Source organism: Calliphora vicina, chromosome 4 (assembly GCF_958450345.1).
Source record: "Calliphora vicina chromosome 4, idCalVici1.1, whole genome shotgun sequence".
NCBI lineage: Eukaryota > Metazoa > Arthropoda > Insecta > Diptera > Calliphoridae > Calliphora > Calliphora vicina.
Genome location: NC_088783.1, coordinates 122,206,433 through 122,278,521, shown reverse-complemented (window position 1 = coordinate 122,278,521; position 72,089 = coordinate 122,206,433). Strand labels below are relative to the sequence as shown.

At 27.4% G+C, this 72,089-nt stretch overlaps 1 protein-coding gene across 1 annotated transcript; it reads left to right on the top strand.

Annotated features, from left to right (window-relative positions):
• Window positions 1-13,197: 13,197 nt before the first annotated feature.
• Window positions 13,198-70,267, top strand: Atf3 (Activating transcription factor 3). The gene is made up of 5 exons (XM_065506735.1): window positions 13,198-15,252; window positions 44,380-44,401; window positions 60,654-61,225; window positions 61,341-61,430; window positions 67,401-70,267. Exons 3-5 carry the CDS (start codon window positions 61,001-61,003, stop codon window positions 68,889-68,891), a joined length of 1,806 nt encoding a protein of 601 aa, XP_065362807.1. The 5' UTR covers window positions 13,198-15,252; window positions 44,380-44,401; window positions 60,654-61,000; the 3' UTR covers window positions 68,892-70,267.
• The last annotated feature ends 1,822 nt before the right edge of the window (window positions 70,268-72,089 follow it).

Genomic DNA, 72,089 nt, shown 5'->3' with positions numbered 1-72,089 from the left:
TTTTGATCTATTAATTAAATATTTGGAAAATAGAACAAGAAAACTAAAATCCTAATCGTAAGCACAAATTATACCACATATTGATAGATATATACTGAATTGTTCGATAGCAAGTTTGAAATTATGACTGATCTTCAGAATATCTGTTATATTTATATAAGAACTTCGTAAACTAATCACGCTTCAAATCCTAATAAAGCCAGATTTTTAAATTTCTAGCTTAGTGCTAATTTCTACTTAATATTTATTCATTTATTATTAAAGTGTTTTAATTATTTTTAGCTTGTAGCTGACTATTTTCTGCTCTCTTTCCTGTCTCTAACTATTGCAAATATGTATGTATGTATGTCTGTAATCATATTAATAAGTATCAGGGTGTTGGTCTTAATTGCAGATTATTAAAAATCCATATGATTGCCAGAGTTGTTTGTTTTTTTTTTAACTTGCAGTAAACATTTCACAACAGCTGAATTTTTTGGGTTATTAAAACGATTAGTACCTTTGGGTTGTGTTTCCTCAGTTACATGCTTTTGTTATATGTTTGTAACCTCCTTGTATTCCGTCAAAAACACCATAAACTCGCTACTCACGCTGTATGAATGAACAACAAAAGAGCAAGGTTCAATATTGATCCAGTTTTCTAGGAAATACAAGCTAAAGTAGAAAAAATAAAAATGAAAACTACAGCCAACAGTTAAAGGTCCTTTTACTAATTGAGAGCAGGGTATGGAGTCAGTGCTGAATGTGGAGGGTTGGGTTTTTGGGAGGTTTTATTATTAAATACAACATTTTAGTATGTTCGTAAATTTTACGAGCAATTCGGAGTCGTGCACGCACGCAAAATACACTTTTTGTGTAGTTTATTTTATTTTGTTGCCAGTTGTTTTTACGATTGTACGCCAACATCATTTAAATACACACACTCGTACAAACATGCAACAAAATTTTTACACATAGACATATCGTTAGCTTAGTGTGAAAATGTGCCAAGTCCCTTTTCACATACATATTTTACAGGAGAGACAAAATACGTTCTGAAATCCTTGGTTTTAATTGTTTTTGAAATCTGCTAATGCAATTTTATTATATGATTTTTATAGATAAATAATCACCATTTAGTACAAGTGCGATGGCGACTTATAGAACCTTTTTGGGACTTAGCTCATTTTCTTATAACATTTTGTTTATTTATTTTTATCTCTTTCACTCTGTAATTTGATTTAAAGTCTCTATTATCACTAAAGTTGTTCTCTACCATTGGCTTGGTAGAGAACAACCGAGATGATAATAAATTTCAAAATGATTAAATATTTCATTAAAACAATAATCATTTATTGGACTTGGCCATTTATAGTTGGAACGAGAAAAGAAAAAATAATTTTAAACTTTGTTAAGTTTACAATGACTTATTCTTGCGTTAAGTATTAACATCCAAAATGTTCATAAAAAGTGGACTTGGCATTTTTGCACACTAAGCTAGCGATATGTATGTTGTGTGTGTGAGTGTATGTACACAAACCATTTACGATAATTTTGCTAGCTCTTCCAACATGTAGCATGAAACATGACAAGAAATGAAAATGAAATTGAGCCAGCCGCCATTGTGCCACGTCAAACTGGCGCCACATTTTTATTGCGATGGCAGTATGGCTGTTTTAAAAATTGTTGCTTTTTATTCTTGTTTTTGTTGCGAAATACAAACACAACTACTATTACTAAACACACACAAACACATCTACATCCACAGGCCCACAAACATAACCACCAAAGTTTAACACGAACTTAAATGTCCTTTTTTCTGTGACTGACTGCCTGACTGCCTGCCTGCCCGAGTGTGTGTTTGTAGTTGGTTTCCAAAGAAGTTAGTAAAAGGAAACCCCCAGTAGATAAGGGCCAACACACACTGACACACTTTGAATGCTACAACAAAAGAAACTATTAAAAGAGTCCCACTGTGGCTTCCATTTGTAATGGTGTTAGTTTGGTTTAAGTTGGTTGGTGTTGTGGAACAGTTTGCACTATAAAGCATTTACCATATTGATGGCCTTGTCGCTTTTTTTTCTTCCTTCTTTTATTATTTTTGCTCGATTTTCTCTTTTTTCAAATTGATGTGGTTCTCGAAGGCGTTGGTGTTTTACATTTCGTTTTATTTGCCGTATTAAATATGTATGTTTGTACTAAATGTGCGACGGAAGATACCAACAACTATTTCATTTGCTATTGTTATTGTTGCTTTTTATAATATAAATTACTTTAACAGCCAAAAGCAAATTTGAAATTGTCATCATTGTGTTAGTAGTTTAGTTTTAAGTTTTATATAAAGAAAGTTTCTGTGTTTTCTTTTTTTTTCATAAAAATATAAATTAAATATAATAAATGTGGAATTTACCTTAAAAGTAGAAAAGAAAAATAAATTTATCTTAATCATACGTACGGGTGTACAATTTGTACATCAAGGCGTATGAATGTTATTAATCATTTAAAATGTTTGTTTGTTTGTATAATTATGAGTAGGTATTTTATTGTTTAATTTTTATTAATTTATTTTTTTTTCGCGTTTGATTGTTTTAATGAATTCGTCTACATTTTCTGTTATGACCTTCAAAGGATATAAATACATAAAAGAAATAATGTCAAGTTTATTCATTATTTTTTAGTCATTAGTTTTGTGTTAAATTTAGATTTGCTAATGATGTTGTTTTTGGTGGAAAACAACTATAGGTCATATATAAAAATGTCAAATTATAAGAAATCACTGATCACTGTTGTGAATACATATACTGTAAATTTAAGCCAGGTGAGATGTTTTTAGTAGTTACTTAAAACACAGGTTGTACGTAACATAATAATAACACCTAGAGGTCCCTGTTTCTTAGTCGGAGACCAAATTTAAAACTTCAAAAAACCTGAATTTAATATAATTGTTATTTATCACTTAATGCTGCTTTAAGTAAGATTAAATATTTCAAATTCTAATTTTTCTATTTGCTTCGCAAGCAATTTGAAATATTTTACCTCAGGTGGTAGTGAAAGGTGATTATTGATAAGCTATATCGAAAGTTGAGCATACAAAATTCTCCTAGAAAAACAAGTAAGGAAGAATAGCCGGGCAAGCAATACCATACACCGAGTATATGATTATAAACAGTTTTCTTTTGATGAGGAACTACATTTTTAAGATATTTATGCTCGCTAAAGTGATTTTCGGAAGTGGGCATTATAGTGGTTCAAATCTTATGTCTAATAATTATTATTTAATTAGTCCAGGTTGTTTTTATTTATCCATGGTTGTTTTGGTTAAATTGGCATTCTTCCTTCTAGATTAGGTCTGCTGTGTCCCTCCTTCTTAATCGAGTGTGGCCACGGTTATCTAATATGTTGCGGGCCAGCGGGTTTGGGTGAACTTCAAGTTTTTTTTAAATATTTTTTGAAATTTTTTCGAGATTTCAGTTTTTACAATGGGTTTAGATCTTTGTGTATATTTGATATACCAGGGGGCAACTGTAATCATTCTTAGAAACTTGTTTTGGCGTCTTTGGATCTTTTCTACATTTGACGCTGAGGCCGTGCCCCATAACTGTATGCCATAACACCATAACTGGGCATGGGAATTATATGGGAGCTATGACTAATTATGGACCGATTTGGTGGGATGATTTGCGTATATATGAAACATATTTGTGATTTATGCAGATTAATGCAATTTTTGAGAATGGTGATTATATGGGAGCTATAGAACATTGTGGACCGATCGGTATGAAATTTGGTTGGGATATGTTTATAATTAATATATTTATGAGAGCTTAACTATTTTCAGCTAGGTCATATGTATGGGGGCTAGGAGAAATAATGGACCGATTCCAATACAAAAGTCTGTGTCGAATTTGATTTGACCCGTTTGATTCTAATTAATATATCAATAAATATCAAGAAATTGACCAGGACATCAGATATTACATATATATATGTATATATGTATATCATTATGTTATAATACTAAGCTTCCAACAGGGAAAACGATATTTTGCGCACTTAGGAACATTAGTCATGTTATCAACTTTAATTAGATCGATCCAGTTTAGTACAATATAGACCAGCTGATCAGATACGCCAGAGGGAAACCGATATAGTTACGCTCTAAGTTCCTTAGTAAGTTATCAAAGGACAAGACAAAGAATGTATAGCTATATTCAATAAATTGTAAAGACTTTTTAAAATAACGAATCTTTGTAAAAGTAAACAAATTGATATTGCTAGTGATTCGTTATTGATATCATCGTGAAGGTATCGCTGTCACAAACTGCGCGACAAGTGAACATTTTTTCAATCGTTTTCGAATAGTTCGATGGTGATACGATTTTCGTATGTTCTGGCCATGCTTAACACATGTAGAGATCAGTTCGTTTTAAAAACAAGATTAATTCTGATCATATGTATTCGTTGTAATAGAAAGCACAGTACTTACCGTTTGCAAATTTGAATGTTATTATTTTGTGAACAAGTCTGAAATTAAATGAAAAAGACAAAGTATTTATTAATAAAGGTGTGAATGGATGATACTTAAATATCAAAACAAACATATTAATGAAAAAAGAGAAAATTTATTATTATTATTATTTTTATAAATTTAAAATAAAAATATCACGAAAACACTACAAAAATTTATTAATTTTTAACTCAATTTCTTTCCTTCCATAATACCCATAGACAACGGGGAGTGGATTAAAATTAAATTAAAGACATAGAATTCTCTAAAAACACAACAAGACCGCAACGCATTAAGTCCATCAAATGAAAAAAATACTACTGCTACGTTGTTGTGTTGTTGTTGTCTTGAATGAAGTTCTTTCTTCTATGTGTCAGTCAGTCAATACAACAATTTCGTTCGTACAAACGTAATGTATTCACTCACTACCAGGCGCTCAAAATTATGCAGAAATCTTCTTTAGAACACAAATAAATAAAAAACAAAATGATTTGAGAACAACACACACACGCTTTCGAATTAAACAAAAACAGCGACTGAAAATCCACACATAGATACATAAATGCATACATATGTATATGTATGAATGTACGAATACATTCATCTATACATGAAAATAAACATTAAAAAGGCACCTTTATTTTGTATGCATAAAAATGTTTTGTTCCCTTCAATTGGGGAGGGGTTGGGGGGCCGAAGAGAACGTCAAAGAAAGAGCGAAAAAGATAAACAACAGACTTAAATTTTATTTGTTTCAATGTTTGTGTAGTGTAAAGAGATGACCAAGTTCTCTTTGGTGGGTTTAAGGGGGGATTTGGTAAGGTAGAGGAGTGATTAACGAGGTGTTTGTATTAGTTGTTGTTGGCATTTGTATTAAAGGCAGTGTTGCCATATGTCATGTTTTCGCTTTTGCAAAAACGTTTTTTTTTAATTTTTTTTAGTTTTTGCAAGTTTTTTATAATTAGTTTAAAATAATTGTACAAAAAGCTGCACAAATTTAATAATTTAATAAAATGATATTAAACGCATTAAACTCACATCATGATATTTTATGATGATTTAAGGATTTTCTTAAATGATCAAGGATTTAGTGTCTGTTAATAGAAAAATAATATTTCCCATTTTACTGCTTTCGTTCCAAATGTAGTTGGTTTGAATGTCCAAACATGTAATGATCTTTATGAAAAAGGAAAAACTGTATTAAACTGTACTAGTTCTAGAATACAGGCAGTACTCGTTCTAGTTTAGCGTTGAGACCAATGATTTTTGTTTGAAATTTTCACCTTCGAAACGATTTCAACGGCTTCGTTACGAGACGAGCAGCTGTTCCTTGGAATGGTTTTGGAACTAGTTCTTTAATTATTGATTTTAGCTTAATGTTTTCGACCTCGGAACTATTTCTATAGAAGCGCCCCTTCTTAAGAACGGCTCTATAACTACACATCTTCAAGTTGAAATTGAGAAAATCCAATTTTGTATAGAGAAAAACCAATTTAGAAATTCCAATTTTTTTTACAAAATTTTTAGCTCATTCAATTCGTTACAGTAACGAAAGGAATTTTGTTTTCGTCTTTATTAAAAGAATTTTAACGAATTTCTTTAAATATTTGACATATAAACATGCAACCTGAAATGTTGTAGTCTACAATAAAAAGGGTTTTTCAAAAACAAAAAGTTTTATTGAAAAAATATATGGCAACACTGATTAAAGCTGTTAAAGGCTCTATAAATCTACTTTTGTTATTGTCATGCTCCTGGCCCGGTTCCCTTCCCTCAGCGACAGACTTTTTAATGATTTTGTACAATAACAATTTATGGTGTAGTGCAAATTATTTGTTAGAGTTATTGTTGCTGTTGTTGTCGTCGTACAATCATAAAATAAAATATTGTATGCCTTCGGTTCTGAAAGTTTCAACACACACACACACCTATGCAGAAAATATTTGCGATTTTTTGTTGTTACTTTTTGCTGCTGTTGTTGCTGGTGTTTCTCTAGCTATGTACGATTATTTGACTAACCCGACCATTGAAACTTCGTTTACTCGTCGTTTGTCGTTAATTTAGCAGAGTCGACGTCAGGACTGGTCTCAGCCAATCAGCGTTTAGTGTGGCGTGATCGTTGGCAAATCGTTGCAAGGCGATGATGAGAGAATGGGCTAAAAATAGAATTTTCACATTCACAAGCATTTGACGAGTCTTAATGAATGTTAGACCCACTTTCGGTCTAACATTTAGACGTTTTGACTTGGCGTGCGCTTTGACTTTGTTATTGTTTTTCTTTCATGTTTCTGTGTTTTCAAAATGGATATTTGTTGGCTGTTGGGGTCTTGGGGGGAGTGTTACGGGGCATTAGCTACCGACTTTTGTGCATGTTGACATGTTGTCGGTTGGTTCGTTGGTTGTCTGGTCGGTCGGCCAATTTGGCGTCTGTACCCACTAGTAGATAGGTAGGTAGTCGCTTAGAATATGTGTTAGTTGTGTAGATTTTTATAGTTTTTTGGTTTTGTTTTTATTTATTTTTTGCTATACGCTTGCATTTGTATTTAAATGTTTTTATTTATTTGCTTTTTATGTTTTTTTTTTTGTGTGTGTTTTCTTTTTGTATAGAAATAGCCAGTGTTTGTATGTTTGTGGGTACATATTTTATTAATTTACAATTTTCAACATTAGACCGGTTGCGGTTGTTTGCAATTTTATTATTATTACTATTACTTTTTTTTTCTTTTTCAGCTTGTCAAAGAGTAGGTGGAGGGGCTGTATAAATTGATAAATATTTTTTATAAATGATTTTAATTTAGCTTGGGTACGTGTGTGCTTAACGTATGCGGCCCAAATTGTTTGTGAATCTTTTAGATCCAACAAGTATCTTTTTAAGTAAATTTTGTTTTGCGTAGCCGCAGTAGTCTGTCAGAAACAACTCGGCTGCTTTAAATATTTATTCTGCTCTGGATGTTTATTGTTTTGATTATTTGTTGTTTTTTTTTTAATTTTTCTTCTTTTCTGTTTCATTTTCCTGTGCTTAACTTTTCTAAAAAAGGGGTTTTGCTGGTTATGAATTGTGTTTTTATTTTTATTTTATTATGTGAAGGCGTAAAGTAGTGACTTGACACAATCCCTCATCTACACATTACATACAGTTTTTTTTAGTAAATTGTGTTTTTGATTGATGAGTGGAGATGTTTGACTTACTGACTGAGTGAACAATTGTTATACAACTCACAGGCGTAGGGACAGACGGACAGACAGACATGCTCAATAATACATATTGTATGCTTGGCTGATCGAAAGAGGGAACTTGTGTTCATTCCCTGCTTATTATGTGTAAAAACCATTGTTATTCATTAAAACAGCATAAAATAAATCCCTCCTTTAGCAGTTTTTTTTTTGTTGTTTGTTTTATTCAAGTTTGTTGTTTTTTATTAAAACAAGCATGTACATGGAATGCAAAAATTATATGAAAATAAAAATATTCATAAAAACACTTAAAGTCGGAAATTAGGTTAATGCAGTGAATTGTCATCGCAAATTAAAATCATGCTCTTCAGTCATTTAAACATTTTTGTGCAAGTTATTTTTGGAATTTCATAAAGTGTGATCAATTAAAAACATCATAAATAAATATAAATATTTAAAATGATTTTTTTTTTAAATTTCAAGGCAAACATTTTTAATTGTACATATTTAGTTTTCTGTCAATTCCCTAAAAATATTGGAATTTACAACCCAAATTTAATAGTTTTAATATTGTAAATTGTTTATAATAGAACATGAAAACAATTTTTAACAACAAAATCCTTTAGTGACAGTCAGGGTGATCAGAAATATGCTCCAACTATTTTTCAAATTGCCATTTTATATCCTCAAACTTGTATTTATTATTAGTTTATTGATTTTATTTTAAAAACCTGCTGGCCCATTTCAACAGATCTACTCTCCTACCCTCCTATAAAAATCCAGAAAATATATGGTTTTTAATATCAGCATTAAATATGCCAACTATGTCCAAAATCTTAAAATTTTCTTTTTTTATGCAAAAGAAAATTAAATATTTAATATTTTTGGTTGCTCTGCTCATAACATATCATTTGCTTATCATATCACTTAAACTTTCCAAGAGATATCAATGTTTAGAAATATTTTAGATAGTTTTATCTCCCTCTAAGGTATTCCTTGTGATAGCGACAACTAAATAAACATAACTACGATTATCTTAGGAATCAAAGAACACAAATTCTATAGCGAAGGCGATAACATAACCCATTAAGTTAGTAGAGGTCTCAAAAGGCCTTTGACATGATAAAAAATAAATAAAGTTGAAAGTTTAAATACACTTTTTAATAACTTATATTTTAAATAAAATTTAGTATAAAAAATAGAATTAAATTTCTTAAATTAAAAATAATTGCAAATATTTACATTTTCATATAGTAAATGTTTTCATAACACAACAATTAAAAACAATTTTGTCGTTTTGTGAAATAGTGCTAACCTCAACAGCTTAAATTGATGGCAGAGGTGTACGTGAATACACGAGTGACCAATATGTCTTGAGGCCTTATCAATCGAGAAGGTTGTTTTCAGTAAAAGAAAAAAAAGATAAGAGCAAATTCAACAAAATATGTTGTACCTCTACTAGTTGTTTTAGCATTTGTAAACACTTGTGTGTTGTATGTATTTTGCAATTTATTAACAAATACGTCACTTTTTTTATAGTGTTTGATAAAGATAAGAATTATAAACGAAAAAATAAATAAATAAATAAATAATAAAAAAATATGTGCATTCGTCAAAATTATGAAGCACAATTCTATTTAGCAATATGAGTATGAGTGAATTATGATTCGTAGTGGAAGTTTTTTGTTTTAATAAATATAAAAAGACAAAATAAAATGTTAGAGGTTCAAAGTGCCAAAAAAAAATGCGATTAGAGATACTATTCACAAACATAGTTTATATTTGACATAAAAATATAAAATATGTATGTATGAACATCATACATATTGGGAATTAAGTTCTATAACCTAAACATTAAGTTTTACAAAGTGTAAATTTTGAAGTTAAGTTTCATAAAGTCCAGATAATGATCGTTAAACAAAAGGTATGTATTTCTTACATTTATAAAAAGAGATTTAGATTTTTGTCTTTCTTTTTTGGTAATTTTGAAATTGTCTAACTCACAATTGATGATGATTTGGAGGACTGACTGGCTAAGATTGTATTTTGGTAATTTTGTGTTATGTATTTTGAAAATATCTAACCAAAAATTGATGATGATTCTGAAAACTGACTAAGATAGTAGTTATGTTATGTTGTGTACTTTAAAGGCGTATTATTTTGTTTCTTTTTGTTTATGATTTATGAAAGTCATAAGACCAACCATCATAAAAACATCAAAAAGATTCTTGAAAACAACCTCTTAACGTTGAGCTATAACAAACAAAACAAAACAACATTACTAATCCCTTTTTCACACCGATAATCAGTTGCATAAATTATTTTAGGACTTTTGTTTGATTTTCTATACATATGTATGTATATTTTTTTTATTTTTTGTTTCACTTTCTTGTGCTGTTTTTGGGGCTGCCAAAAAACAATCAAAAACCACTAAAACAAACAAAATTCAAGGTCACCTCCTGCGCATAAAGAAAACTTTAACAAAAGAAAACTAATACAAAAACACTTACACTCATACACACAAACACACAAACCCAACAATTATATACATATATGCATTTGTTTAAAATCATTTGAATGTTGATGACTAAACCTCTGTAATGCATTAAAGCGCAAGCGCAACTTAAACAACATGTGGGACAGAGAGAGAGAGAGAAAGAGTAGAGTTCTTTACGAAAACTAACAGGAGCTTAAATGAATTTTGACCTTCAACTTCATTTTGGAGTAAAGTCAAAAATAACAAAAACAACACCTTCTGCCAAAAATATACAAACTGCAGTTAAAAATAAATTCTGTTTGTTAAATGTGTGTTTGTGGTGAGTGCCTCCTCAGATACTTTTTTGAATGTTTAACATGCATTAATGTTAATGTTATTTTTTTTTTTTGTTTTTATTTTTTTTTCCAGATACCGGCATTAGTTGTTTGTATTTGTATTGGTTAACTCTTCATTTCGTTAGGTGTGTTTTTTGCTGTGTGTGAGAGAATTGCTATGAAATGCAGAGAGAGAGTAAAGCTACAAAGCTTTAGTTTAAATTAAAAGCTACAAATTTACAATTATTCGTGCCTGTTTGTTTTGTTTGAATTTCTAACCCACTCTTCGTTTTATACTCTGTGCGTTTGCATGTGAATTATTGTTTTTGTACAAAAAAAAAACGTGCTTTGCTAATGTTGTTTTTTATTTTTTTATTTTGTTCAAGTTACTCATTTATATTTATGTGTACTATATAATGTTGTTTTGTATCTTTTGAAAGCATTGTCAATAAAAAACAGCACAAACACTCACAAACACTAGGCATTACAAATGTTTGTGAAAACCACAAAAAAAAGTTTACCTAGACACAGTGGGCAGGTGTGAGTTCAAAAGTTATGAATTAAAAATAACAAATTTTTCAAAAAACTTCAGGGCAACCAAAAGTATTTTATATTTTAAGCTTTTGCATAACGATAATTAGAAATAAAATATCGAAAGCCGAACAAAGCTCTATTAACTGTAAATTTTACATTTGATTTTTGTCGTGTTCTGGTTCAGTATTTCGCGATCGTTCTAATCAAGTGCCCGAACATTTTAATTCAAATCATAATTTAGTGGCCTTATGTAAAAAAAAGTTATCTATTACACTAAACTTTTTATTTTGATTTTCAGAGTGTGTCTCGTTCGCTATCGTAAAAGTATATTTTTCCAAAAACAAATATTTGTATTATTTTATCATGCATAGAAGTTTGAGCCTTACATGTTTGAGCATGCATAGAAGTTTGAGCCTTACACCTGCAAGCAAACATTGGTAAAAGCTGTAAAGAAGACAGGAAATGCATAATAATTGCTGGTCTATCAATCTGAGGGTTGCGGGTTAGATTACCGCCAGAGACTCTGGGTGTATCTGAGGACAAGCAACAAGCTTCGCGAATGCAAATATTGCAAAATGAGAGCCATATTTCGAAGTTGACTTTTTTTTAAAATTTTTGTGATATCGAAGTTGCGTTGTTTTTGTAGCGCTTCGATTTGCGTCTTCAATATGAAAATACATAGTTGTACAAAGCTAAAACAAACAAGTAAGAGAGCTATATTCGGCTGTGACGAATCTTATACACCCTTCACCAAATTATACTTCAAAAAAATTTTTTTAATATTTTTAGGTAAACCAAAAAATTTTTTTTTTGGTTTTTTTTTACTTTTTGGAAAAAAAATTTTCGAAATGTTTATTTTAACTTTTTTTAAATTTTAAATTTTAAAATTATTTTTTGTTTTTTCAATATTTTTCCGATTTTGACCCATTGTAGGTCCAACTTACTATGATTTTATATACGTCATTGCTGAGGTCTTTGAAATATTTATCATTAGATATCCATATTCTCTATATTATTATAGGTCAAAAATCGAGGTTGTCCTGGTTCTTTCCTCATATCTCAGCCATTTGTGGACCGATTTTGCTGATTTTAAATAGCAAACTTCTCGAAAGCATGTCTGACAGAATTGTTGAAGATTTGGATCCCGAAGATATCTGGGGTCTTCAGAAAATTGATTTCAACAGACAGACGGACATGGCTTAATCGACTCCGGTATCTATAAGGATCCAGAATATATATACTTTATATGGTCGGAAATAAAAAATGTAGAAATTACAAACGGAATGACAGACTTATATATACCCTTCTAACGAAGGTGAAGGGTATAAAAAGGGGATTTCCAGTTCTAATTCGTCGTTTCAAACCAGAGTATTGGTGTATATGCTATATTTGGGTGAAGAAAATAATGTTAGTTAATTATGAATAAGAGAGTTGGACCTTTAGTTTGATATTCGATATTATTAATTTAAATTCTCCAAAAATGTATTATTAATACCCACTGTGCCCACACACTTACTAAATACAGTAAAGTTCATATAGTTTAGCTAAAGAGCTTCGTGTTGATTTGTTGTCAGTTTTTATTTTTTTTTTTTTTGGTAAAAACGAATTAACTTTTGCGTTTGCGCCGTTAATAGATACAAAGTTAGATAAACAAAAAAGTGGTTGTTTATTATTATCCAAAAAAAAAAACACAACTCTCCCATATTCTCTTACAATTATAACCAAGTCCATAATAACTACTTCTAACCATTTAACACTTATCCCTCAAACAAGAATACACTCAAATATTTTTAATTACAAACATACTTTGTATACAAGATTACAATATACATTACAAACTTAAGAATACTTTTTAATGTTGTTGTTTGTTAATTTTTACTCTTTTTTACGGTTTTGTGCGTTTTTTTTAGATTTTTTTTTTGAAATACATATCAAAAGTATACAAAATAAACCATAAGATACATTGTGAAAATAAACTCTCCCTTTTCATACACTCTGGAATTCTCTTTTTTATTCAGTTTGTTGTAGTTGTATAATTTTCGTATTTTGCTGGCTGCTTAGTACTACCGACGACTAACTTTATAGCGGTTCGGTTTAGTGTGTGTGTGTGTTTTTTTTTTTTTTTGGTTTGTGTCGGTTCAGCTTTGCTGTTTTGGAACACATCAAAACAATAAGTGTTTCAGTTCTTTTTAAGTTGTAGTCATGAACGTATCTTGTAGATGTTGGATATAGATATATTTATAACAAATAAAAACAACAACCAAGAAAATATATACAAAAAAAAAAAACAAAAACACACACCAAAAAGATATAAACAAACATTAAAAAAAAAACTTGAAATTTATTTTGTTTATTTAATAATATTCGCATATAATAAATTCTCTTAACGAATGAAGAACAAAAAAAAAATAATAATACGACACACTACTTGGTGAGAGCACATAAACCAACCCCCACATTTAACAACAACAACAACAATGAAAAAGACACCAACAAAAGTATGATTTTTAGTAGTATAAATAACAACAACTGCATGTGTATTGTGTGGCCAAACGAACAAGAGTAGAGTTTTGCTTTCCAAGACACTTCGTTGTGTGTCTTTCGCCTTAATGAATGTTGTTTTCTATCCGCCATAGAACAGTTTTAGTATAGAATCTCGGAATAATCTTTACTCTATATTGAAATTCTTGTTGTGTTGTGTTCTGTTCTTCGTTTATAACGTTACGTTACATTACAAAACAATACGTTAAGTTTGGGTTCGTTTAAACGTTCGTCGCCTGGTTCGTTCGTTCGTTCGTACATTTGTTTACTTTGTAGTGTATTTATTGTGTGTGTGTGTGTGTATGTGAGTGAGCGAGTGTATTTATTTGGGTTTGTACATTTTGCTAATTCTCATAAGAATTTATTAGATTGTGTGTCGCCCAAGTGAGCAAACGCTTTGTAGTTAAGCCAAACGTCAAGTTGTCAAAAACACCCCTGCTCCCCCTCTCTCCTACCAATCAACCAACCAACCCATCTTACTTACACACTCATTCATTCATTCTCCTGGTTAGAACTATAGAATAGAAGAATAGAGCATGTTCACTAAATAATACAAATATAATTTTTCGCAAAACGTTAACGAGTGTTTAGTATGATTATAAGCGTTTATTTAAAAAGCTGAAATTGACGCGTAAGCAACACTCGTGCTCTAAAACAAAATAACCAAGTTAAAAATTCTACAAAAATAACTAAAAAAAAAAATTAAGTTTTCAATAATATTCAAATAAATATTTCAACAATTTTATAAAATTTATTATTTTAATAAAACTAAAAACAGCTAAAAGTTATACATATATGACAACCTCAATGTTTTAAAGAAAAACAAACTTCTTTGAATGGCCTTTTTGAAATTAAAACATAAATCAAAAAATACTTAAGTGCTAAAATAACAAAGTTTTGTTTTTTTTTAAAAAAAAATATCTCTTTAAAAAAAGTGGTCATGCTGTAGCCTTTAAAGTTTTCTAACAAATAAGGCGTGTAATTCCTTAAGGAATGAACCCGTTTATACGCTTTAAATTCAATATAAAATAAAATTAAACATACAAATTAAAGTGCCTCTTAATTCATTTAAAAAATATTCAAATAAATCACAAAGTGCAATTTAAAATACATACATATTTGTACATATACAAATGTATAGAAAAAACAACAACAAACAAATACAAAACTTCAATTTATAATTTACTGCAAAGCAAAAAAAAAGAAAAGTAATAAATTCTAATAATAAAAAAAGTTATTATTTTACAACAAAAAAAAGGAAAAAACGTTAACCACAGTGCCCTTATGCTACGAAAATTGAAATAAATTTATAAAGAAATTAAAACAATTATTTTCAAACAAATTCAAGAAATCTTTTTAAACAACCTCTGGACTCTTGCAAGCAGTCTTTAATTATATAATCTGTTTTAAACAGATTTAGTTTGCAACGCATTGGAAAATTACATAAGTTTGATTTGTTTGGCTTATTTCAATTATTCTTTATCTGTGACTACCGCACAACAACAACAACAACAACAACCACAATAATAATAATTTAAAATAAAAAATTCTACCTTTGGATACATTATTTTACTTCAGCAAACATTTTTGCTCGCTGGCTGTATTTACTGCTGCTGCTGCTGGGTGCACTCTGCTGCAAAACAGTTTCGTGCTCAAGCCAATCAGCTGTTTTTCAACCACAACAACAACAACAACAAATAATTACGGTAAGTTTTACATGTGTGAGGCATGCAAATGAAGGGCTTTTAGAAGTGCTTTAGTGGAAGTTAATTATGAAGTGAAAAGTAATTTTATTTAGTTTTAATTGCACTGAAAGAAATATTATACAGTTTCTTATTAGATTCAGTTAAAATACAAGTTATTGATTTTTCTTATTAGTTCCTACTTAAATTAGATTTTTATAGTTTTTTTAAATGCAATAAGAAGTTCACTTCTTAGCATTCATTACGAAAGAACATTATTAGGTTCAAAATAGCTGAATTTGTGAAATTTTTATAAAAATTTTGATTTGAGAGGACTTTGTTTGAATTAGTTCATTGTATTATAAAATTAACTTGTATATGAATAGATTTTTCTATAAAATAATATGAAAAATTAGCTTGAATTCCAGTGGGAGACCAAAAACCAACTAATCTATCAAATACGTATTTTCATTCTATATCAGAAAAGCTTTTATGAAAAGCCGCTTCTTAATTTGCATCCAAGAAGTTTTAATCAAGTTTCAATTATCAGATGCACATCCTCAGTCTGCATTTTTTAAACGAGAGTCTCCAAAAGCATATAAATTATCAGTTGTCCAACCTCCGTCTCTATTCGAGAAGCTTTTAGGGATCAGCTGATGAACAGAACTTAGATGAGAACTCAAATATTATAAAGCTTGATTTAGGTTTAAAACAGGCATTTTATGTTCTCTCAGTGCTTGGCAGATTTTTAACTTTAATTTTAAAACCTGTATTATAAAATATAACGGAAAAACTTCATTGATCGGAGGGTCTAATAGTTAACTATTCCTCTTACTAGAACAGTTGCCTATTTATCTATCATATAAAGCTGTATCACCCCCAAGGAACCAGTCTCTTGAATAGTTCTGTGGCAATTCTTTACTCTCTAAGAAGTAATTCAAAGTACACATCTAAAGCTGAACATTTTCATACTAAAGCAATATTAAGCTAAAGTTCCCTTTATCGCCATTTTCTCCAACTACCAATATTATATTCTATACCAAGTGACATTTGCCTTTCTGATAATGAGTTACTAAAGAGTTTTCTATAACTGTTTTTGTTTTCAACAGATTTTGAACCATTTTGCCGATATTCATTTCTTGAATTTGTCATTTAAAACTTGTAAATTGATTTATTTACTCAGTGTGTGTGTGGGTGGTGGCACAAAATCATTATGAAATCATTATAAATGAAAATTGATTTGAGTATAAACAGTTGATGGTTTAGAATTTTCTTGAAAATTAAATTTCATGTTATTACAATATTCTCAGCCAAACAAATTTATAGTTTCGTAAAACGTTAAAATTTCCAAGAAAACACATCAAACGTTTTAAAGAAATTAAAAAGAAACAAAAAACAACTTTACAAGTGAATAAAATTTAAACAAAATCACGAAATTGCACAAAATAATGTAGAAAAATGTACAATAGCGGAAACTAACACATTTTCGAAACACTCGAACACACATTCTGATTGGTATACAGTAAGTAGACAAAAATATATATTTTTAATAAGAAACACTATAAGGCATTTTATGTTTTGTATATAGAAACGCAAAAATGATTTTCATAATTAGTTGATTTGATTTAAACTGCTGTAAATATAAATTTATGAACGTCATGGCAGCAGCACTTAAGGAAATATTATTTTTGTGGTCTCTAAATTTAATATTTTTTTAATTATACTCTATATGATTATTACTTATCATTATCATTTTGTCTGTTTTAATGCAAAATCTAAAGATTCACACCATAAATTAAAATTCTGTATACACATTTTAGTAGAACACAATAAATATTTAAATACAAAGTTTGCGTATTTTTTTTTGGTTTTGTGTGAAAAAAAACCCATAAAGGCAGCTGTTTTAATTGTATCTGTGTATAAGAAAGATTCAGTAGATGTATGTGTGTTAACAGGTGTTTTCTTTTTCCTCACATTTTCATTTCAATAAAAATTGTTTTTTTTATTGTATAAAAATTTCTAATATAAACAAATACAAATACTCGCATTGTGAACAATATGAAACGTAGGAATATTTAGTGTCCACTGTTGGAAGCACAAAAAACAAGAAAAATTCAAACAAACGTGGGCCTCACGTTGCTGGGATATTTTTTATTTTGTCCAAATGTATTGTTTAGATACAGAAATACATATTATTTATTTAATTTATTGTTATACCTACAAAATATACTTATAGACAACACAAATTTAAATAGTAATAGATTTATAATTTATTTCAAACACACGCGCTTAAGGAATTTTTTAATAAAAATAAATTTTTCAAATTTAATTGCACGACTACAACAAAAAAAAATTACCAACTTTAGCTCTGCGCCAGTGTGTTTTCTTTTTGCAAAAAATTCATTTATTTATTTGTTTGTTTAAATAAATGAATATTTCTTCACCAAAAGTCCAAAATAAATATTTTTGAATAGTTTGTTGGCTGGCAGTTTTTTTCCTTCTTTTTTTTATAAAATAAAATATGATTTTTGTTTAATTTTCTTTTAATTTTTTTGTTTTATCAGTATGTATTATTCTTTTTGAAAATTTCCATTTTGTTTTTGAATTATGTGTGTATTTTATTTTGGCATTTGTTTATAATACATTAAATCTAAAAAAAAAAACATCAAAAAATACGTATATTTTTTGGTGGCTACCATGTCAGAGACGTAATGAGTAATAATTTTTTTGGACCAATTTTGTTAATAAATTATAAAAATTAATATACAAATTTATGAAATTGGCATGGAGGTTTAATTTTTGTTTAATAAATATGTAAAAAGATGACTAAAAAAAACGCTAGATTTTGAAAGAAAATTTCGATATTCGAATGACCTTTAAACACAAAATTTTTTATTGGAATCATAAAAGAAAAAACACACAAATAGGAATGGTATAAACGGCTATAATTTTTTTTTTAAGGAAACGTAATTTTTTAGAAAAGTACTTTTTAAAAAATAGTAGTTTTTTTTAAAAACTAAAATTTTTTAATTTTTTTTTTTTGGTAATTTCTTGAGGAAATTATTATTTCAAAATTATATTTTTTGAGAAAAGTACTTTTTTTTAGAAAAGTACTTGACAGTAAAGTACTTTTGATTGAATATTTCATTTTAAGAATTATTTTTTAATTATTTGATATATGATTTTGATATAGAAGTGTACATTTTTGAATTAATTTTTAATTTTTGGTATATCATTTTGAATAAAGATTTTTTCAAAAATAGTACCTTAAAAAGTCCTTTTTTAAAAAAGTATTTGTAGCAAAAAATATGTTTCTGAATCATTTGATTATATTCTTGAAGGAAATGTACTTTTTTCAAAACTAAATGTTTTCAGAAAAGTACTATCTCTTAATTTTCTTAAAAGCTCAAAACCACTTTGATAATTTAAATAGTAAAAGACGTATTTTTTAAGTACTTTTTTAACTTAACTTTTTTAAAGGTTCTTATTTTGATGAAATACTTCTCAAAAAGTTACATTTCTTGCATTATATCCATAAACATAAAGAAAAAGTACTTTTTTAAAATTTGATCATACATATTTGTTTTTATAAAAAGTAATATTTTCTTTTCTTGCATTTTCATAAGGACTATAGTTTTTGCAAAAGTACTTTTTTTAAAAAATGTTTATCTAATTTTTAACAAAAAGTTCATTGAAGAAAAGTTACAGCTCTAGTATATTTAATGTTTTACTTAAACATATCTAAATATTTTTTCCATGATCTTTCTATAATCCTATTATTAATCATGTCAAAAAAAGATATTTATAAAATCGGTTAAAGTTGCATTTTCTGTGAAAAGAATTAACCAAAAAAGGCAGCTTTTTGGGTCACAATATCTTTAGCTGTTAATAAAGAAAAAATTCAATTACATTTTATTACACACTATTATTTATTAATATGTACACATTTATAGTTTTGAAAATGATTTTCCCCTTTTTTGATTTTTCACACAGTATTTTAGTAACGATCCTGTATAATATTGTATATATTTTGTGTACAGCGTACTTCATCCGTTCTGTTACTAATTCTAACAAATTGGTTTTTGGTGTGTCGCAACTTGAAATTTCCGTAGTGAAAATAGACATTAAAAATATATATAAAAAAAAAGAAAACATCAGCACAGACAATTGATTTTAGTTTTAACACATGTTACAAACATTTTTATAACAACGTCTCATAAAATGTTGTACGGACTCGTATAAAATTTTTAAAGAACAACAATTGAGGGTGAGATTTAGATACAATACAAATACAACAATAACACAACCAACAACGACAGTAGAATAAATTTAAGTTGCAAACATTTGAATTTTAGTCATATGTGTCTAAAGTGTGTTTGTGTGCACAACGAATTGCAAAAAAAAAAAATTTATATTTTTGTTCGTTTGCTGTTTAGATTCAGCTAAATGCGTTGTTGTTGAAAAGCATCTATGAATACAAAATGAGGGTGGTGGTTCAATGATTTTCACATATGATATTTTATTGTTACGAAGTCAGCTAGCTAGCTGGCTGGCTGGCTGGCTGGCTATTGTGGGGGGAATATTTAATAGATATTGAGAAATTGATTTAAATGATAAGGGATTTTTCTTGTCATTTTTACCATATAAATCTATTTACATACAAACTTACCAATGCGTTATACATATGTATCTATGGATGGATATGTGTTTGATTAAGTCAAAGTTTTAAAAGCCTAAAAGCTTAATGTACCATTAAGTTTTTATAGACGAGCATTTAAAGTTTCCGTTTCTTAAGTAAGTTAGAAACGAAAACCAACAAGAATGTCTAAGAAAAAAAGGGCGTATGTAGAATAGATTTATTATCTAGAACTCTCTCTCTCTCTCTATAGCGTGCACTCCAGAATATATCGGCCTTGTTTAAATGATTGATTTAGATTTATGATGTTCGCTGTTCGAAACCAACCCAAATACACACATTATTCAAAATGCAGGGGATAGCCAGCCATAGAACTGTAAGAAGAAGCTTCTTTTAATAACCCAAACAAAACAAACGCATTCTTTCATTAGATTTTTCTTGCCCAAAAGTTTGAAACAAAAACTGTTCTTTGTTTGTTACTTAAATCGCGATTAACAGGCATATAAATAAATATGTATGTAAAAATTGTATTGGCTGGATTTTGTTTATGAAAATGTATAAGATTTTAAAGATTATACGAAAGAAATACAATTACAAATGCCAAATAAGAATTTAGAAATAAAGGGTCTTTCATTAAGCGCTTCCTATCTTTAAATTTAAATAAAACAAAGTGTGTGTGAGATGTCATCAACATTTGTTATTCGTTTGAAAGGCCTATTGATGCCTTTGTGTATGGAATATAACATCGTGCAAATGTCCGCAATGGCTTCGCCAATTTTTCATGACTCTGGAGCATAAATCCGTCCATGGTTATTTGGCAAAACAAACTGACTAAATGACAGCCTATTCGACAGATGTAGCTTCACCAATATGGCCGCTATCAACTATCAAAGTTCGAAAGTCCCTATTGGAAGACCCTTTATAACATACATTCACATTTATCTGAACAATATTCCCCAAATGTTCATTTACCAGTTAAGCATTACTAATTAATGCTACTGTGCCGCTTGCTGCTGCTGCCACTCTGTCACTTTGCTCTGATATGGTTTTGGCTTTCAAACGAACACAAAACAAAAGTATTTTATTACTTCAGTCTTGTGTGGTTGCTCTTTTTTCGGTTTTTGTGGGTATTAATAAAGCAAGACCTCGTTATACGCCTGATGTTCTATTACAAAATAAAAAAAGACATTTGCTGTGAAACAACAGCTTCCCAGAAGTGAAATTGTAAAGGTGAAATTAAAGATTTCAATGAAACTGTATTTGATTGTGATTGAGAAAATATTGTAAAATCTTGTACTAAGCCTTTGACAGAGTCTCTAGTGTATGCTATAGTATTATGATTTGTCTGGTATTCGGTTGGTTGTTGTGTCATGTGTGTGTGTTTTGGATATTTGGGCATGGGTATGTTAACATTTTGTTTTAGACATCTCACTGTAGATCAATCAACAATAAACCCCATTTTTCTGTTGTTGTTTAGTTTTTATTTATTTATTTCTCTTTTTTTTTCTTCTCATTGTTGTGTGTTTATATTTGTTCATATTATTTGTTATTGTATGGCTTTCATTACTTAATAATAAAAAAAAAACAAATACTCCTATAAAAACTATCCTATAAAAAGAACTACAAAAATATTAATAAAAAAAAAGAATTTTTTATAAAAACTACGCCTAAAATGTAAATGTAACAAAAATTTAACGAATAAAAAAGAAATTTTGTGTAAATAAATTTAATTTATAAATACCAATGTCAATCATAATTTATATGTTTTATAAAATTTCCCCCATGTGTCACTGTATCAAATAACAACAACAAATACAATAAAATATAAAACAATTAAAGTTCTTATCTTTAATTTAATTTTTTTACACATATTTACCAAGGGAGTAGACATAATGGCTGGGCATGTAAATTAGTTAAACAAATAAATCTATAAATAATAAATCTTTAAGAAAATATTCTACAGTTTATGTTTTTTATTTAACTAATCCCTTAAAAACTGCACATATATTTAGAAACTTCAAATTCAAAACTAACGATTTTCAAATGTAATTTATTGTGAATAAATGTTGACATTGTGAATGATGGTTTAGAATGGTATGTCATTAAAATTTAGTATTTAGATCCAACAAGACCATAAAAATAAATTAACATATTTATTTACTACGACAATCATGTGAATCATAACTTTACCATATTATGGCTACCACAATCATATAAATAATTACTGTGACTATAATATTGTTACAAAAAAACCTGGTAAACAATTTCAAATGGTTACAGTACAACTATATTTTTTCTCTGGTTGTTAGATGAGCTGCACTAAGAGCTCAGAAAAGCTTATAAACTGTGGAGTAAATAAGAAACTGAGAACTAAGAATTGATATAGTATTAAGATTGCTTTAGAGGAACTTCTAAAAAGGCTTAAAATGTTTCCATACTTGGCTATGCTTCCCCTATACAACTTAAGAATTTTGTAATTTTCTAGATACTTTTAAAATTGTTTTTTTTATCGTTTTTTTTTTTGCAAAAATCTAACATCAAAATATGTTTAGTCATAAACTTTTAAAATATTGTTTTTTCCTTTTTGTTAATTTTATTTTTTATTGAGCTTGTCTTTTTGTTATTTCGAATTTTCTGTTCGTCTTTCTTGCATTGTTATTGTTGTTGCTGTTTAAAACCCTCATTAAAATTTTTAAAATGAGTTTTAGAACTTTTTTTTTATGATGTACAATATTTTTTTGGCTAAAACTGGTTTTAACGTATGTATTTTGTTGTTGGTGTTAATGTTAAATTAACTTCCCAGCTTTGCCTGAGTGTGTTTCTTTTTATTTTTTAATTATTTAGCATGATTTTTGTTGTTTGGTCTTAACGAAAAGTAGCGGAGTAACAAAAAAAGCGAACTAATTTTGTTGTTTGTTAAACAAATTACACTGAAAAGAAATAGCAATAAAATGCAGTTTAAATTATTTGTTAGAAAAGTTTAAATAAAAAATTTTATTTTACAAGCAAATGCTTAATTTACTTTCAATTTGTTTTTAAGGTTTCATATTTATTATTTTCTTTAATTTCTTTCAGTGTTGTTATCATTTATGTTAATTTCATTTAGTACTCCTTAACATTTATATATATTTTTTGGCGTATTTTTCGTTCGTGTTGCTTTTTTTGTTGAGATTTTTTTGTTTTCCGCTTAACCTTGAGTTTGTTTTTTATAAATTTATTTATTTAATTTTTTTTTTTTTTGTTCTAACATTTAGATAAAAAAGTCTGTTTAAAATTTATATGTATGTGCTGTGTTGTGTGTCTGACCAAAAGAAATGTCATAAATTTTCAGCAGTTCGTGTTATTTTTTTCAAGCTGAAATATGTATTTGTTTGATATTTTTATGCTTATTTAAATGCTTTGAAGGGATTTTAAAATAATTTATTTTAATTAAAAATACAAAACATAAAACTGCAATTCAAATAAAATTTGATGTTTTATGGTATAGATTTGCTTTTTATTATAAATTTAGTGTTTTTATTTTAATTAATATTTTTATTTTATTTGAAATAATAAAAGCTCTAGTTGGTTTGACGTTGATTTAGTATGATGGTTTTTAGTATCAAAAGAAAATACGCACGCTACCCCAATTCTATATTTTTTTATAGTTTTTTTCTATTTAATTTTTTGTTTTTGTATTTAATCACGTTTCGTCATGCTTGGCAGCATTACAATTTGTGGTGTAGTGCATACATTGAGTTTAGGGCAAAAATTTAATTTATAAAACACAAAAAAAGCGGCATGTATATAAATATTTTAGGAAATAGACACTCTAAAACAAAAAAAAATTGTATCTAGTAACGAGTGTATTACAAACTAAACTCAAACAAACAAGAAAAAGAAATAAATAGAAATAAAAACAAAAGCACCCAGTTTTAATAAAAATTTATATGAATACATTTATTTACACACACATACTTTTCCTTTCATTTCATTTCATTCATGATAATGATCAGGTTGAAAACAAAACAAATTATACAAAATAATAATAAAAATGAACTTGAAATTTGAATATAATAACAAAATAAAAACAACTGAAATAGAAATATAAAAATAATTAAATTTAAGTATAATTACAAATGAAAAGAGAAGAATTTTTGTTTAGATTTTCCCTTTAAATTTACACCATTTCTTATGAAGGTAAAGCTTTTGGGAAGATAAAGTCAGGTGCGGATCCAGAGGACTTGAAATAGGAAATTTCCTCCCCAAAACCGAAAAGTTTTCATATAAAAAAAGGAATAAAAAGAAAAATGTAGAACAAATTTTAATTTCCACCCCCCCATACAAATGGTTGACCTGGATCCGCGACTGATAAAGTAGAATATGATCATAAAGGCTTTCAAAGAGCTTTCCCTGCAGCTAAGGATTCAAAAGAAGCTCTTTCGATGTTAATTCTATAACTCTGTAGTTCTAGAATGTATTTATATAGCCATTAATCGTTCTAGTTTGGAGTTAAGACCAATGATTTTTGTTTGCAATTGTCACTTACAGAACTGGCTTTTAAGAATATTTGTGGAACCAGTTCTTTAATTAATAAATGTTTAACATTCAGAACTAGTTCTAAGAAAGCATTATGGAGCGAGCACACATTCCTAGGAAACGTTTTAGAATCAATCAAAATTTTGAAACCTAAAATTTCTATAGAACTAGTTTAGAACCAATGTATTCCGAGTACCAAAGAATTAGTTCCTTAAAAACTCTACAGAAGTACTACAGAACGGGTCCCAATAGTAGTTGTGACACCGCTAGTTTCAAATTTGTCATACAAGAATTTGAAGTTGTTCAGACTAACACTTGTTCTAGAACTAGTTATTTTAGAACAAGTTCCGAACATTTTCCTGGGTTTCTTCCTTATTTGAAGAAAGTCGAACCTTAAAAGCCAAGACTCATATTCATAAACAATTTTTAAATTCATCAAAGGTATGGAAATTTTGTTTTGTTAACCTTTTATAAATTGAAAACAGCTTTAAATGTGTGATTATAGACAAATTAAATTGCGTTTTATTACATTTCGGAAATCATCAAGAGGATTCGTGTTTTTTTTAAACACACCTGGAAATGGTTTTAGCATAATTTTAAGATTTTTATTTCAATTTCTCACGCTGTAGGTAGTTAAATTCAGTAAAGGGCGTTTTTACTTTGTGTTTTGTGCTTTTTTACTTTTATCTCTTATTTTTTGTTACACAAAACCCATAATTATAAATGTTTTAGGCCTTAATAAGACTTTGGTCTAAGAAAAATTAAATGTTAAATTAGAAAAATCATAAATTTTCATTAACTAAAACGCAACAGCAAAAAAAATTACTACGTAGTTTTTAAATACAATATTTTCTAGCACGTTTTATGTTTTCGCTTTTAAATATACAACTTCCTCGTAAAATCATTAAACTAAATTTGAAAATTGTTTAAGTAGGCATTATTTTTGGGAGGTTATTACAAACAAATCTTGTTAAATTACTTTATAATACATATTATGAGGGGATTTAAAAGCTGTAGGTAATGAAGACAGCACTATCTTGTAGATTAAAAAACAGCAATAGCATTTCTAGATATAGCAAAATCACTTTTGCAAGATCAGCATTACGTGATCAAAGCAAACAAAAAAAACGTAATGTATAGAAGATCAATTTGTAAGTGTAAGTTAACTCGTTTTAATATAAAATACGATATATAACATCCATTTCTAAAAAAAGAAATTATTCAGTAACTAATGCTGGGTTTTAGTGGCTAAACCATTCCAAGGGCTGCCGGGTACTTCAAAAAATATCATATTTATATTACTTTAAATGTATGTATTCCAAAGGTCTTAATGGTCCCGGTATTTCGTTTTTTTGTTTTCTCAAAATTATTTTTCACCACAGTTGTTTCCATTTTTTTTTACATATTTATATTTTTGAAGTTCAAAGTTAAGTTCGTTAAGAAACAATCACATTTGCTAGACGAAATAGCTACAATGAATAAGTAGAAAACAAATTCGACATCACATTGTAAATAATTGACGGAAAAAACATTTTAACATTTTAACAATAACACGGTACCAAAAACAAAATTGTTAATAGTAAACAAAATTTAAAAAAAAAAAAAAAAAAAAAAACACAGAAATGAAAACCTGCAGGCGGCACGAATGTTTTTTTTTCATTTTTCGAAATAAATAAAAATTCATGAACAAAAATTCGTTTCAATTGTTGTTTATAAAACATTAACCTGTGTAAACTGTGAGTAATTGTAGCAAGTTTGGTTAATGAATGATTTAAAAATACCCTATTTCAAACAATTTTGCTAGGCAATAAGCAAATTTTTATAGAATAGAAACAATTTAGAGGTTAATATTGTAAATCAGCCCCATTGTGGAAATTTTATGAGTTTTGTAAAATTTTGTGATTTTAAATTTCTATAACTATTCCATTCCAGAGATTTAAAGATGATATGAATGTTGCATTGAAATATCAGTCCTTTTCTGGAAATTTAAATGCGAGCAGTAATATGAATTTTACACTATTTTAAATGTCCAGATAAAGATCAATTTAATGTAAAATTCATTGGAATTTTGTATACTTAGTTTTGTATATAAAATAAAGATCTTTAATTTGAATTGAAATATCAACCCTATTCTGGTAATTGTGTGCAAAATATTATAAATTTCTTGAAATTTTAATACGATTTACACGAACCTGACAAAATTTTTATGTTTTAATATCAAAATAGACAAAATTTTAATCTAAAATTTATATAACGGCCGGAGATTCTTCAGAGTTTTGAATAATTCCATGATAAAATCTCATATAAAATCGCGAAAATTTAGATCTAAAAGTAAACTATTAGCCCAATTCTGGAAAAGATTAATGGTAGCAGTTATATATATGTTTTATATTTGGTTAGTAAATATGCCCCATTCTGGAAATGTTAATGATTCTGAAAAAAAAAATTATCCCCATATTCATTATGGAGGTTGCAAAATTGTGTTTAAAAATTGATTACGAATAAAACCTATATTTCAAAATGATTCTATATTAAAGTGTTACATTGTATAATTTGAGATAATATCTCAATTATGTAACAACTTTTATATGAAATTGCTTTAATCTGCCCCATTATGGAAACTAAGATGATTTTTAAAGCATTTTCTATAAGATATATCTATTTTTAAGGCTTTTTGTAGCGAGTTTCTAACAAACGAATCGCTAAAATAAAATTATAAAGAAAAAGTGTGAAAAAATAATGAAATTCTATTTTATTGGTTATTGTTACTAATTTTCCACACTTTAGTCTTTACAGGCATTCATTCGTGTTTTAAAAATAACCAAAAAATTATTATAGTTAGAAATAAAATGAAATAAAATCGAACAAAATAAAAATTAACGTTCAATAATGATTTCTCACACCTGTAGCTTGAAAATCAATGTTAAACTAATTAATCATACAGATTATTACATTTCATTTATAGTATAAATTGTTTTTCAGCTAAACATTTAAATTGGCCCACTATTAGGGTAACTGACAGGCGGTCGACAGACAGACAGACAGACATACTTACAGATAAATGAAGCATTTATACGGTTATGGTACCGCTGGCTAAACTGAAAACACTGCATACTAATTAAATGCTCAAGAAAATCCATACAACACTTTGAAATTATAGCGAATCACGAAAATCCGCAAGACAAAAAACTATACAATATAATAATAAAATCAATAACAAAAGTAAACATTTCATATGTTTGTATGTAGACAGTATTTTGTTGTAGTTTTTCATTAAAAAGGCCTTCCTAATGTCTCTAATAATATGTTAGCTATAAACGCCGGCGGCAACTGGCCAAGACGCCACCTTATTATTGTGTTCGACTGAAATGAAATGAATGAACTGAACTCAACTCGACTCACCACTATCGCCACCCACGCCTTTTTATTACTTCCCAAGCACGCAATTAATGTTTGCAATAGCGTTTTTTTTGTATAGTTTGTATAAATTGCTTTTGTATAGTTTGTATTCACGCCATTGGAAATTTGAACAAAAAAAAATAAATGTTATAGATATTTTACTTAGTCGTTGAATTATTTAATGGAAAGATGTGTGTTTAGGTCAGTCATTTGGAGACTGAGTTTTAGTTTTTTTTAATTTAATTTTAATTATAAACCTTTTTTTAAAGTTGTCTAGGTTGAGTGGTCAGTTGAGGCCCCACGAACTTATTACATGTTTGTACCTAAAATATATGCAAAGGTTGTTTGAAGATTTATGACCGCCCCAGTAGCTATTTACTAATGTTAGTTCTTCAAGTTTCTCCAACCCGCATACACCTGTGTGTTCTTATTTATTTGCAAATAAAATATCTAAATTTGTACTGCATACTTTAGGGGACTTTTTTTATTACATTTGACTGGACTAAAAAAAATTTCCGAGTTTTACCCGGAATTTGAATTATTTTCTTTACAAACCATCTCCTGAAAATTTCAAATCGAATAAAAAAAATCGTGATGCCATTACATACATGGACCATTTCATTTTTATATACATATAAATAGATAAGAATTTTGCCTGAGGTTTTGAGGCAGTAGAAATTGTTTACAAAATACATTAAATTATACCCTAGGTCTAAAATCAAATCATATCTTGCGCATTTCGTCTTTTATCCAATGATATTTCAATATAAATTCTTTTTTTAAAAGTTTTTTTTATTGGATAAAAGACGAAATGCGCAAGATAGGATTTGATTTTAGACCTATGGTTACTTGAGGAAACTTTCTTAGAATTTTCCGTATATTGCGTTTCTGCTATACGATTTTTTACTTTTTTTATCCACCATACAAATCGACCCGGCCTAATATACATATATTCTGTATTATTATAGATAGCGGAGTCGCTATAGTCATGTCTTTCTACCCATATGTCTGTTGAAATCAACTTTCCGAAGCCTGAAAATATGTTTCGTACATTATTGATACATCAAAATATCCGGTATAGTCCAAATTAGTTAGCTATTTAAAATCGAGATAATCGATCCATTAATGGCTGAGAAATAAGCAAAAACCCACGACTACTTTGATTTGTTCTAGTGTTTACTATGTTACATTAATGTCAGTCTCGCCACTATTTTGACGTCTCAGTTTCCTCATGAAAAGAGAAAGTTCTGAAAGAAAGAGAGAAATATAAAATCTGGTTCGTGACATCTCTGTATACTTTGTGGTTAATGCATAAGCATAAATAGCTGTAATGCATACTTTTTATATAACCTTCATTATTTCATACTTTTTTTGTATTAAATTGCTTTAAATAAATTTCAAAATCATTCCAATTTCCAATATTGTGGAATATTTGATTGCTAGCCATTTATCTATTTTCCCATTTTCTAATTGACAGTTGAATGTAAATTCTATTAAAGATTTGTTCCTATAGCTTTTTGTTATACGAGTATTTTTCCTCTCATAAAACAACACAAGCCATGCGATTATTTTCAAAAGATTGCTAATTTAGATAAAAAAAAAAAAACGAAAAATATTCCCAACTCAAGTGTATAAAATTAAAATTTATTTTCTTCGATGTTGTTCATAGTTTAAGAGAGAATTTTAAACAACTAAACTTGAGTACCGGCAAACTAAAAATCATTTGAATTTTAGATTTTTTTTCACTTAGCAGACTTAATACTCGTATGCAATCTTTTGATCTAAATTGTTCAATTAATAAAGACTTCAGTGTTTCTAAATAAACTATTATTGTTATTATGGACAAAGACGATTGTTTATAACTTGTTAACAATGTTTGAAATAATGTTTACTGCATTTTAACAAGTTTATAGTTTAATAAGTAATATTATCAGGATTTCGGTGATCTATAAAGTGAATTTAATTTTTGTTTAGTTTGGGTTTAATCTCTATAAACTGGTTGCTAGATCAGACCTCCTGGTAAGAATCAAAGTGGGCGTTTTATTGTTTAAATAGTAATTACAAGCCTTTACACGTTTTACTAAAACAGAAAAATTATGGCTTAATCTGAGATAAAAGTTAAGACAAGTGTTTAGAATTGTTAATTAGCCAGGGAATTGATTAAAGCCTTTTAAGGATTTTCAAGGCACCTTTAGCTATTGACTACAAGATAAAGTAAGTTAATAGTAAATGCGCACAATTGACAGCATTATAAATAAACATTACTAAAAAGGTAATTCGATTCTCAGCTTCTACATATGGTTAAAAATTTTGATAAAATATGTTTGAAAGTGTTTTATAAATCCTTAGTTAATCGCAAATTAAAGCATTTTCTAAAATAGGGCTGATTAAATTATTTTCTTTTACAAAAGTTGTCTTAAGTCCTTTATTTGGGGACTATAAAGCTCTAATTCTATAAAACCCACTTAATATAAGACCACACAAAGTAATTTTAGTCGCGAATATATATTTTGAGTTGCAACTCATTTGCTTTAAGTGGACAAGAAGTTAATGCAGGAATCAAATATGAAATTTCAGCTATATAAAGTTTATTTTTAAATAAATTACTAGAGAATTTTATTTAAATAAGATTTCTTTAAACAGAAATGTTAATTATCTTTAGGTAAATATTAAATTCATGTCTTAGCTAATTATATTTACACACCTTTTTGTGATATTTGCTGATTGTCTTAAATCTATTAACAAGTTTTATTAACATTTTCCATGTTTAATTAATTTATGCCAAGAAACGTAGTTGTTGTTTGCTAACTAACTCTCAAACATAAAGACATAAACAGAATATAACTGAAGTTTAAGCCAAAATTAGAAAACAAAGTAATAAGTGAAAAGAAAAAAAAACTGATTTCTTTATATAAAACAAGAAACTTAAACAATGCAAATTATTTTAAAGGTCTTTGAACTGCAAGAAAATAGACAAACAATAATAATAATAAATATTTGAATACAATTATTATTATTAATTAATTAATAAAGTACAATAGATAATTGGCAAAAAGAAGAACTTGAAATTGATTCATTATTTTTAATAAACAAATAAGTGGGCGAGTTTAAAACAACAGTTGGTGTTAGTGTTGACATTTCTGGAAAATTATTGAAATAAAAATTACAGTTTTATTCATATTTTTTTTTTTGTATTTATTTAAATAAAAACATCTATAAAAATATGACCATGCGTGAGTGTGGCTAAACTTCGAGGTAAGCCAGCCAACAAAAACTCAGTGTGTGGGCGAATTTTTTACACATATTGTAAATTTTTTGTTATTTTTTTTTTTTTTGTATAAAAGTGGAGGTGGTTAGTTTACTATATTTACAACTTGCCTCATTCATTCATAAAAACCATTTTAATTCATTCATAAAACCTTAAAATGCACAAACAAACATTTACAACAATTGTGAAACAAAAAAATCAAATTACATATTTTTAATGTGGGTTTAGAAACCCAATAACTTACAGTAGTTTAACTACAAGTTTAACAGGCAACAACATTATCATAAAAAATAGTTAACTTTAATAGAAATTCCTAAGAAAACTACTACTTTATTTTCTATAGTAATGTTGAAAATCCATTTTGTTGTTTGAAAATTTAAAGAATTGAAGAACAAAAGAAAGCCAAAGAAGTGATGACCCTACCCAATTGTTAAAAATTGTTGTTTATGGGTCATTTGCAGTTGCTACTCTAGTGCCTTATAAAGTCAGCTTTAAAGAGTTTGTCTGTGCTGTTAAAGTTGTGGTAAAAAAAAAAACACATACACACACTGAAACAGAAATTAAGGTCTCAAGTTTAGAAGTATGAGTTAAAATGTTAGATAGAATTACATGTATAGCGAACAATGTATAGAAAAAAAGCTGCGGTAAAAAGAAACAAGAAATATAAAACACCGCCGCTCCCTTGTTAGCATTATGTGTGTAACTAAAGTAGGCATACACTCAGACAAAAATTACAATAAAATTTGATTAAAATTTTAGCCATAAAAATCGGTATTTTCTATAAAATACAAAGTTAAACTAAATGTACAAGTTAGAATGCTATATTTCGAATCATGTATAGTAAATTGACAATACAAAGGAAACTTTTTTGAAAACATAATTCCGTTATTTCACGTTTTCAAAACCATGACCTTTTACCAAATATATCGTCCCCTCAATTTTTTATTGCATAATAAGAATCTATATAATGATTCTACTGATTCTATATGTGTTCAAAATTTGGTGAAATTCTACTTCCATAAAGTGGGTCAAAAGATCAATTGAAATATTCCTTTTGTTCTAGATGTCTACCAACATAAAAATTTTAAACTCAATTATTTCGAAATGGCAAAAAAATGATACACTATTGTTTTATTAAGGGGACGATATATCCGTACATCACTTAAAAATTTACCTTTGGCAACATTTAGGAATTTGCATTTTTAGATTTTCTAATTTTTAAAAACTCGCGATTTTATTCAGCAATTTCAATTTTTTGAAAGTGTTTAAGTTTATGTACATATTCATATCATGCAAAGCTGATTTGGAAAAGTTTCCATTGTATTGCCAATCACTGTAGACATTTGTGTAAACATTTCAATTTTGAATCAACACATTTTCCTTGAGTGTAGAATTGTATGTGGATATTTGTGAAAATGTTTGAGAATGTAGTTCAATGTATACGAGTATTAAATACAAGCCATAGTGTATTTGTTTTTGGACTAATATAGCAGAAGAAAATGATATGCAATAACCAAAGTCTTTTACTAAATACAAACAAACACACACACACAAACCTAAAACATATACATACAAGACTTAAGTAAATGGTTTTATTTTTACGGAAATCCGGTGGGTTTTTGTTACAAACTTTTAAGTTTGTTGTTGTATAAATGTTGGTTTATAAGAAACAACAAAAAACAAACATAAAAAGTTCAGTGTGTTGTATTGGTTTTTGTTACTTTTTTTGTTATGGTTAAGTGTTAATTTCTAATACACTGTGCCTGCTGGTTTATTAAGAGTTGCATGGCTACTCTCTTTCTCTACTTAAATGTATGTTTGTGTTTGTATTACAACCAACCACCCACGTTTAATCATTAGCGGGCGTTTCTAATTAATTGAGTTTGTTTTCTTTTTATTACAGTTTCTTTTCTTCTTGTCGACTTTTGTTTTTTTTTCAATGTTTAAGTTCTCTTGTGTTTTTTTGTTTTGTTTTGCTCTTTCCTGTGGTAGTTTTACCACATGTTGTTATTGTTATATATTTAATTATGTACATTTTGCTGTTGTAGTTAAACTCATCCTAAACTTTAATGTTTATTTATATTTAATTACAATTTATTTGAATTTCTTTTGCTCAAATACGAATATTTATTTATTTTTTTTATAAAATTCATACATATGAATTGGTTGTTATTGTTTTTTTATTTATTTATTTATATATGTATGTATGTTTGAGTAAGTATCTGTGTGTTCATAAGTGTGTTATGTTTGTTTGTGTTTTATATTAATGTTAATGATGACCTTGTTTGTCAGCTTGATAACTTGATGATGAGGATGGTATAAAATGTACAAGCAAACAGCCTGTTTGCTTCCAAGAGTAGATTTATTTTTATTATTTGATTTGATTTTAGATTTTTGTTTCATTTTCGTTCTTTTAATATGCTAATTAATACGAATATATGCTATGAACTTCATTTCAACAAAGTTTTACATATTTTTTTTTTAATTTATTTTAAAATTTTATTTAAAACTCATTAAATTTGTTTATTTTATTTGTTTAGATTAGATTTGGATTTAGATTTGTTGTTACTGTCACTTGCTATAATTTATGAGCTTAAAAAAACTCCCTCTGCCCTGTTTCATAGTACATACCTTTGCTTTCTTTCCTCATTTTGTTTAAAAAAATGCAAAAAAAAATATGTTTTTGTGTGAGTATTTTTCAGTAAATTTAATTAAGCTTGTAGTTTTGCTGCTGTTGTTGTTTTATATTAAAAATTTGTTGTTGTTTTTGCATAGCATGTATTGTCTTTAGTAATTTGTTATTGTTGTCGCTGTAGTTGCTGATAAATTTGCATATTGTGTGTGAATTGGAGCAAATTGTTCGTTACGTTTCGTTAAATATTCAAACATTTAATGTTTGAGTTTTTCTTTCTTTTAATTTTTCAGTTTTTTTTTTTTTTTTTTGATATAATGTTCATACTAATTTTGTGTAATTAAAAAAAAGTCATTAGAAAATGTTTGAATTTTAAATTGCTAAATGTGTTTTAATGATTTTCTTATTACTTAATTAAATTTAAAAACAAAAAAACACACAATTATAACTTAAAAGGAAATGACACAAAAATGTATTAAACTAAATTTAGAGTTTTTACTTTCTAGTTAATTAAAAGGAAATGAGTCAAAATCAAACCTACAAGTTTTACAATTTGTATTGAAAATTTCCAAAGCTAAAAATTATTTTTTTAATGTTTTTATAAAATAGTAGTAGAAAAAGTACTATTTTAAAAATGGCAATTTTTAATATTTCTGGTAAATTTGGACTTTTGGCATTACAATTATAGTTATTGATAAGTTTTCTGAAAAAGTAGTATTTTTTTAGTATTAATTTTATTAACTTTTCGAATGGAATGTTTCTTTTTACAAAGCTTTAAATAGTTAAAAAATTAAATTTATTAATTTAAATTTTTGAAAATAGTAGCAGAAAAAAGTACTTTTGGAAAAATGTAAATTTTAACATCTTGCACTACTATAACGCTCATAAATACATTTTTTTTTTTCAAATAGTATTTAATTTAATATTTTAGAAAATTGTAGTAGATAAAGTACTAGTATTTTAAAATTGAAAAATTTTACATTTCTGTAAAATTTAGATGTGACAATTATAGTAGTAGATTAATTTTTCAAAAAGGTAGTATTTTATAGTATTAATTTGATCATTTTTTTACAAATTGAATGTTAATTATTATAAAGTTTCAGTTTTTTAATAAGAAAATGTATTCATTTAAAGTTTTGAAAATAATAGTAGAAAAAGTACTTTTTTAATTTTTTAAAAAAAAAATATACTTTTTCACTCGCTATATGTATATTTCTGCGCGGCTAAACTAGTTTAAATTCTTTTCCAATCTACACTTACCCTGTTTTAAATTCGAGAGTTAAAAAATAAAACTCGCGAATTATATAGGAGTTAAAATCATCCTTAAATATGTTAAAAAATAGAAAATTTAATAAGATTTTATAACAAAATTAAAATGAATCTGTTAGCTTTTAAAAGTTATTCGTAAAATATTTAAAGTTACTAACTTTTAAATTTGTTTGTGATAAAGATTTACTAATTTGTTTAACTGTTTTATTTACACTTTAAAATATGTAAACACCTATTATTATTATTTGTTTCAAATAGTTCACTATAATCTTAATTTGGCAAAAGCCAACTATTATTTAAAATAACATTTTAAATGCGTTGATCTTGCTATATAATTTTCTATCACTAATTAGTATGTATGTTGACTATTTAATTATGAAGTTGTTTAATTATAATTATTTCATCAACTTTATTTATTTATAACATGCCTAACTAATAAAGTACAAATTAAAATGTAAATAACCAAAATGGAAATATGTATGAAAAAAAAAAAAAAATAGCAAACTAAAATATTAAATTATATCCATACATACATACATATACAGTGAATATGTTGTTGAAATAATTGTTAACATTTTTAATATCATGATATTTGATATTTGATTGCATACAATACTATTATTATTATTTTTTTAGACGAAAAACATTTCAGGCATATACAAAAACAAACATGATAATGTTTGTGTTAAACAAACTACAAAAATAAAAAACAAAACACAAAACTAATAATAATAAAAAATTATTAGTGGCAGTTAAAAACAATAAGAACAAACAGTATTTTTTTATTTTAAACTGACAGCTGTCACTACAACTCTAAGGGGAACCCAACATGTTATGAGCCACTTGTCATATAAGGGGGGCAGGCAAAAAAGCCTTTGTATTAGAACAAAAAAAGAGTGAATGCATGTGAAAATTTATAATTTTTTTGTTTAAATGACCTAAAATGTATGTAGAAGAAAGACTATTTCAGCATTTTTTAAATATTTTATAATTTCCATATGGTATGAGTATTAAACCAAAAAAAAACCTTTTATGTTCTTTGAAAATATTTACATTTTCAAAGAAAAACATTATAAGGCTTTTAAAGACTCAAATTAAGTATAAATGTTGGTGTGTGTGATGTAAAATGCAATGAAATTTTATAATACAGAAATTAAATTTAGCATGCAAAAATTCTGAGTATTTTTTTGTTTTATTTTGGCGTATTTTAGTGGGTTTATTTTTCCAACAGCTTAAATTGTAAATACTTTGTAGCTATTAACTGCCAGCAGTTATGCTTGACCAAATAGCGGCTTAAATTGTTTGATGTTGGCTTATTTTTAAAACATTTTCTTTACATACTTATTTAAATTTTGCTAGTGTTCGTTTGTAATGTTTGTGTATACAATTGTTAAAGTATTTACCTAAATAAACCTTAAATAAATATGTATGTATGTATGTATGTAGCTATGTAATATTTGTTTATAAGGTAAATTTTAAGTTTTTTGTTTTGTCCAGCATTATTATGTTTAAATGTCTTTCTAAAAAGGTGCTTTAAGCCCCCTTTTTATAAGGTGCGGGTGTTAAAAGCCCTTTTTACAATACATTTTGCTCAATTTCAATTAACACATTTTTAAATGTCATGTTTAAAATGTTGACATTTTGGTTAAAAGCGAAACATACAAACAACCCTGAGGGCAGTTAAACCAGAAAAAAATATATATTAAAACATTGTTAATGAAAAGGGGAAATGTAATAATACCGTGGTACTTTATTTAGTACCTCACTGAACAATATTTTGCTTTAGTAAAATTCAATACTAACTCCTATTTTTGTAAAAAACTACAAAAGTAGTAAAAATCAGGTTAAAAACTTTTTTTAAAAAAAAAAAGATTTTAATAAATAAATCAATGTTTTAAAAAATCGTTTTAGGTGAAGAATCGGTTTTTTGGGTATTTTTTTAAAAAAAAGTTAGTTTCAAGTGAATAATAGGTTTTTTTTACAGAAATATTTAATGTAAAAAAAATTTGTTTGTTTTATAACCGAAAAATTCAAATTCGACTGTAATCGATTTTTTTTTTTTTGAAAATCAGATTTTTGATATAAAACTTTTTTTGAAGGAAAAAATATAGACGGATTTTTAGTGAAAATTAGTGCTGGTGCACACACTTCAAGTTTACTTGAGCAAGTATTGAGTTTATTGAAAAGGGAGGAGGAGATATTCGAAAAATTTTCATCTTTCTCTTCCTCTCTCTTGGTAAAATTGGTTCTTGGCTACCATTCTATTTAAATTCCAATATATATATCTGAAAAAAACCCTTGAATTCATTCTTAATACCTATATTATTATCGGAAATGAATATTTAAGAAAATATCGGTATTTATGTTATTAAACTTCTATCTGAAAGAAGTTTTTACTTTCAAGTGTAAGTTAAACCCTTAGCTTTGTCTAAACTTGACAGGTACTGGAGTTGTCATTAACTTGTCATCAACAATTTATGTGTTTATTGTTTACTCCCAAAACAATTATAATGAATCCATTATTATGCTATTTCCAACTGGTATTTTTAGTTTTTATTATTAAAATTAGAATTTGTTTTCTTTCGATTTTTTTTTTGTACAAAAACAATGAATTATGCATGAGCCCAGTTAAATTAAAGGCTAGAGAGTGAGTAAGAGCAGAGAGTGGGAAAAGAGAAGCTTTATTTGGTAGTCTGAGTATTATAATGGAATTATTATGACTTTTGTTAATGTGTTGATGTTAATTTATTTGATTTTATTTAGTTGTTGCTATTTTATTTCTATTATCTCTTACCATAAAGTCTTCTGCTATTTCTTTTATAGTTTCTAGATGTTTAAATGTATAAGTTTATATATGTATATGTATATATATGCGTATTGATACTAACAAAATTGAAACTTTAAGAATTAAAGCCATTGAACTGAGGAGGACGTTATAGCTTTAGCTGGCCAATTTTGTTAAGAGTTTACTTATACCAATGCACACTCTAACAACTACAGCTACAAGTAAACTATAAGGTGGGTTGTACGTACTCATAATGCTAATTTGTGATGAGTTGTTTTGAAAATGTTTAATATATGTACAATATATTTGTTTAAACATTTTGTGAATGAAAGTTTAGTTTGGTATTTTTTCTATTAGTTATTAATAATAATAATAAAAAAACAAAGGGGAAATGAATTTAAATATAAATTTAAATTATATTTTTATATATTTTTTTTTGTTTTGTGATAAACCAGCTACTTTTGTTCTTTTCCACTAAATTCCCGTTTTACTTGAAATATTGATTTATTGTTAATATATTTATTTTTTTCTGCTTAATTTAAAAATATTTACCAAATTGATTGTTTTTGTTAAATATTTTTTTTTTATTTAAAAAATCATAAAACGTTTAGGTGTTTGTTATTAACAAATTTAATCATACCAAAAAGTCATTTATCACATATTTCAAAATCTTGAAATTTGCATAAAACATAAAAACTCATTAACAAAACCTTAGCTTACTGCCTCTATTTATTTCTCTTTATAATTTGACTACAATATAAAATTGATTGTTTAAATAATTTGTGAAAAAAAACCAGGCGTTAAGTATTAATTTTGTTTAAAAAGCAAAAGAAAAAAATAATGAAAAGCTTCCTGCTTAAACAAAGAAAACGAAACCGAAACTATTTTGACATTAACATCTTCATTAAGAGTTATGTTTATACTCAACTATTATATATTTTATAAATATTTATAATGAAAAAATAATTTTAGAAAAACTCTTAATTATTTTGTTTTTTTCTTAAAGATTTTTTGTTTTGATTTCTCTGTTCGCCACAAAAATTTGTTGAATAATGTTAAAAAATGCCTTGAGGCTGTAGCACCGCTATAGCTACCTATCTGTCTTCATTTCGTTATACAAATTTATATTTTATAGATGTGTTAACAAGTTGTCAAAGTCATTCACATATTTTATTGTGTGTGTGTTGGAGTGACACCAACAGACTACAACTATGTTTTATAAACTTTATTGAATTCCTCTACATGGGTGGGCCTTGGGTGACAGTAATGACAGTTTTACAGAGTGACAGATATGTAAGAGAAAATTTATGCTCAAGAATACAATATTTTGCTACTAAAATATTAGTTTTCACGAGTTTAAAAATAAAATTCAAGACAAATTTTTTGATAGTTCTTAGTTATAACTTGTGTTATATAATTAAAATTTTTATTTTTATCCCTTGAGAATTTTATTTTTTTAATTCGCTTACAGAAATTATTAGTTATTCTTTTAAAATTTGAAATTTTCCTGCTTTTTAAGTCAATTCGTATGACGAATTATATTAAACACTTCATTTTGATTTTTATTCATTCGCGATTTTTGTTTTTTTTACTCGGAAACAGAAATTAATAATTATGCTTTTTTAAAAATTTAAGAAAAAAAAATATTTAAATTTTTTTTAATCTTTCAAAAAATGTTTTAAGTTGATGTTGTTAATTCAATTAAAAATCACATTTTTTTCCTTTATTTATTTTAAATTAACCATAAATTATAATTTAATGGTGGTATTTTGTTGAACAAACTCTGACTGACACTTTAAAATAACAAATTTATTAAAAATTTTGAAAATTACCATAAACCAAGCCTACTTATTACAACTAAAACAGGTTGTTTTTGATTTGTTAATTTAAATGTAAAATATTACAATAAACCATTAATAAGCTTATTGTTTAAAAAAAAACATTTGTCACAGTTTCAAAAATTCAATTTACAACATGGTTTTGATTATTAAAAGTTACATTAAGGTTTTTTTGTCCAACCTAAAGCATAAAAACCTTGAACATTTTTTGGTTATACTTGAAAAAGAAGGTGTAAATTAATAGAAAAACAAATGACTTCCGCTTAAAAATATAGAATATAGAATCTTTTTTTCCGGTTTTGGGAACAAAAAATAATTGGGTTATATGAAAAATTTTGTTTGATTTTGTTTAAGACCGGTTTGTAATTAAAGAATTTTTTAGCTAAAGATTTATTTGTAGTGTTTTAAATCTGTTATAAACTTTTACCTTGAACATTTTCTATTAATGTTTATTAGTTTTTATTTTTATTAATATTTAAATAAAGAATTTAATTGCTTTTCATATTAAAACATTTTTTTATTAAGTATAAGAAAAATACAATAATATTAATAATTTGTTTTCAAGTACATATAAACATTTCTTTATTTTAATGACCAAATTCACATAAAAAAACAAATAGTGCCACCCACTTGGTTTATAAAAAAAAAAAATGTTTGAAAAGTGCTGAGGTTACAGTAGAATCCAGCTAAAATGATTTATAATATTTGAATTTACGCGACTCACAGCCATTACATTAGCAAAGTCTTGGTAACATTTTTTATAATCTAAAATCAAAAAATACTTAATTTTCTTAAATTTATAGCCATTTTAGCAAAAAATTCAAATTTTTATTTGAATTAATATTACTCATGCCACACGTTGGGCACATAAATAATTTTATTATTAAAATTGTTGTATAAACTTCAGTTGTTAACTTTCATTTTAAGCTTAATCCACTGTAATCACTATAAATTTTATGCATCCTGTAACCTTGATACTTTATGCATGATTACTTACATTTACATTTAAAATTACAATTTCAAATACAAATTCGTTTGCCTTTAGCTACAATGTTGCACACTTTATGGCTGAAATGTGTACATATTTGTCGCTATAAAATAAAGTTTGTTTGCTCTAGCAATTAGTAAAAATTAAAAACCATAAAATTCAGTTTAATATCAATAATGAAACTACCCCAAGTTTTACTTTAAAAGATCCATAAAAGCCATGATATACGATTAGTATTAATAACTTATAAATGGCACACTTAGGGCTAAAGAAATAAAGAAGAATTATTGTGCTGGTCGTAAAATCGAAAACTTAGAAGCAATAGTTAAATACAACAATGTAGAATTCTCCCCATAGAATGTTTTCAAATGCATAATACTAAATTGCTAAAAAAGGTATTTAAATAACATTTTACGTGAGAACTTTTTTATGGTACAAACTGTTTATTGGAAAGGGCTTGACATAGAAATGTTATAGTGACTATTATTATTAGTATTCATATTCATATTTTATTAGTTTCAGTAATTCGAAATAGGTTTATTAGTAAAATAGACAAATATAAAAAAAAATAGAAAAAATTATTGATTATTTTAGGGATTATTCAATAAGAAAGCTCAATAATGTATGTTTTCTTCCATTTCCACATATTCTGAACTCTAAGAAGTGAAAATTCAGCTTTAAATCAGTGATCGGCATAAAGAGAATATTCAGAAGTTGACAATTATTCCTATATTATTTCAGCAATGAAAGAACGAAATATTTCGAATTCAAAATTACAATTATTTTAAAATTCAGGGTTAAATTCAATTAAAAGCAACTATAAAAAATCAGTGGTCGGCACAGAGAGAACATTTCTCATAGAAATTAGGAAACAAAGTTTTGAGTTTTTTGAAATTCAATGAGAAAAACAGTACTTTGTGGTTGTTAGAGTATATTAACTGTCAAACAAGCATTAAATTAGTGCTCGTCACAGAGAGAACATTATCAAATTGGAAATATAAGGAAACATAGAAGACTTTCTTTAAGTTCACTGTTTCTTGTAAGGAATTCAAAATTTCAATTATTTAGAAATGAATAAAGAAACCCAACAGTAGATTACAAGTGCTGGCAGGGGTTGGCAGAATGATAGTGAACATTATTTACCAAATATCGAAGGAATTACTAAACTAAAATATCGAACTAATTAAGCTCACAACTTCGAATTCAAAATTTCAATTATTTAGAAATGAATAGAGAAAATCAACAATAATTGTAGAAAATCGTTTATATGAGTGATCGCCACAAAGAGATAATTTCAAATTTTTGCAAATTTTTAGTGTTAAACTATAAATCCTTTTGAATTTAACTATTATGCATAAACAATTAATAGCATGAATGATTCAAAGAGCATTCAAATCTCTTAATTTAGCTTGCTGTCAAACTCATGTATGTAGCTGTTTTGTATGTGTAAAGAATTCCTATTTACAAATGTTTTTCTTTTAGTTTTGTTAATTTCATTGAAATTAATTGGACTTTGCACTTATTTTCAAAATCTTTTGAATTAATTCAAATATTTCTATGTTGAGAAAATTGATTTTGTTTAGCACTTGCTGCTTTTGATGGCAACATGCCCCACCAACAGCAAGTAACAAAAAAACTAGTGACAAATATTTGACCCATTAACTAACCTTATTTTCTTTCTCTTTTTTCTTTTATACTGTTGAATTTATGCCAACTGAATGAAAACTACTTAAATTCTTTACTGCTTTTTTTATTTGTCTTTTCTATGCTTTTCAATGAAATTGATATTGGCTGGCGTTCATTGTCATGTTTTTACTGCAGCTCCCCAAGCAAAAGCAGCGCAGCACAGCACAGCAAAGCACTCTTTAGTATTGCTAAGACATGCATAAGTGGCATGCAACTCTGCTTTGACTACTTGCTACTTGATTTTGTTATTTTTATTATTTTTGTAGCATTTCGTCTTAAGAATCTATTTAATGATGTCGTTATTTACAAAGTTTTTAAAAGAACTTTTATTGCTCATACTTTACAGGCATGTGTTATCTATTTATTTGACTACAGTAGAGAATAATGATTATGGGACACTCAATCATTGCTATTGGAAAATATGTGACAACAAAATATTTAGCTGAACTTTTGATTTAAGATCTTATTTGATTTACAGCTAGCCAGCAGTTTGCAACTGCAAGTAGGTTAAATCGATTTTACTAAACAACTACACTTTATAGTACTTTTACAAGTGCTAGTACATGCCTCAAATACCATTTACAAAATTTGTGTTATTGAGTCAATTCGTTTTTATTTTTTACACTGAGTAGGGGAAAATTCTTATTTGAGTTTTTTTTTCTTCTGTTTTTTTTTAAGTAACTAAACCAAGTGGCACACTTGTTTGATGACAACAACAAATACAACAAACAATTGTTGTTGTTACTGATGATGTTGTTGCTTTACAAAGTGTCATTATGGCGCTTCAAAGTAAGACAAAAATTAATTCATTCAATAGATGATGAATGGGATTTAAATGAAAATATTTTCAGAAAAAAAAACTTTATTTCATTGCTTTTGTTAGTTTTTTTCCTCAGTTTTTTATTGTTCAAATGATGAATGAATGAAAATGCTTAAAGTAAATTTTGTGAAAAAAAAAACAATTTTCAGTAAAGTCAATTAACTAATTGGCAATAAAAACTATCTTAAAACAACAATCTTGAAGGAAAACAAAAGCAACAAAAAAAACTATATTTGTTTTGGCATTAAAACAAAAGTTCAAAATCCATTTTATGCTATGAACACAAAATTTAGCAGAAAACTAAGGGTAATTTCAGGGAAAAAAATCACAAAATTCTGTGAAACAAAATGAAGGTTGGCACACGAAAAAAGAAATGAAAATTTATGGTCATTAGCTTTGCTGCTACATGAGACAAATGTTGGACTATGATTTGTCTTACTTAAGTAAAATTGATTTAAATCAGAGGTGGGCTACTTTAGTAGACAGGGTGAGAACACATTTACACTTGACTGGCCGCAATTTATCGAGTGATTTAAATTGTGACTATTTAAATTTTAAATACTTGGAACTGTCCCCATGTTATCTCTCAAACGATAGTAAGGTTACAAACCCATCCCAGAGAGAGCGAGAGAAAAGCTAAGTGAAAATGTAAAGCATAACTTACAGCTGAAGTCTTTTAAAAATCCATTGTTTCATATTTGGGGGCCCATTTTTAACTCTTACTTGTATTTCTTGGTTTGTTTCTTTTTGCCATAATATCTATGTACATGATTCATTTAATATGTATTTCAAATAATTGGCATTATTATCATAAACTTAACAATTTTTTTTGGTATTCATACAAACAACTAAAATTAATAAATTATAATTATTAATTGCTTGTTTCTTTTAAACCTTATATGTATGAAACACTAATATCTATTGTATTGTACGTTTTTGCTTTTGTTTTGTTATGGTTTAAATAATTTGTTTTAGGTTTCCAGATTTTAAGCGATAATTTGTTATTAATATGCTAGACAAGGCTTGTCACTGACAAAATTTTGTTGGCATTGTTTAGAAAATCATGTAAAGCTGTTGAAATTAAAAACCCACTACACTAAACTTAAAGGTTTCTCAATTACAAAACAAACAATAGTTTGGAGAACAAAAAAAAATCAACTTCCTAAATTACTTTGCATTGTTTTTCTCCACTGTTATAATGAGAATTTAATGTTGGTTAATTTCCTTTTAGTTATTTTCAGAAAATAGACAATATAAATAATTAAATTTAAATAAATTGTGATTTTAATAATTTTTTTTCTTTTCTTTTCAGCCATGCAAAATATGAAATAATGGTAAGTTTTGTGCTACAGTGCTTAAAAAAATATTTGGGGGTTCAAATGGTCTCCTATCAGGTCGTATTGTCATAATGTCGTAAAATATTTTTTTAGTTTAAATAAATTCTTGTTGTGCTGCAAACAAAAAAAGTGTTATTTTATGACAAACCAATAAACATAGTTCAAAAAGTCTTATTAGTTTATAACTTTTTTGTTTGAAACCCAACAAAAATTTGTTTAAACTAAACAAATATTTTACGACATTATGACAATACGACCTGATAGGAGACCGTTTAAATCCCTCAATTATTTTACAGTTTCTACGTTTGAAAATAGTGGACAGAAGTTTATTTTACTGTGAGACCTCAAATACAATTACAAATAAAAAATATTATCTTTGAGCCGACCACTGTTTTAAACGGCCTTTATCGTTTAACGTTTGTTCTGTGCCTTAAAACAGTTAATTCAAACATATTTTTCTTGAAATTATTTAGCAGTTTATCTTTGAGTCGACCACTGCTTTAAAGGAGCTCTATCGTTTAACGCGTGTTCGGTTTTTAAAAAGAGTTAGTTCTCTTTTCTCAAAACTATTTTACAGTAGGAACACAACTACATTTAGAAATGCCAAATATTCTCTTTAAGCCGACCACTGCTTTAAACGTATTTTGTCATTTTAAGCTTGAAGTTCTTTCAAAAAATTTGTTTTTTCATAAAACTATTTATCATGTTTTCAACCATAAAAACAAAATTATTTAATTTAATGCAGTTTCTCTTTATGAGAATTGGATCTCTTAACGCTCTCTGTTTTGGGTTTAAAAGGAGTTCTTTCAAAAATATTAACTATTTAGCTATTTTCTACAAACTAGGTGTGTTTCAGCCATAAAAACAAAATTATCTGATAAAAGGATTTAATTTAAAGCAAAATATATTGCAAATGAAACGGAAATTATGGCGCCTCCATTATCATATTTTCACAGTGCGGTTTTGTATTGTAAAAAAAACACTAGTGGCGCATGTTTTTAATACATTTAGTTAAACATTAATATGGCGTTTATCATAATTACACACTTGTAGTCGTACAAATAATATTACAAAACGCTTGAGAAAATTTTCAACAACAAAACAATGAAAAACTATAGCAACAACTTTAAAAACATAAGTACTTATCGCTGGAAAAAATTGTATACGTGACCTATAGAATGTAATAAAATTTTTAATAGAATATAAGTAGTAGTAAGAAGAAAAAGCTTGCAAAATAAATCATAATTAAATCTTTTAAAGATTTGCTGCAAAATTATTTTCTACCAACAATTTGTAGAGTTTATGTCAAAAGAAGAAAACTTTTTCAATTTTATGAAAAACATCATAAATAAATCTGTTAAAGATTTGAATTCTGCAAAACTGGTTATGGTGTTTTCTTATCTAAAAGAAATTCATAAATAAATTTGTTGAAGATTTGAAATCATCAAAAACATTAGTCTTGTATTCCTCTCTGGAGAATACAAGGGAAGAAATTCATAAATTTTATTCAAAAAGTCATAAATAACTCTCTTAAAGCCTTAAATTCTTCAAAAACGGTTTTCTTTAATTCCTCTCAGCTTTATATTTTGTATATTTTATGCCAAAAGGACATTTATTTTAGACACAATTGTCCTTTGTGTTTGAGGAAGTTATTACTTTATTTTTATACACGTTTAATGTGGCGCCCAATTGTCTGGAATACCCCCTCTACTTGTTATCACAAATGAAATTGTATATTTATTGAGCACACACACAAACATACACATTTTTTGAGTTACAAATACATATGAAAGCTACTAACATTTATGTTTACCCTGTAGTTCTGTGGTCTAGCAGCGTACTAATCACACAATTCAGGGTTCAGTTTAACATATGGCTGGCTGTCCTATGAAATGACAATTCACTCCCTCGTACTAATAGTTACTTCAATAGTTACCGCCCTCTCGAACTCTTGGAGACAGTAAAACAATGGATGACTTTAGGTCGCTCTACTACTAATGTTGTCTACTTTAAGTAAAGCAGTGACCAAACGAGTATAGTTATCGCTTGTAGTAATAGTTGCTTTATTGGTCCCAAGTAGTCAATTTACCGTTCTCTCGAAAACTCGCTCTTTTATGTAAAGCATAGACCAAAAGAGATTCCAGTTAGCAATTCACTCAGTCGTACAAACAGTTACTAAATTGGTCCCTAATAATCAATTTACCACCTACTCGATAATATGGGCATAGTAAAATGACAATTAAGCCCATAATAAATGACTTTATGTCGATCTCATACAATACAGAGATTCAATTAGGTTGCTCTTATGTAAAATACTGGTCCTTTGACACAAACAGAACAAACGGATATATAAATATATCTAAATTTTACGACTACATAGAAATTTATCCATAAAAATACGCACTAAAAACTTTTGCTTTTTTGTTTTATTTCCTTTCACGAAAAAATAAAAAATATCACCAACAAACCGCACAGATATTGTTCAAAGGATTTGTTACATACATACTTTTATGTATTTCTTGTATATAAAGTAGTGATACTTATATCTTATATATATGTATGTATGTATGTATATTTACTCCTAGCAAAGGTTTCACTCTCTACACTGATGAAGGTCATTTTTTGCGTTAGAATAGAATGAATTTTCCGCTGTTATTGTATTGTATAAATGTGACAGTCAGCCAGTCAGGAAAAAGGAAATAAAGAAATAAAAACTTTTGGAATATTTTTTTATGATATTTTCCTTAATTTTCACTTTCATTCAAATGAAATTGAGTCATCACAGTTTTCCTTTTTGTTTGATGTGTAAAACTGTATAAATTTTAACTATGATTTATTTAGTTTTGTTTCTATTTTTATACACATGTTTTACACATTTGTAAACAATATTTAAAAATTTTGCATTTGTATTTGTTTATTAATTGATGGCGTGTTGTAAATTGATTTTGATTGATTGAATGAATGGTTGGTTTGATGGTTGGTGTTACAGCTTTAGGTCAATAGGCAAAATCATTTAATGAGATTATGTTTAATGGCTGGCATGAGTGAGTGGAGGAAAGAGAGAGAGAGAATAACAGCAAAGAGAAAACAATAAGTTCTCAAGTAATTCCCAGACATCAAACATTATTCTTGCCCAGCCCATCAAAGCGTATGATTTTTATTAATTAAGAAAAAATTTAAATTTTCTTTGAAAATAAACCATTTGATTTTAGAGATTTTTAAATGAAAAATGAAAGATATAATTAATTGCCATGAAATAAAAGATGAAAGATTAATTTTAAAATAAAGTTTTAAAAGCAATTAAAAATGATTTTTGTTACAACATAAATCACATTACAATTAAGTCACAAGAATGTGATCAGATATTTCACACTGATAAATTTAAACACTTTATGTTTGAAAATGAAACTATAACCATTTCAACATTTTTACAAGATTTTTAAGTATATTATGGAATATTAATATGTTAAAGTAACGATTCACATGATTGTAACAATCATAAATGATTGTAGCGAATAAGTATATGTTTGTGACAACCATATTTATTATGAAGGATTACCACATTATGTTGTTCTCGGCTTGTGGTTATTTTGTTTTATAAATCTTTGCTAGTATACAGATTTTATTACGAATGAGAGCTTTAAACTATAAATACATTTTTTTCTACTTTTTCTACAATTTTAAACCTTATTTCGTTCTCAATTTCGTATAGTAATTTCTTAGGAATTTTTGCTTAACTACTATTTCCTATAATTCCTTAGAAATTGCAGCAAATTAAATAGAAATTGTAAAATTTAAATGTCAAATATAATAACACATGTAACAAATTACATTACTTCATTAGGTGCTTCTTCAAATTTCGTTTTAGTTCTATGGGCTTTTGAAAAAAAAAATCTAATGAAAATAAATACACAGAGAAAGCAGCTAAATAAATAGCATTAGTGTCAGGTTACCAAAAAAAAAAAGAAAGCTAAAATCCAACAACAACAAACACATGATAAGGACATAAACTCAAACACAAGTAGGACCTTTTACTGACATACTCAGGGTTTATAGGTGCAGACATACAACATTCAAAGCACTTTAGGAGCTATACAAAGAGAGAGAAGCAAAAAATAAAAATAAAACATGAAACGAAGCCACACAGTTCCTTTTCCTTGTAACTTAAAATGAAGCCAACCAATATTTCTTTAACCCAAACTCACAAACACATGTCTGTTTGTTTGTTTGTTTGTATGTTTTTTTTTTGTACAAAACAGTGAATGAAAAAACTAAAACTGGGTTATTTAGAATTCAAAATAAATTTAAGAAAACTAAAAAGAAATGTGGAGTCAAATGGAAAATAAATAGTAAAACGTCACTGCAAGCAAGGAAGCCAAGTATAACAAATACAAATATAAATATTTAAAATACGTGAATGTGTGTTTAAAGACTCCAAGTATGAGGAGAGTAAGAAAAACATAACGTAAATATGTCAAGGTTAAAACAAAATATTAAATACAAAATCTAAACGAAAGTATATAAGAAAAACTAGAAAAAATATTAATGTAAAGCTTTAATTTTAGAAATATGTCACTAATTTTATCTCTAAGAACTTTAACACACGCTATTATGCAAAATTAGCAACGTAAACTATTCAAAACAAAAATAAAACAACCCGCTAGATCTGTGTGATTTAATAATGTCTTAAATTTAAAGATTACTTGGATTTGGGAGAAAACATTGTCGCTATATAATAAAAATTCTTATTTTAATTTAATTTAAATTCCCAATTAATCACACATCACTCATAAACATTCAGTGTCTTCCCCTTATCACTAGTCAAGTGGCTAGTACTCTCTTAGTTCCAACAACTGCAGGTCGTATAATAAATTAAATACATATGTAGAATAATATATGTATGAGCATTGTTTATGTATTCAGCAGTGTCACTCCCTCAAAATAGGATTTTAACGGTTTAACGACATTTACACACCCTGACAGGATAACACATTCAACTAACACATTCGCTCTCTTTCTCTGTCTCTGCCTCTGTAAGACATTGAGTATAATTTATAACTGTTTGTTTTGTTTGTATGTGTAGCAGTATTAAGTATCTTTCATTTTTGTTTATATTTTTCTTTCAGTGTATTTCCTGTTTAATTATAATTCCGGGTGTGTTTTTCAGCAAAATACATTCATTGTTGTTTTCTTACTTCTTCTACTTCTCTTTACTATTTAAATATTTAAATTATTGGGCCACCAAGTCTTTTTTTATGTGAAAACGTGTGTGAATAGATTTTGTCTTAGTGGATTTTGTGAAAACGTTTTTTGTGGATTTTTTGTTTATGTGTTTTAAGAATTATTTTTTTTTAGAAATACAAAAAAATTATATTTCAAACAGATTTATAATAAGAAACTCAATAATCTCAATATCAAAGATGTTTATTCACAACAAGAATACAGTCTTTCACTTTTCTGCAGCGCCATTTTCTCGTGTATGTATTTATTTTATAAAGGTTTATAATTCTTTCTCTTCAAATTTCATTTGACGCTAATTATTTTCTTTTATTTTTTTGCCCATAAAAAGTTTAAAATTTATCTTCAACATTTTATTAAATTGCTTAACTTATTTTTTCTTTAAAATTTCAAACAAAATTAAAAAAATAAAATAAAATTTTTCCTTAAATTTATATGGCAAGAAACACTTATTCACCATATGTTTGCAATACATAATTATATCTGTATTGTATGCGTATAAAAAGATTATTTGCTATTACCATATGTTTTTGGTGAGATATCCAAGTGGTTTATTAATAATAAAAAAGAGAAAAAAATATAATTTGCAATTTAAATAAAAAATAAACAACTTTCTCTAGCTAGATATAAAAGAAATTACTCATGATTAAGAAAAGTTTTGGAAGTTTTTTTTTTGGAATATTCTGAATCCTTAAAGGCTTATTTAAAAACAAATTTTGAACAATATTTTTCATTAATTTTATTAGGTACGTTTATTTGTACATGACTGGAGCTGTAAATTGTATGTCAAACATTATTATTAGCAGTTTTTTATTTATTTAAAATTTTGGCACTTTTACAAAAAATGTTTTTTTTTTTCTTGTTTCCATTATTTATTTATTTTTTTCTTTCTTTTCTTAACAGAAACCAGATGATTCATTAAGAATCTGTATGACTTTTAGTGGTTTTGTTTTGTATTTTTCAATATTTTTTTTTTTTTTGCTTTAATAAATAAAATTCAACCATAACACTTATTTCTGCTCATGTTTGTATTGTATTTCTTAATGTATGCCAACCATACACACAAGATTAAATTTATTTTTTTAAAAAATAACAACCCAATAAACAATTTGGAATTTTTAAATTTTAGTAAAATTTTAAATTTTGTAAAAAAGATTATAAATCTAAAAAAAGTATATAAACATTTTAAAAAAATTTATTTTAGTTACACTCCATTAATTAATAGACAGTTTTGAAAAAAATCCGCGCTATTCCTGTTATTTGTGGATTGTGTAGTTTGCTGGACAATTCTAATAAATTTGGTTTTCATTAATCCTTATTTATATTGGTGAAAACTTTGTTTAAGATTTTTTTAAGTACTTTATCATCTTAAAAAGGGTTTACGCATTTTCCCCAATGGAGCAGAATTATGATGTTTGATTTGCTGGGTTATTGAAATTATATATGTACAGTGTATAGCAAAAAGAAACGTGCTTGTTATTATTTTTTTTTTAATTTTTTGTTATTTTTTGGCAATTAAACGTAATGAATTTTGCAAATATGAAACAAACAAAACAAACAGAAACAAAAATCATTAAATTAATAAATAAATGTTAAACAAAACACGTTTTTATGGCAATTTAAATAAATACATTAAAATAAATAAATAAAGAAACAAGCAAGTATTGACATTTCTTTCATTTATGTAATTCAAAATGTTTTTATTTTAAATAAGTAGGTGTTGGTTTTGAGCTAAAAGATTTACAAAACATGCATTCAAAACAAAGACAAATTGCAAAACAATAAAACAAAATTAAAGCATTAAATTAATAAAATTATTTGTTAAATTGAACTAAAAGCAACAGTAATAAACAAAATTACTGTTTTGAAAACTTTTTGAAATTGAATTGAAAAAATCCACCAAGAAAAGAAACACAATAATAAATGTTTATAAATAATTTATTTAATTAAAGGTTTAATAAAAGCAGCAATTAAGTTATTTAATAATTAATTAAACACATTGTTGTATGTGGCTAAATTAAATTACTTAGTTGTATTGTAGTTGTTGCCTTTTATTTTTAATTCGGCAGTTCAAATGTCCAACAACGTACATACAAATATCTCATGTTTAAAAGCAATTAAGTAATTGTGTGAAAAAAAGTCAAATGTATTTTACAATTTGGAGAAATTTTTGAGTGTATGTATAATTAAAACCAATAAAAAAAATATTCAAAATAAAGTAATCAAATAGCCCAACCTTTTATATTCTAACTTATTTTATTATGTTTTCCTGAGAAAAAGTTGCCTTTTTTGCTTCCAAATTGCAAAAAATATTGCATTTTTTAGAAAAAAACTCAAACAAGGGAATATAATTAAAAAAAAATTCAAAAAAATAAATCAAAAATAGACAACATTGTGAAATATGCTCCAAAAAATTATACTTTCTGTTAAATTTAAGGTAAAAAATTTAAAAATTTTTTAAATATAAAAAATTTATATTTTAAAATATTCAAAATATAGTAATCCAATAGCCCAGTCTTTAATATACCTTTGATTTCCTAACTACTTTTATTATATTTTGCTTTCCAGCCATAAAGTTTTGCCCCTAAATTGCAAAAAATGTTGCCTTTTTTAGAAATCAACACAAAAGAGCAAACAACTTCGTTTTTCCTTTAACTTAAGAAAAAATGTAAAATATTTTGCAATCAGTGCTTTTAAATGCAGCTGAAGGCACGCAATGCAGTTAAAAAGGTCCAATGAAAATATTGGCAGGTGGAGGATAACATATTCTTAAGCAAAAAATCGCCAAGTTACTTGTTATGTTTCAGAGGGTTAGTTTTATTTTAACAAAATAATATTTGTAGTTAGATTTTGGCATTAAATCATGGAAAAACTAGTTAAATGCTTTAAAACAAACTAATATTGCCATTTAATTGCTTAAATTGCTTTTAAATATTTTCCTTTATAACTTTATCTTACTTGAAACTTGTTTGTTTGTTTGAAAACGTTTGTAAAAAATTTATTAAGCCTTCCACACACAACAAACATGTTTCCAACAAAGTGCAAAAAAATTCAAATGTTTGAAATAGTTTTGTGGCGTCAAATATTGAAAATAAAAGTGCGTAGAATCCAATGTTTTTTGTGTGCGTTTTTGAGGTCACGGTAATTCATTTATAGTGCAATAAAAAAAAACAACACAACAATAAAATCTAAATCGTACAACAAAAATCCAAATAAAAAAAAAATCAATTGCTTCCAATACGAGTTAGAACATTAAAACCTGTTACATATGTATTTATAAAGAAACTTGATACACATGTAAAAAAAAATTGAATTTAATTTGTCAATCTCAATGAAAAAGATATAGAAAGAGTAGCTGAGAAAGTCATTGGGTTATAAATGTGTCAAAAAGAATTACTAAATACAAATAGTCGACAAAAAAATACTAGAGAGTTTGTGAACTGATAAACATTTACACAAATTTTTAACTAAAACTTGTATAGAATCATTAGTATTAAACAAATAGTTAGAATATTAAGGGTATTCACACTCACACAATGTTTCAGCTGATTTCAAATACTTTATGGAGATAAGTTATTAGTCAATTCGCAATATAAATAAAATAGAATTCCTCAGCATGATTTGAGTTGGCTACGAAGTTGACCGATTGACTCTAGTCGAAAATAGTCGATTGAAATAGTAGTCAGCATAGAGAGAACATGAACTATCATAGTTAGTTGATAATTTTTATAAACTTCGTTGTCATTCGGCTTGTTTACAGGCAATTAAACGATGATGTTCGCCCTTCCATTGGCTAGAGAGGGAGAGAATGGGGAGAAAAGTCTGTCCCTAAATTCAATTATTATTTCAAGTTAAATAATTTCTTCAAGTGCATGCTTTTATTTTCGCAATGAAAATACTGAAAATAAAACTACGTAGACATTTACAAAGTTGTCACAAATATTTGTAATGAATTGATAATGTTTTTTCACACACTAGTGACTAGTAAATACAACTCGCTGGCTTTCAATGCATTTCCGTCCGTCTCTCGTTTAAAAACTAAACTATCTATCTGTCTGTTTGTCTGTTTGTCTGGCTGTCTCTCTGGCTGTTAAGCAATTTATTGACTAACAAAGGCGCAGAGTAGGTAAGTAATGGAGACTTGATTATCAATATTACAATATCTCTAATAATGTTGATATTTAATCAAGCGGATTTATTTATTTTTGCAGTTGTTAACTTATAAATCATTATGAGAAAATACAATACAAAAAAAAACTAAATAAATAAATAAATAATCAACTTATGCATTCAAAGTAGGCAAGTTGTTTGTTGTTAATAACTTCATTTCAATTCTACACGTTTTGCAAAAGAATCGCCTCTAATTTTAAGGTCAAGAACATTAACAATTTCTAATGAATTCACAATATTGACACACTAACTCATATTACCAATTCTACACAGGCGTATGTACGTACATGTACTCCGTAAATCCCCAGAGTTGTGTAAAAACTTACAAATGAATTCCATATACATAAATACTTATGAATTAAGTGTGTAAGATTTATATAAATTGATTTATATTAAAACTTTTATCTTCGTTGCCATTACTGGAGCGTAAAATTGCAAGGACGTTTTAGAGAAACAAAAAAGTGATTGTATAATCATTAAATCGTTTGTTTGGTTTAGTTGTTAAATGATTTTAATGGTTTTTTATTTGTTTTATATAGTATTTTGTTGATCAAATCGTATAAAAATAAATACTTTTTCTGCTTATCATTTGAGACCCCATTAAAATTTATAGAGACACAAAACTACTCGCCTAAATACGTGAAGTAAAAAGCACTTTACTCATACTCTACAGCAGCGATAGGCACTCATAGCCTGCAGAGGCCCAACAAATACTAAACAACACAAATGTCAAAAAAAAACAAAGGCTCATGAGAAACTACAAAAGGATTTTGATTATGCATATTTACATTTCCAATTTTATGTTCTATTCCCTTTGTGGCCACCACTGCTCTAGTTCCATTTTACTTGACTGTATGTATGCACGTATGGCACTACACTATCTATAGTTTTGTGTCATTTAGTCATATTGTCTGTTTACCTGCTTAAAGTATCATACAAAACTTTACGCTTTTTGAAAATCTAATTAATTTCAACATTAATTCACTTGTGACACTTAAAATGATTACAAGCTCATTTTCGTTAGACACAACAAATTGCTAAATAATCTAGGAATTTTGTTGGAAATTATGGAACAAATTACACAAAATATTTTAGAAGCTTTACAATAAAATATTTATTATTTATAATTCTGTAATATTTCCAGCAAATTAAGAAAAGTATTTAGGAATTCCAAAAATATGTTTACAATTTAAAAATTGTTTACATAATTATGAAAAGTGTTCCAAATTTATCATATGCATGGGTAAATATTTAGTGTTTGGATATTAATTTAAACAAAAATCAGTAAATTACATCAAGACAAAGACATTTTCTTTGCAATTATTAAAAAAAGAATTAATTTTATTTAAGTAAAAAATTAAACTTACCAGGCCAAGCTAAGTAAACCTGAAAAAAATACAAAAAAAAGGAAATAAATTAAAAAACTGGGCAAATATTGTAGTAAATTTCAAAATTTAGTTTTAATTATTAATAAAATATCAAATTCCAATTGTTTACTTTATGTAAAATTAAGGTAAACAATTGAAAATTATGTTATAACTCTTACAATATGTGAATTTTTTTGAATTTACTTTAATTACATTATTGTGTAAATTTTAAATTTTATGTAAACAATTGATTATTATGAAATAACTGTCGCTAAATGTTAAAATTATATAATTTACCTTAACTACATTGTTGACATTATGTAAAATTTAGGTAAACAATGTAAAATTGTACTAAAACTTAAACATTTTTTTCGATTTTTCAAAGAAATTTTTAATTTTACATATTTACATTGTGTAAAATTGAGATAAACAATTGAATATTATCTTAATAACTCTTAGAAAATAATAAAGTTTTTATATTTACTTCTATTACATTATTGACATAAAATAAAATTCAGGTAAATAATAAATAATAAAAAATATATCAAAATACTTAGAGTACTTAGAAATATAAAATATCAATTGTTTACGTTATGTAAAATTAGGGTAAACAATTAAATATTATGCATTATTTTACCCTTCAAATCAAAATTAATAATTTACTTAAAAGTACATAAGGAAAACTTAAGTATTTCTTTAAAATTTCTTGGGTTACTAAATTAAAATGAGTTTTCTTGTCAATTGTGCAACTTGCCCTAAAAATTAAAAGTTGTTGCTCTTTATTTATACAAAAAAAAACAACTAAAAAGGGAAGCAATGTCAATTGTTTGTTGTTTCAAATTATAAGTTCCTTATTGTCTGTCAAAATTAATGTGCTCCCTAAATGATAAACGCGTGTCAATGTGCACTCATTGTAAAAAAAAAATATATAAAAATTCCCCAGTTGTTTGTTTCTGGTTTACATTTTTTTTTGCTTTTACTAGAAAATGTGAGAACATTTTAAATATGGTGTTAAATGAAATCCCTTCTGTGGCTGTTTTCAACATTACATAATGTAGATCAGCCAGCCATACACCCTAGAAAAACAGTAAAACGAATACATATTGTGCTGTGCAGCACAAAATGAATAAGTTTCAGTTGTACGTACTCTGTCATCTTCTTCATCATCGTCATCATGATGTTTAGTTAGTTAGTAAATAAGTAAAATGCAGACGTGCTGTCTGTGACCCATATTCATGTGTAAAATAACAGCATGGATTACAACAAGACATGAGAATTCACATACAAAATAAATAATATTTTCCATTCTTAAGCTAGAAAACATATTTGTGAAATATTTTTCACTTTTCACATATAAAATGCAATAAAAATCCTTTAGGGAATTAAGGGACAAATTTGAGTTTCCAATTAGAGAATGTGCAAATTATTTCGAATTGGAATTTCGGAAGTAAAAAAGGACTGACAAACAAACAGCTGTTTTAGCCATTAGCTTTAAATTTATATTAATTCTAAACAGTCTTTGCATTAATTAAACTGTTTAAAACACTAACTTAGGGTTGAAATTAATGTTTATGTTTTAAAGCAGATGTTTTTATTATTTAATCTACTCTTATACAGACATATTTAAGTTGATTAAAATGTTAACCACTTTTCTTCCAAAAGGAATATTTACATGTTTAGGACATAAAAATACAAATAAAACACAAGACAGAAATCAGAAAAATTTTTATATTTTCCAAACGTTCAACACGATTTTAACACACATCTATAACTTTGTAATAAACCGCTGAAAAATGTGTATTTATGTTTACAACTTCCCACAAACGTGATGAAATTTCATAAAACCCTCACGCATAAATAAAAAAAATCGCATGAAAAAAGGCAAATACTTAAAAGGAGGAGGGGGTTCATTCAAACGAGTACAGATATATAACGTACATACTTAATAAAATTATAAATACAAATGCCTAATACTCACTCCATACACAGCAACAGCCATAGTTTTAATATTAAACAGGACATTTTTGGCAAAATGTTTTGTTTTTTTCGTTTCTTCTTCTAAGTATATATGTACATAATAAAGAAAGTTTTTGTACAATTGCGTACTTAAAGTTGAATAAAAAATAAAATGTATGTTATTTTCTTTAGACATAATGCTGCATACTAATGAATGAATGAATGAATGAATGATGGGGCGGCCTGCAAACGAAATTAGTTACAGAAATTCAATTATCTGCTGTGCGAGAGTGTTACAAAAAAATGTCTATAAAAATAAACTAGTAAAAATAACAAATTCTTTATTGATGAATCGTAATAAACAAATAAACTTAAATATAGCAACACCAACCCACCACACCACCATCATCAGCAACATGGTTGTCTTTGTCGACATTAAATTTTTGTTCTATCTTCTTGCTAAAAACAGAAAAGTTTAATTAAAAAAATGTATGTAGATCTATGGTAGTAAACATGTGTGACTTCTTTTAAACAATATAATTAAACCATAGACTCGAAATACCAGGCAAATGGCATTAAATGTTAATTTTATAAAAAAATAAACATAAACGAAGAATGTTATATTCCAAGAGTTGTGCCCCACCACTTTTACAATTAATAATAATAAATCAATAGTAAATGTTAAAGAAGATCCAACAGGACTCAGATTAGATGACTACATTAGCACCATTTTTAATACCTAATATTTACAGAGTATTTATTGGCAAATTTCAACTTCCCAGCTCCTTTCATTAAGGTCCTATCAAGTTTTAAACATAGTAATTGAAATTTCCACCCCTGATTATAAATGCCGTTAAAAGAGTATAAAGTGTATTTGCATTGAATGAGTAACAATGTTAAACTCTCATTAAAAAAAAGGGTGGTGGGAAGAAGAGTAAACTTTATCGTTGTGTTGTTGTTGTTGTTGTTATTAGTTGCTCAGTGGTATCAATGACATTAATTAGAAAATCATAAGAAAATTTATAGCAAAAAGATAGAGGTTGGCTGTATAAAGTTAAATTGACAAAAGATTTAATACAGAGATGTAGCAAACTATACGTACGTGTGAGTGTGTTTGTGTATAAGATGGGGTGATAATAGAATTTAATTAAAATTGTATGCATAATAATAAAAAGAAATAAACTTTTCAAACATTTATAATGAGAAACAAGCAGTAATGGCAGCATAAATAAATACAAAATTAAAATAGAGGAATATTAAAAACAGAAACAAATGAAAGTGGCTTTTAATCAATATTAAAGCAATATTTTTTTAATTTTATTAAAAATAAAACTAATACAAGAAAGTCGAACAAAAATTCCAAAATGTTTTCCCAATAACACTCAAATTTTATACGGTTTTTTCTAGATTTATAGAAATTAATCGAATACCAATGTTTTAAATCTGTGTATATTTTTGTTTGATTTGCTAATGAATCCGATTTTCATCGCTAAAAATTATTTTCTTTTATAGCGTTCAAGCAGCATTTCAGACATACAACAAGGTATGTCCCAATTTCTCTGCTTTTGGATGAATCTGGCTGCTCGCAAACGTTTTACTGCTTGAGTAGCTCCCAATGATTTTGCAAGCTCTTGTTGAGTTTGACAACAATCTGAACCGCACAAACCATCTCTCGTATGTTCAAATCGATGGAACATAATCACCATAAAGCAAAACTTCCAGCATAAGACGCGGGTACAAAATTCGACATTTTCGAAGCAAAAACAAAACTTTGTTGTTTACACTATAATGTTCAATAGCTAAGAGAGAATAAATGACACATATGCACCCTTCAAAATGACTTTAAAGTTAAAGAAATATAAAATCTTAATTGTTTGCATGATGCAAAATTAAGGTAAACAGATAAATATTAAGTAATGACGATCTTCTATATATATAAAAATGAAATGGTCCATGTATGTAATGGCATCACGTGAGAACGGCTCGAGCGATTTGGCTGATTTTTTGTTTATTCGATTAAACATTTTCATGACTGGTTTGTAAAAAATTCCGGGTAAAACTCGAGACTTTAACAAAAAAAGCCCCGTAAAGTATGCTGTGCAAATTTAGATATTTTATTTGCAAATAAATAAGAACAGGCAGGTGTATGTGGGTTGGAGAAACTTGAAGAACTAACATTAGTAAACAGCTACCGGGCGAAGCCGAATTATTAAAAAAATATAAAATTTCAATTGTTTACACAATGTAAAATTGAGGTAAACAATTAAATTTTCTGCAAATTTTGTAATTTACTTGAAAATACATTGTTGACATTGGCTAAATATGTTACAAAACAAGAGCATTAAAAAGGTTAAGAATTAATTAAACATTAAAATCGCCCAAATTAGTATATTTTCAGCATAGAACTCACAAAACTGCTTGCATATTTATATTATTGGCGATGCCCTTGACTTGTATGACATTTTATTCCATTTCGAAAAGTAAATTAATAGACATTTCTTTAAAAATACTTTTAAACTTTTCAAATGAAAAAAACAAATGTTTTTTTTTTTTGTTTTTAACCGAAAAAAATACTAATTAAAATACACAGTCTTGGTTTTTTAAAAACAATGTGTAAAAAAACATTTAAATTTTTTGTTATTTTAAAATTAGCTTTATTTTTTTATTTTTCCATTTTGGTGGTTTTATATTTTGTGAAAGAATTATATAGATATATGATTATTTGTTTTGCAAGCAGGAGAAAACATTAACCACATACCCATATGGTTTATATTCTTTCCGAGTTGTGTTGCTTCTAATTCTATTAAAGCATTCTATAGTTTAAGCATTATTCTTGTTCCATTTAAAGTTTATTTTTTGTGTGTGTTGTTTTTTTGCCTTCTTAAGCAGACCTCTACAGAAAAGTCAAAAAATATTATGATTTATGAGCTTTTATTGTTCCCGTATGGAACTACTTGAGAAAACATGTTCAAAGTTGTTTTAGTTTTTTTTCCTATTTTTTTTTTTTTGTCTGATATTCTTCATTCTTTCGGTTTCAAATGTATAAGAATTTCAGGGTTTTAGTGGGCATATATGAAGAAAACTTGAAAACAAAAAAATAACGAACAAATAACGCCATGTATTATAAGGGTAAAATAATAAAATAGAATACCACACCTTATTATATACATATTTAGTTTTGTTTTTTTGTTGTTCCTTTATTGTATATAATCTATAATATATAAATACTGAAGTATATACATATGTATGTAGATACTCATATAAATAACAATTTATCCATTTAGTTTAAAGTACTTGCTTGATAAATAAACTGTTAGTATGTATTTGAAATAATTGCTTAATTGATTTGATTAAATTATTTATTTTTTTTGTTCGTTCCTTTTTTATAATTAACAAATTTATCACATAAATTTCAATTATTTTTCAAGAACATTTCAAACAACATAGTTTTACACACTTTATATTGTATAATATTAATAAAATTTTTAATTTTCTGTTTCTTTTTTTTCTCTTTGCAGTTGAATGTTTGTACATTGTAATGGAATTCCAGCAACATTTCTTAAGAATTTTACAAATGAACTTTTGTAATAATAATAAAAAACACTCAAACAAATAAATAATAAATAATCAAATATATATAAACAATTTTGCAAAAAATATTTAAAAAAAAAAAAGTAAAACATTTTTTGTGACAACTTGTAACGAAGGCCTTTAACTGTGATTTTAATTAATAAGTGTTTTAAACAATTAGTTTGTAGTTTTTTTGTTTTTTTTTTTAAATTTGTGAAGTTTGTGTTTAAAAAAAAGTAATAATTATTCTTTCAAAGTAACCGTGTTAAATATTATAATAAGAATAAGCAACAACATGTTTAATTTAAATATACCACCTTCATCGTTATTGGGTGTGGAGGGCTCTGGTGGTTTATGCTCCAAGCCTAATACACCCGAAATTCTCAATTCTCTAATTGCCATGACAAATCCCCTGGATAATTATAATTTCGCTAACAACATTAACTGCAGCAGCAACAATAACTCGACAGCTACAACACCAGCCTCAGTGACAGTGCGCAATTTCAATGCAAATACACAGGTGGGTAAAGTAAATATTTAAACGCTCACACAAACACACACATTAATTACCCGCCACCAGACCTAATTAATGTTGTTTATTTGTTAAATTTGTATTTTTTGTTTTTCTTTTTTAGAATACCTCCCAGGATAGCAGTCATTCGAGTAGTTCTTCTACACCTTTAGATTCACCTGCTGGCACAAATACTACACCCAGTGTACAACAGGTAGGTTTCCCCTCTCTTTCACCTCTAAAAAACCAACAAAATTTTCATTTTAACACCAACATTTACGACGTTATTACTCATATTTTTTCTCATTTTTTTCATTGATCTAAAAAGTGTAAAAAGTTTTAAATATTGTGTGTTTATGTTAGTTTAAAGCAAATAAAAAAAATTATTCATTCACAAAAAAGACAAAAAAAAAACAAGCAGAATAAAGCGTATTTTGCTGGCTGCTTGGCTGGCATTTAATTGGAGATGCTTGCCAAATGCGCCCACACTCGGCCTGGCCTGAGTTGACTTTTAGTTGGCGTGAAGGCAATTTTCGCTTTTATTTAAAATTTAAATACATTTTTTTTGCTTTTTTCAACAAAAAAAATACTCGCGAAAAAATTAAATGTCAAAAAAAAAAAACAAATTGAAATTGTAAAATGGAATAGAACTGACAGCTAAATGCGTGCATCATGCACAAAACCGCACTACAAACAAATAACAAAAAATACTATAGAAAATTATTATAAATATAATAACAACAACAGTAATATAAAAAAAAATAACATCAAATGATAATTTAAATACAACGACATTGGCCTTAATGATGCTGCTGCCTGCCTGCTTGCCATTTTTTTTCTAGTGTGGCACATCACACTCACTTAAAATTCTAATGATTCTTTATTTATTTGCTGAAAAATTGGAGCTAAAAAGAGAGTAGAGAGTGTAAGAAAACAAATCTAGCTAATCTTTACTCTTCAGCTGAAAAAATCAAACGAATAGATAATAAATTACAAGTGTCATAATAAATGATTTTAATTAATATTGATTTTCTTGTTTCAAAGAGGAAAGCAAATTGATTTTATATAGAAAATATATGTAACTTAATTGGCAAATTGGTTAACTGCACGTTATGCTTGCATAGAAAAAGAGATTTAGTTAATTAATAATTACAGATTAACATACTTTGTAATAACTACTACATACTGTCGCATTACTTAGCAGTAGTATTTAACCAGCCCCTCAACAGTTCTGTTCAAAGCACTTGAACGACTCTGAACTACTGGCATCCGTTTTTAATCAGTGTTCGGCACTCATAGCCACCAGGGCCAAACGCAATCGAGAATTCAGATGTACATAACACGAATTTAAGCGAAACTCCCCGAAATTATTAAAAATAATCATTTCTTTGTAAATTTCATTATTTGCAAATAATTCTCTCCCTTCAATTCCTACACCACAGTTGCAATAAATGTTTATCCGCTAAAGCACCAGGCTACTTTAGATATAATATACTGATAATAATTCCATTTTAGTCTGTCAGATGATGCCTGAGTCATTCAATATCAATTATCAACCACCAAACATGTGGCAGATAGAATTTTCTCTACTTTATAATTTAGGTAGTTAAACTATTTGGCAAAGTGAGTCCTCCACTTTATATACTAGAACTTTTGCATTAACATTTTTTTATTGCTTTAATACAAAGTTTAAGAAATTTTTCAATAACTATGCCTTTAGTTCATTTAAACGGGTATTTAGACACTTCAATGCTAATTTTGAATAATTGAAATGAACTTAATTACATAATTTGTTTTTTTTTTTTGTTTTCATTAATTAATCGTGTAATCGATTATGGACTTATGCTTCAATTCTCATAGCAAAATATACATATAAAGAAAATTGACTTTTAATGTTGTAAAAATAAAATAATTGTATATATTTCCTTTTCATTAATTATATATAGATAGATAGATACGAGTACACAATATTTACTAGAGTGGGTGTGAAATTAGTTTTAATTTCAAATTACTTTAAAGTGTTAAATTGTTTATTTTACTAATTTGAATGCAGCTCTACTTAATGCAATTATAGCATTTGTATGAGTAAAGTGTGATTCATTAGGGAATTTCACAGTTTTACAGAGATTCTATGGAAATTTTCTCGATTTTATTGCACTACCGGCAGAACTTGGGAGTAGTTCCAGTACACAAAAAAATGAGCATAAGCTACTCAGCTAGAATTTTTAACCATCACATTTCTAGTTAATTATTTGTAAATGGTGTTTTAGCAAAAATTTGCTATTTTTTCTTTTTAATTTTATCGGGGTTTGTTTTCAAATGCGCGACTGCTTGCTCTTTATGGATTTTTTTTGTTGTCACCCACATTATGTAGATATCGAACTAGCTAGTGTGTTGGTGAAAGGTAATGCACTGTAAACCAATTAACACTCTCTGCTTAACTTTATATTCAAAAAATAACAAATAAAGTAATATTTCTAGTGCAAATTTTTTTTATTAAAACTGCAGGGTTTACACACTATCACATAGCTACATGTAAATTATTTTTATATATAAATGTAAATACCTAAAAAACAAATTAATTTTAAAAAAATATTTCTTGTTGCCATTTTGGCTGGATGTTTCCGCACTATAGAGTCAATATTTATACGCGCAATTAACACTATCTTGATGATAATAATTGCTATAGCTGCTGTTTAATACATACAAACAAAATAAATAAATAATTTTGTATACATTTGTAAACAGAAAACCAAAAATAATAATTTAAAAAAAAATTCATATATTTTTTGTATGTCAAATAATTTTTAGCACCCATATAACAGAGAGTGTGCAATTAACATAAAAAGAAATATAAATGTATAAAAAATAAATAAAAAATCTTAAAAACAAACAGAAAATTGCATTTGGCCAGAAATATCTGAACATATAAGGGGTAACAGTGTGATGTGACCAACTTATAAAATACCAGGAAAGTGATTTGGAAAATAACTGATTCCTGTTGAGGAATAACAACAGGACAGACAATTTTGTCTGTTTTGAATTTCAATATTTATTAAAATAATCATTAATTAATTTTTAATTTTGTCCGCATTCCATAGATAAATATGCATTGATCGGAAACACTCCTGTCAAAGGCCTTAGTCAGTTGTCAAAAGTGGTGAGAATGTATTAGTAAAAAAAAAACTATGTGAAAACAAAAACAACACTAGTATGTGTGATTATTTTGAGTTTTTTTTCTAGTTTCCTCTCTATTTATATTTCTCTATGTCTGCAGCAAATACTTTTCTTTTTCATAACACAGAGTCACACTTATTTGAAAATATCATTCATTGACGGGCTTCTGAAATCTACATTTGTTTGGGTATGCAAAAATCATTTGCATTAAGTTATTAGCAAGCAAATTTCTTTCACATTTACCTCACTTTTATTTTGCTTCAACATGATTAAGACGATTTATTGTGAATTTATGGCCACAGGATTTGTAATAATTTGTAAAATTTCTCTTTTTTTCGCCATGAATCACGCACATTAGTTTCTTGGCTATAAAATGTTGTTGCATAATTGTCAAAATGAAATAAAATTGTTGGCGTATTCACATTAAAAACAATAAAACAACATGCACCATATGGTGGCCATAATTCAAACAAACTGGTGGTGTTGTTGTTAAGAGGCATACAAAATCAATAATAAAAAATAATAATGACAATAAAATATAAAGAAAAATATGTATTTATTAAATAAAAAGGGAAAATAGGTCTTGATTTCTAAAACGAAAAAGGTCATTTCAATAAACAACTTGTCACGTTTGTAAAAACCAACCAACCATTATTGACGCCACCGCCACCACCGCTGCACTCAGCACAGCCATTAAACATTCAATTACAATCTGAATTTATTCCATCCATTCATTCATTTATTCTGTAAACAGACTAGATGTCTGCCTCGCATTTGTTGTTAAGACAATTAATTTTATTTATGCACTCAATAACAAACAGCGTATTGAAACCTGTGTATTGTGCCAGTCTGTGATACGCACTCAAAACTGAAAAAAAGACCCCAAAATCAAAATTATGGTTTGTGTAAATAACATTGAATTTATTTTATTTTTCAATTTAAAAACCACAAAAAGACTGAAATAAAACAAAGTATATTTGCGTTTTATTTAATTTTTTTGGAAAAGAAAACAATAATCGATTTAACCATATGGTCGGTCAATGTAATCAATAAACTGCATAAATCTCAACAACTGCAGTTGAAATGACTTGATTTCTTCGTTGGTCACTTGAATTGCCTGACAGTCATCAAAAGACATTTCCGTATAAGGTGTAAGCAGCACATTGTACTCACTCTCACTTTACAGCAGCAGCAGCAACTACTGCTTCCACCCACCTTTGGTGCAGCAGTTGCCACATCAGAATGATTAAGTATTGTTTGTGGTGTGTAGCAGCTAAAGTGTGCAGCGTGTAAACGAGTGAGTGAGTGAGAAAAACCACAGAGTGATTTTTATTGAATGTAGGTCACACTTGACAACGTGCTGCTGCTGCTGCATGTGTTGTTACTATTATTATTATGGAATTGTTTACATTTCCATCGAATCGTATGCGTGATCAAGATTTTTCGAAATGATTTAACAACATTTTTGTTTTTGTGCGGATTGCCTGTTTGTTTTTGTTGCTACTTTTGTAGGCCACCAAATTGGCAAAAATCTTTTTTATTTTTTGAATTGTAAATGTATGGTTTGTCGTTGTGTCTGTCGTTGGCCATAAATTTATATTATTTTATATTTCAAGTGACACTAGAGGCACGCCAACCCAAAGCCAAAGCGAAACAAACCAAAAAAAGGGTTTTTTTATATATTAATGTCATATTTAGGGAGTGTCTCTGCTCGACAGATTATCAGCCATGTTATTTGATGCAAGTTAAATCAAAAATACAAATCACCCAATTTATGTTTTCCAACAAAAAAAAAATTAACTTAAGACGTGTTTAGAGTTGTATTACGCTTTGAAATGTTTTAAATTTTTGCCGTTTAAATTATGACTTTTTTTATGGGCGCATTCATTTCAATATAATCGTGAGAATTTAAACTTTTTATTTATTTAAAGATAATCATCAGTGCATACATACATACATATCGATCCATCGATCGATCGATCGATCGATTTGTATCTTTTTGACATTTAAAATGCTCAGTTGTTGCAACGTACTTTTAAGTGTAAATTGTTTCAAAATCGCTCACACACGCTGCTCACACAGTCCATAAACTGTGATGCCAAAACATTTTGGACAAGTTACCGTTTTTGGCCATTTTGTTAAACACAGGTAACCAAAACAAAATATGTACATTAATTTTTACACTCAAAAAATTCAAAACAATTTATTCCTTTAACTGAAAAAGCTTATACAATTGTACAAAGGTACTTAAAAATCCGCTTTGCTCATGTTTTATTACCAACCATGTTTGCCGAGTGTAAATTACACTTAATTTTGTTAAACAGCAAAAACTTCAAACAAAATCTTACATTTTTACGGATTTGGTTATTGGTGACAGACGAGTTTTTTTTCGGAGACATGTCAGATTTAAGACGCAGTTAAGCTTATAACAATTTAAGCTTTAACAAACTACAACATGCTCGCTTAACAGGCGTCAGTCAGTTTTGCTTTTAAAGTTCGTTTCATTAAAACCCATTCAGGGTCGTTATTTCAAACAAAGTAACAATTCTAGAGACATTTATTTCTAAATCACAAAAATGTTTAGCCTCAAACATTTGCAGGATTTGCTCCATGTTTGCCATTAAACTCCCAAATGCTGCCACACTTTGTTGTCTCTAATAACAAATATTATTGAACTTTAGAGTGAAAACAAACAAAACAATAAACAACACACTAAATAAAATTTAATTAAAAAAAGCTAGACTTTAAAACATATTGTGCTAACTGACTGACTGACTGACTGACTGATTTGTCTATATTGGACTGCGTTTGTGAAATGTACTTTTAACCACTACAAAGTCATTAACAACTTTATTATCATGTGCTATGTACAATATTCACATGATCGGTATTAACCAGCAGTCAAGGTTAAACAAATAAGTGCACTATGAAAATAAAACTTAAGCAAACTTTAAGCTCAACTCAACTTATATTGATTTGCTCTTGTTTTTGTTTACTTTCTTTGCAGACTTGTTCACAACTAATTAAAGCTGGTCTCAAATTGTCCATACAAAGCAAACGCAAGTTATCTACCTGTGACTCGAGTTCCGGCTCTGAGCAACCCATGTCGAAATGCTCACGAGCCAATGATGAGTTTGATGACAGCACAGACGATGACTGTGATTTGAAGGCCACTTTGCCCAAGGGTCTGACACCTGAAGATGAGGACAGACGCAGGCGTCGCCGTGAACGCAATAAGATTGCTGCCACCAAGTGCCGCATGAAGAAACGTGAACGTACCCAGAATTTAATTAAGGAAGCCGAACAGTTGGACACACAAAATGTTGACCTCAAAAGTCAAGTTCGTATTTTGGAGAATGAAAGGCGTAAACTTTTGGAAATGCTGCAGGCTCATGAGCCGGCCTGTATCCACCATGAAGGCTTAAATTTACCCTCAAAACTGCTACAATCACCAGCTTATAAATACTTGGTCGATTTAAATTTGGATGACAACTCTTGCAATTCTTCAATAAATGGTCTTAACTCACCTGCTAATATGAATAACAATGGTTCCACAATTACATCTAACTCCAGCTCACAGACTCCTACACAGCGCACCGTTATCCCACCGATGTCTACTATCAAATTTTCACGAAGCAATGGTTTCAAGGCTACTGCTGCCGCCGTCTCCGCCGCTCTTACAAATCCCGTTTCAATAGTATCTCAACTTCCCAGCTTAACACAAACTTCAACGCTAAATCATCACACTAGCCAACTGCCCAATGGCTATTGTAAGCCCTCACCCACGCCTCAGGAGTTGGGTTACTTGAATTCGCCCTCTCAGGACAGTACAAGTCTGTGCATACCAGGTTTGCACACTCCCACACACCTCACAACAACAACCACACCCACCGCCCACCACACAGTCATCAGCAACTCCGCTTCCAGCCTTATGGGCCACAGCATGTCCGATTACATTCCAAATTGCGACTCCAGTGGTTTAGGCCTGACTTTGGCTCACACACCCACCACCTGCACAACGCCAATTGGCAGCAATGGAGGCGACAACAGTGCTCTATTAGCCAGTGTGGCCAGCCCCATGTCTTGTGTCTCGACACCAACCACCGCCACCGAATTTGTTAAAAACGAACTGGTCGATTCGCAAAGCCCCTACACTACCGCCCAATCGGCCGAAAGATTTCTGTTCGAGAGCAACTGTGATAGTTTTGTTGACATCAAGCATGCAGTGAATGTCCACCAACCAGTCAATCATAATCACGGAGGACCCACTCTGCTGCAAAACACAAATATAGGTGGCAACATTTTGGATTTCACCTCTTCCTTGATGGGTGGCAATGGTTCGGGCATTGTCTCGTTCCATGATCACATCTCCATTAAGAACGATTATCTGCATGATGCCGATTTGTTGGCCCAACTAACGGGCGAAGCAGCCGATTTCGTTGACTTGGACACCGGAGTAGCGGCAGCGTTTATGGCCAATGGCGGTTGCCTAGCTTAAGTTTCTCTTCAACAATACAGGGAGTTTACTGATAAAACATTTTCTTTTTTTTCTGTTAATTTGCGGGTCAAAAACAAAGTGAGAAAAGGGGAACGTAAGTAACTCTTGAGAGATTATTTAAAAGGTTGGTTGCTAAAAGGCTAAGGGTCAGTGTGTGAAAGAGAATGAGAAAGAGCGGAGAGAGATAAGAAAGATCGCTATGATTATACAAGCCTAAAAAACTTCCAAAATATAAATAAGGTTTTAGGGAGTTCGATACAACAATATGGCTGCTAGCATAGTTTAGGTTTTTTTTACTTACTTTACAAACATAACAACAACCACGTCCAACTTTATTTTTGCTTAACATTCCCTTTCTAAACTCCCAAACAAACAACTTAATTATATAAAATTTTGTCTTCCATTTAATGTTGATTTAAAGAGAACTAAATTTTAAAACAACAACCCACCTTTGTTTAAAAAGAGAATCAATAAATACATAAATACTTCCTTAATTATAAAATTAATACTTCCTGAACTCTGAATTTTTAGTTTGGTATCCCTTGGATTATTATTATTATTTGTATTTTAGTTTGGTATCCATCCCTTTGGATGTCAGTGACATAAAACGTGGTTGTCATAGTAACTCGAATACATACACTTTTCAATCGAATTGGCAGCTTTTTTCGTTTAACCCTACAACCTTAAAATTTTGGAAGCTTGTTAAGGCTCAACTACCTCAATTTGTTAAAAAAAAATATAAAAATTATTTTATTAAAAAATTAAAAAAAATGCATTCCATAAAAAAAGTTTTAATTTATTGCAAAAAACAATTCAAATGAAAAAAGTAAGAGAATCAAATAAATTGAACCTACAACAGTAATTATTATTTTTAAACAAACACAAAATTATTATTATTTCTTTAAGTAAAAAAGAACAGAGATTAAATGTAAAAATTATATGAAATCAAACAAAAAAAAAAGAATGTACTATTTAATTGGCATTAAATACAATATATAATTAAAAATTTAATGATATTTCATTATAAGTGATAAATATAACACAAAGTATAATTAAAAAAACAAAAAAAAAAAATTAACACTAAATAAAATGCCTTAAATGTGGAAATTTCTATAAAACTACTTTAATATACAACTCATAAATTTACTACTACTAAATGTGCTCTTATTTTATTAAAGCTAAATTTAAAATAAAATCAAACAAAACAGAACAGATATTAACTTTTCTTTTTAGGTGTGTTTATTAATAAGAAAATTCCTTAAATAAAAACAAAATCAATGATAATTAACTGTTAGTCAGAGCAGAGTAACTAAATACTAATTTAATTTTCAACAAAAAGTGTCTTCAAACTAATTTTTTTTTACAAATTGGAAAAAAAACAACTTAAAGCCTTAATATTATAAAATAAAAAAATAAATGTCCTTAAAAATAATAAAATTAAAAAAAAAAACAAAAACTATTTAATGCTTTATAAACTTAAAGAACAACAAAACCAAGTGCTTTATATATAAATATTTTTTTTTACAATATTGATTAAGACCAAGAAATTTAGTAGTGTTTTACTTTAAAATGTAAAATAGTTTTTGATAATCTTTGGTAAAAAAAAAACAAAAATAAAGAAATCAATAAATATTTTTTATTGCAGCAGTTTATAAGCTTTTTTGCAACGAGTTTACAGTAATAATAAGATAAAAATTATATTCAAAAAACAAACCATTCAATATGATAAAAAAAAAACATAAAATATATGACAAAGAAATGCCTTCTTCCTATTTTTAAGAATAGGTTTGCTATGCATACATAAAATAAATATTTATATACATACATTAATTAATAAAAATTATATAACTAATAAAAACATAAATCAAATCAAAGCATCAAATTACCTCATTACAACAAATCCAAAAACATTTAAAAAATAAAAAGTTAAAAACTCTAAATGTATTAAACAAAAAAATCTATATATTGTTGTTATTAAAAATATAAATATGTAAAATGAAAAACGTGAACATGTTATTAATGAATCATTAAATTAATCAAGCAAAATATTTATAAACAAGGCTTACAAATTACTATTTCTATTGTTAATTTGTTTAAGGGAAATCCCTTACATAATCCGTTTTATTTAAAAGCTCAAGCTCAAAAGCCGTTTTCTCTCTTTAAAGAGTATGTGCTTACATATCTGGCATCACAGTTATAAAGAGAGAGAGAGAGAGAGCGCGAGAGAGACAGAGTAGGAAGTGTTTCCCTTCAACTTTAAAACATCACATTTGTTTTCCTTTCATTACAATTAAGTGGCGCATTTGTGAATAAATGTTTTATCAGAAATAAATAAGAAATTAAAAAAAAAACTATATCTTTAGAATTTAAGAACCACCCAATCTAATATTATCTAATGTTATCAACACTTAAAGAATAACTAACTCAAGGTCTGCACTTAGGCCTAATTGCGCTACCAATGTACCTGTTAAATCAAATTTAACTGTAATAATTTTCACCTTCATTTCATTTCATAAAATTTGTAAGTCTTGTTTAAATCTGTATTTTCTCTACAAAATAAAATATTTTATCAAAAAGGTTTCCTTCCTTAATCAGAATGTTCTGTTTTTAAGTATTATGATATTTTTGACCAGAGCAAAAATATATAATTAATATTTTTTTTTTTTTAATTTTTCTATAATATTTTTCTCCTTTAATTTAATTTTTGTCTGTTAAGTTAAACTGTTGCAATATTCATGACTATTTTTTGTTTTTAATTTTTAAGTTTTCGTTGATTTATTTTTGTTATTTGTTTTCTCGTTTTTTTTTTAATATTTAACAAGTTTTTTTATCCTAAAATAATAAATAACGTTTTAAATATATATTTTTTTAAATAAAAAAAGCACACTTAAGACACCTATTTCAAAAATATATGTATCTAATATTAAAACAAAACAAAAATATATTTAAAAAAATACACACCAATATTAAAATAAACACTAATGTAATTAATTAATTACTTACTAACTGTATATTATTTATTTCTTTTGTAATTTTCTTATTTTTATAAACTTATATATAAATATATGTATCTATATACATTATTATTACTCTCTATGGTCTTTATTTATAATTTAAGCAATATTTGTATTAAAAAAATCAAAAAAAAAAATGTGAAAAAAACCAAAATTGATGTGTAGATTTATGTAAATTTGTGGA

Coding starts and splice junctions, on each gene's coding strand:
- Atf3 (XM_065506735.1), top strand. CDS start 61,001: ATGTTTAATTTAAATATACCACCTTCATCGTTATTGGGTGTGGAGGGC. Junction 61,226..61,340: donor ATTTCAATGCAAATACACAG/GTGGGTAAAGTA, acceptor TTTCTTTTTTAG/AATACCTCCCAGGATAGCAG. Junction 61,431..67,400: donor CTACACCCAGTGTACAACAG/GTAGGTTTCCCC, acceptor CTTTCTTTGCAG/ACTTGTTCACAACTAATTAA.